We start from the raw sequence: 72,089 nt of genomic DNA on the forward strand, positions 1-72,089 counted from the left end.
CCTGTCAAAGGAGAACTCTTGAGAAGTGGTGGGGAGAGTTTCCGCAGCCTCACCAGCAGGAGCAGACATATCAGCGATAACACTGCCGTCAACTACCGCGGTATTATTTCTCACTACAACACCTTCACAACTCGCACCAATCTCTTCCTCGACATTAGGAGGGGGAGTATCAGTGCGTTCTTCCCCATCAGACATTTCCTCATCCTCGGCAAACTCTTCGTTCACCGGACACCATGAACCTCAGCCTCACCCGTCACAATGGTAGAAGACTGCTTCGGCCCAATCTTTTTCTTCTTCGACACCTGCAAACCGACACACGTTCCACAAAAAGAGTTATTTTTTTACACAATTTAATTTTCAAAAAAGGAGGGGCGCGGCCAGTATCTGCAATAACCATACCTTGGCAGTAGTGGCACTCTTCGGTGGAAGTATAGCACCAGAACCTTCCTCCTCGTCTCCTTCAACGACGTCGAGGGCATAAGGAAAGTTCATGCCTTCGAAATTTAAACGCCAGGGATAGAAATCTCCATAAAAAGCAGGAGAAGATTCACGTGGCCTGCTACTCTCAGAAGGACGCCAACCGCGCGGACCGGGAATCCAACCGTACGCCCATGGTCATGCTTGATCCTTTCACGCGCGGGAAAAAGTTTCCGCTGACTAGACCCCTCGGTGCCTGGAACATACTTCAGTTTGGCATCGCTCACCTCACTTAACAGACGAATTTCGCCCCGAGGAGCAGCGAGGTTCCGAAGGCTAACACTCCACGGTTTACGGTTCCTACTATTGACATAATCACCAAAGGAGTTGTTGAATTTTTCAGGAGTATACCATTCCCTCTCAGCGGGATTTGGAACGTAACACGTCATCATCGTCTCCCCCTTACTCCGCAGATAACATTCCCTTAGTGCACGGAGATAATTCCCCGATAATTGCGACACGGAATGACTGTGAGTATTGGTGGAAGAACCTTCACGACCAGACTTGTACAACGGCAGCATAAGACCCGCCTCGAAGGCTCCAACCGTAGTCAACAGGTGAAACTCATCAAACTGATACTTCGAGATAAGCTCGTAAGTAATATCATCCTCAGGGGCATAGAAACGAACCTCGAAGGCTTGAAGCTCATGCTTTTCCTTGAAAACTTCAAGGTCAATGTGATTGAACGTGACTTTCTTCTTGCTGACCGAAACGTTGCGTATCACCGGGGCAGCGACATCCTCTTCCGCGGGATCGGACGAACCAACAAAAGCCTCGGAAGCTCTTCTTTTCAAAGAAGGATTCTTAGACGATTCATCCCTCGGGACACCACCTTTGGAGTTCTTCCCTTTGAAAGAAAGTACTAGAGGCGGCGGCAGAGGGTGCTGCACAGGCACTACAGAACGAAGAGGAGGAACATCGAAGGCGCCACCACGAGGAGGTGTCTGCGTACACCTAGAGTCATCACGAGGACGAGAAACCGCACGATCGGCAGCATATCGAGACCCGGAAGGATTTTTCGAGGGATCCCCTTTCCTAGAAGGAGAGGCCTTCGTCCCAGAAGAAGAAACTTCAATACCACGGGGATCCATTTGAGACGATCTAGAGAGATCTCCCCCAGGCGGATATGTATCAGACTCTCTGCGCGGAGGGGATCTCGGTAGACTGGAAGCCGGAGTTTGATAAGGAAGCCGCGGACGGTCAGACATGGCTGCGAAGAGGTACAAAAAAAACAAGTTAGAAGCAACATGAGGGCATCACCAAAGATAAAAAAAAAAAAAAAAAAAAAAAAAAAAAAACAACAACAAAATTACCAGTCCATCTCAACATAACACAGAAACCCTAAAACTAGCATACATGCTTGAATCCCCTAAAACCCTAAAACCCTAAACTTAAAAGTCCAATCAATACAAGTAAAACAATGGCCTCCTTGACTTGAGACGAAGAATAGGGGCAAACTAGCATACATGCATCAAAAGATGTTCTTCATCACAAACAAGGGACGACAACAGCAGAAGTGGGAGGCTCCGATACGATCAACAACAAAAGATGTTCTTCATCACAAACAAGGGACGACAGCAGTAGAAGTGGGAGGCTCCGATACGATTAACAACAGAAAATTTACAATCAACACTACTTAAAACAACAGAAACAAAGAAAAGAAACCTTACCACCACAAACGAAATCCCGAAAGAAGACAGCAAATCAGGAACAAAGAAGAAACGAGCGTGATAAATGCTAAGACAGAGAATTTAATGGTTGAAGAACAAAGAATGAAGACTGACAGGGAGAATGAAATTAATTTTTAAGGAGAATGAAATTAATTTTTCTCCCCTCCTTAATATACTCGAAAGAAAGAGAAGTTAATGGAGGAATGGGAAACGTGCCCATTAAATGAGCAGTTAATGCACAAATAAGAAACATGCCCAAGTATCTAGGAGAAGTTATTAGGAGAGAGGAAGAATATGTAACGACTGTTTTCTTCAATGCTCCCACTAAACACTCAAGCCCGAAGAAAAGGGGCAAATTGTGTGTACATATTTCATCATCAAACACGTGTATATAGGAAGATACATGGAGAGCATGCGGACAAAGTCATCAAAACATGATGACACACACCCATAGCCAAGAATCCCATCCCGTCGACGTCGGATCCTTGCCCGAACAAATCTAAGGGCAGAAGTTAAGATGTACCGAAAACACGATGTACTGCGGAGCACCAAATAACTCCCGAAGAGTTACTTTATCTCATCCCCAAAAGAAGCTAAGATCAACGGTGGAGAGAAGGTGAACTGACATGGACGTGACAGGGGCAGAAGACACTTGTCTGACACGAGCAACGCCTCAACTACCCGCATTAAACACTCTGAGCAGTGTACGTGTCGATCAGCCCGTGGAACGAACGAGGATGACTCTGCGTGATCAAGCAATGAACGAAGACCTCCGCGTGATGGACACAAAGTACAAGAAGATAAGGTTCCAACAGTCCTCAGAAATGGGTCCCACACTCTAACCCTATAAATACCCCCTCTCCACCAAGAGTGAGGGGAGGGGAAGAATCAGGGGGAGAAAGAGAGAGAAAGATTGTGAGTGTAAGTTTGTCCTTTACAATATACAGACCTATGTAAACTCCAAAGTCACTCGACTATCTCTGTAACCATCAAGTACATAGTGAAACAACAACCCCGTGGATGTAGGCCTTAGTGCTGAACCACGTAAATCCCAGTCTTATTTATATTTCAGCACTTTATATTCGCCTAACGCTTCATGAGTTTTATTTTTATACTTTGTTTTCTTTATCTTCCCCTGCGTAAACGCCCCTCGCGATGTTATTGGATGAGGCTATGATAAACCCGAAGGTTTTGAGCCAAGGAATCAATACAATTGTATTATCAGTGTGAGTCTGTACCTAGAGTGCGAACATTGTTTGTGAACATATTGATGCCTGCGTGATTTATGTGTTAATTTTTCTTCTTCTTCTTTGGTAGCATTGAGACGACTTCCGAGTCCCACATAGAAATAGAAAAGATAACCGACATTCTGATTAGCGTCTGTTCGTATTCTCAATGAAGATTTGTTTTTAAAAATTAATTAAAAAATAAACGAAGGTTATCTTGTTTGAACTTTGAAGCACATGAAGATATAAAAATAAATATTGCCGTGGATGTTTTTACTTACATGATTACATCACATGTGCAAAAGTGTGCCATCAAAAATAATGTACAGAAAGAAAGGTCAACAACCGATGAGATGACACAGTTCAATATTTTTATTTTTGTTTATGTAAAGACACTATAAATAATCCGTGTCGTAATGGCACGGCATGATAAGGTATAATTTTGTATCAGAATAATTTTAATAATTACCGCATACTATCATAACAAGAAACCTGAGTACTGCAGGTTTGTTTTCAACGCAATCATGTATTCTCGAAAAGGAAGCAAATACGTTGTGGGTAACGGTTTTTGTAGGGATACAACTAATCATGTTTGACATGTTGATACTCTTAAAGCAAAAAAAATCACCAAGAAAATAAGTTGGGAATGAGTGAATGAGTTGAAAATAACTGAATGAGTTGAAAATGAGAAATACGGTCCTCTATTTATTCATTGTTTAATTGTAACTAGTGATACATTCAATTTTTTTGACGTTTTTCTTTTTTAATGGGTTATTATGGGTTAATCATAAAGGAGTAGCCGTTTCGTCCATGCAAACCTTACAACATGGACGGTTTTATCTTATTTATGGGCAAAAAAGGATAAATAGAGGAGAAAAGTAAGTGAATAAATTAAATTCAACCCTACTTCCGGCCATATATATATATATATATATATCTTTTTATGGTCTAATCAAAAGAAAGAGAAAGTGAAATGTGAGTTTTAACATTTCCTTTATTTTAGTACGATATTCATTTAACATTTTTTTTTTGAGCACGGGTCTTTACTAACAATGGTTATATCATAACAAAATAAGTCTTTTTAGACTTTAATTACTCGATGCATGGGATAAATTTTGACCCCAATTATGATGGAACTTTTTGTAACGTTTTCTCTTTGATTGTACTTGATCAAGATTTTTTTTTTTTTTCTCTTATTTTGGTTTGAGTTTACCTTCTTTTTTTTTTGTGCTGCAAATCTTGATTAAAATATTCATGAAATTAGAATTCGATGAAAACATAGTTATGATCTTGATTAAGAATGCTCAAATGTTCCCAGGAATAATCTGATAAAAAGATAGTCATGATATGGATGAAAATAGGGTTCATCTTTCGATTGGTTAAATGTCTCATTCAAAAATAAACTTGTTATATATGCTAGAAAATGATTTTTCTACATTATAATGTTTTTTTTTTATTTTGCAGGTTGGTGAAAATAGGGTTATTCGATTCCTCAAATTAAAATCAGGCCTATGACGTAAGAGTAAATTATCGGTGAGTTATTTTTAGGGGAAATTATAAAATGCCCATGAGGGGAAATGTAATTAAGAAAATGCCCACGTTTTTTTGAAAATTAAGAAAATGCCCATGACTTGACCTTTTCCGTCCCGTTTTTTTGAAAAAACGGCTAACGAACGTTACATGACATGTGGCACTAAGTCGGGCATGTAAAAAGACCTTCTAGCCCTGAGTCAGTTGGATCGGTCAGAGTAGAAACAGTGACTCAGTATGAACTCGACTCACGACTCGGTACCAATATAGCAACTGAAATCTATCAGTGCCCATGAGTGGACCTTTAATAAACCAATGGACGCCGACAACCCAATCTATTTCAGCTGGTTTCGATGACTGGCATCAACTATCAACTGCGACAGTAATCACTTCTCAAGCTTCTCTATAATGCAATTAGAACCACATGTCTGCAACATAAGCCACCAGAAACTGCTCATTGAAAATGAAAATTCGACTCAACCTCTATCCCTGTAAGCATATTAACAGCACAAGTACAAGATTAATTTATTATTTCCATCAACATTCACAACCATCTCCATGGCTTGATCATACGTAGTGACAAGCTCTCGACAAATCGCATTGCGGGTAATTGAGACACCACCACTTCTCTGACAGCTCAAGAAACCCATGGAACTCAGTTCATGCAAACCCCCAATGCTATTGTTTGTTGTTGTATCCATTTCTCAATCGAGAACTTCATATAAATCCACTTCCAGACCACATGGAATACCTCCAAACAGGATCTGCACTGATTTACCCAATAAGACCAATTTGTTTCTCAAAACATATTTACTTAAAAAAACCTAATTTCACAAATTACAGATCCAAACATCTAATCAAATCAATTGATAACAAAAAATCATCGATTCATTTAAAATTACAACTACCCATTTCATCAATTAGCAAAAGAAATTTGAACATGATAAAAATCCCAAATTCTTCATCTTTTTACCTTTCAATTAGGGGTTTTCTACAATGGATTTTTATGGTTTATGTGGTTCCAATTAAAACCATAGTTAAAACCGTAAAAACCCATCATAAATCTCTAATGGAAATCTTCTTCAAACCCATGACAATCACGGATCTGCTAGTGCAAACTTATTCAAAATCAAGGAAACAAACAAACAAAAAATCAACAATAACATAATTAACAGAACATTCACTAAATGATTTCATAAAATGACGATGACGATCTTAATGGTGCTGGCATGGGTAATTTTTGATGACGAAGAATAAGGACGTGAAAGATAGGGAGGGAGAGAGAGTTGAATAAGTTGAGCGGCTATTTTTAGAAGTGACGAGAACTGGGGAGAAGAAAGGGGATAAATGGGAAGGTAAGGTTCTAGAAATTGCACCCACCATTCAAGAAAATCTAACGGTCACAACTTCATCAGATACATCTTGAACCGTTCATAGGTTATGGACAGGTTTGTAATTGCACCCATCATTTTATCATCTCCTGCGATGAGAAATTGACTAAGTAAGCGAGTTTTTGCAAAAATGATGGGTCCAGACGGAATTTCTAACGGTATGGGCATTTTCTTAATTTCCAAAAAAACGTGGACATTTTCTTAATTACATTTCCCCACATGCTCATTTTCTTAATTTTCCCTATTTCTTATGAATGCTAGATAGAAAATGATTGTTCTACACTGTAACTCTAATGTATTTTTATTTACTTTTTGTAGGATCATGAAAACTATTCAATGAGTACAATGAAAATTATCTTAGTATTTTTAAAAAGAATAATTGTGTGTGAGTTTTTTCTCCTTTTTTTTTGTTAAATTTTTCTTTTTACTTTTCTATGGTTGTAAACATTTATTTTTTTAGTTTTTTAATGGTGCAATTATTTCTTTATTTGATGAGGAACTAATTAAGAGGGTTATTAATATCTCCATAATGGAAGGAGGTTACAAACACCACAGTCGCTAGATGTCTTTAGCTGGGATGAGATTGGGATAGTCGGATCATCTGTTTGTCTCTAAAAATGTTATCCGGCCGTCCAAAGATAAAATACCCATCCTGTTTTGTATTATAGATTTTGCTACAAAAATTTAGTCAAAATGTTGATAATTTCAAAACGTATGCATCTCATTTGCCCCTATGACAGGGGGTTGAAGGGCATCGATACTTAGCACTGTGAGAGAACGTCGCCAAGAAAAAAAATTAGTTTTAGTTTGAAACCCCAATTTAAGTTTAGTTCAGATTTGAATGAACACGTCTCTTGCCAATAGTTGCCAATGTTATTTCTTGAAGGTGTCGTTAGAAATGACATCTCTGGTAAGAATGAAAACCCTAATTTTGATGGTGGTTTTTAGCTTAGGGTTAAAATCGTAAAACCTTACATCTGATGTGACGTCACTCTGCAAGGAAACAGAGCGACGTGTGCTAATCTCTCCACTGGCAAATTTATTGAGCCGCTCAATATACTTACATGAAATTTATCCAGACTGGCAATGTAGCAACCATCCCAGATGTTCTGTAAATTTCGGCGCCTCGCGTATATTAACCTAATATAAGTTCTTCTGAATGGATTCTATGCTATGTTCTTCGACTGAACTCTTAATGTTGATATGGCATGACGATTTATGTTCACTCGCAGCAGAGTAGCACGAATCTCCAAATATCAAGGATAAGATCTTTGCATAAGGCAATCAATCAGAAAAGCATGTTGCTCTATGGAAATAAACTTAAAAGAGCTCCGTATCAACACATAGAATTCAATCAATCGTCCTGACTAACTTGCAAAAGTTAGGGTTTCGCGCCTCGCGCAATATATCAGACCTTGCTTGTCAAAAACAAGCCTAAACAAACTAAGCAATTAATCCGCCACGGATTGGCAGGTGCAACCTCGCCCAGAATAAGAAAAATAGGGAGCCACAACAGCAAAGAGAGGTGTGGCCATGTCTTAGGCCAGCAGGCGCCACTGGCCACGCCCCATCCTAAACCGGCCCTATTTCCCCCGACCAATCAGGTCGCTTTAAAATCCACCACACTGGAAGTGTGGGCACGCCCTAGCTTGCCGGACCCACTTCTCATTGACCAACCAGGTCACCCTAAATGCGCCACGCGCATTCTGAATGAGGTCGGCCCCATGATGCTTGTCGGCCCCACTTCTAATCGGCCAATCAGGTCGCGCTAAAGCCGCCATACTCTCACCAGAAGTGTGGTCGCGCCTTATGTTTGGCCGACCCCCTTTTGTGGCCAATCAAGTTGATCTAAACTTTCCACCGTACATTAAAGGCCAAACGCACCCTGCCGCGCCACCATGCTAAACTGACAAGCCAAACGCGCCCTAGCACAACAACATATTGGTCGGTATGCCAACATGTCATTCTTAGGCCAGCTGGCGCCACTGGCCACACCCCATCCTAAACCGGACCTATTTCCCTCAACCAATTAGGTCGCTTTAAAATCCTCCACAACGCACTGGAAGTGTGGCCACACCCTAGATTTCCGGTCCCACTTCCCATTGACCAACCAGGTCGCCCTAAATGCGCCACGCGTATTCTAAATGAGGTCGACCCAATGATGCTTGCCGGACCCACTTCTAATCGGCCAATCAGGTCTCTCTAAAGCCGCCACACTCTCACCAGAAGTTTGGTCGCGCCTTATGTTTGGCCGGCCCCCTTTTTTGGCCAATCAAGTTGCTTTAAACTTGCCACTGTACATATAAGGCAAAACGCACCCTGCCGCACTACCATGCTAAACTGACAATCCAAGCACGCCCTACCACAACAACATATTGGTCGGCATGCCAACGTGCCACTCTACCGCGGCAGCTTCGGAACATGCTACCTCGCAAACATGCCACTTCATGGCAACCTTCCATAAATAGCCACCCACGGCAATTCTTACTCATGTGGTCATTTCAACACTATGGCCTTGCCATAGTTCCTTTGGCATAACCATAACGCCATTTGCACAAAAGTAGCGTCATGCCGCAGCCGCATGCCACGTGCACTAATTAGGGTTTCGACATGCCAAATCCTAATTTGGGAAAATTGCTACCAAAGCCAAATTGGCGTGGCAACAGGGCCAATGTTGCCACGCCACATGTGGGTCCGACTCCACGACGCCAAGTTTTGGCCACGCCAAACCCTAATTTTCCTACGGCGCCAAGTTTTGGCCACGCCAAACCCTAATTCTTCCACGGTGCCAAACCCTAACTTTGGCCATGGAGCCAATTTTTGGCTTTGGCCATGCCGCAACATCACTGGCATACCACTATACCGCGGAAACTAACATGCCGATATGCCACGGCTACGCCATTGGCATGCCGGTATGCTATGGCTACGCCATTGGCATGTCGTTAGCATGTGGCTGATGTCACTTCACTATACAACAAGATGTGGCCATAATCAATGGCCATCCTTATTCATGAGATGCAATCTCAGCCATCCAAGTTCGCCACCGAACTGATGGACTTGTGGCAACTCTTAGGCGACTAGCCAAAACGATCCTAGCATCACATGCTATTTACCTGCGGCAAGCCTCTCGATTTTAACTTGCCACACGTAGCAAAGTGCTACATGTTTTCCACGAAAACACTCGAGACATCAAAATATGTCATAAACTGGGGGATGCTCATCAGGGTATTGGTCTGGCGGTTTACAGCGTGCGGCGTGCAATGCGCCCGTTACAAGAAAGTGTCATGAAGTGAGATAATTAGTGGCGGTGAAAAGTAATGGTGTAAACAATTCATTTCCTTCATCATGGAAGCGTAATGAATGGCGGTTACACGAATTCACTTCCCTCATCATGGAAGCATAACGTCTGACTGTTACATGTTACTCTTTTCTTCCACCACTCAATCGTTTCCACTTCCTACGAGACCAGGGTACGTTTCACTATGACTTGTATAAATAGGTCTCACCTATTTCCACCAAACAAAAATTTTGGTCAGGAGAACAATACAACACCCAGAATCATCTGATAGCTTTTTCATCTAGCTAGCCAGTTCTGATACAAGTCACAAAACGCCCACACTTCCAGAATCAACTATTCTGGTTTCAACACTTTCTTCGCTTCCTTCCCTAAGACCAACCTTTCTCCTTCACTTTGTGACCGAAGCAAGCCTGAAATGGCCATTTCTTGGTTTAGGCCAGGATTGTACAGATTGATCTCTCGAATCAAAAGTACTCCCGTGTAGTACATTACTTAGGGTTTAGATTCGTTTCTCACCCACACATCCAAAATTACCAAAATCAGCAGAAACGGTTTTCATCCTCAAACACCTAATAATTGTGGTGGTTGGTTCTTTTGAAATACTCATCAGAACGTATTTTTCTTTTTGTCTAATAGCATCATCAGGAGCTTTAAATAGTGTGTTCTTGGTCGTGTCAAGGATGTACTATCCTTGAATTTGATTATGGTGTTAGGGCTTCATTGAATCTTGAAGGCATAATTTATTCACCTGTTGTCGTCGCCTATTGTTTGAAAAGTGTCAAATTATTTTCTAAAAAAATCGAAAGATCCTTAAAGTCAGGGGTGCATAAATTCTTTATATGTGTTTTTCGTCCTCTGGTTTGACCTAATTTATATGTGTTTTCCGTGCTCTTGTTTGACTTAATTTTCCATCAGAGGTTTTAAAATTTGCTTGAAATTATTTTTAAGAAAGAAAAATAAATATTGTCATTTTGACCCGCTCGAGTTGACTAAAAGTAAATAAGTTCCGACTCATCTAAACTACCAATACGTGTACGTTGGAATTTATCTAAATAAAATTTATGAGATAGTCATTTTTTAAAATTATAATTATCTGTGAATATTAATCGATAAATATGAATTTTACCAAGGTTATAGACTATTTATAAATCAATTAATTTTTCCATTTTTATTTAAAGCAATCGGTTTTATAAATTTCATTAAACACCCACAAAGTGGATTAGTTGCCTTAATGGATAATGGATTGGATATAGATAACACAATATAATAACTAGTAAGCAATTACACGAGGGTACTATGTCATACCCATATATTCATTTAAAATAATTTGTTTTACAAAAGATGGGATCATATGATCTCAAATTTTTGTAGAGAAATTATTAAAGCATCGCGCGTTTGAATTCACAAGCTTTGGTATGTATTATTGTTCTTAAATTTAGTTGACCAAAACTATATCTTGAGTATAATTTGTTGAAGCTACTCCCAGATTAGGAATAAAAAATGGTAGTTCGATAACAAAATTCACCAATCAAACTTGAAGATTGAAAAATGAAGAACAACAGAGACATCTACGAGGACTTCGTCAGTTGAAAAATGGAAAGACTGACTATCATATTTACTGACATTTTCCACCATTTTATATGCTGAGACAATGTCGTATGACTTATGATGGATCTTGCAAAGTTTTTTTTTTTTTTAGTTCAAGCTAGCACTTGATAAATCTCGAATTATAATTCAAGCAATGACAGTTTTAAAGAAATTATCGCATAATAGGTTGAGAACAATTTATTGTTCAACATATTGCGTAAGAAGATCATAAGAGAAAGCAAGTTGTTTTTATGATTTGATTTTTCCAGTACACAAACTTGGAGAATATTAATAATATACTTGATAAATAAATTCCTTATTAATTAAAGTATACATATGGATTTGGCCAGCTACGGACTGGTTGGTTTTGAGATGACCCTGGACACTTTTGAATCGTCAGGTACACGACTGACGTGGTCATTTTTCGAACTGGTTGATTTTTATGAGGTTTTTGGACATTCTTTGTAACTTGAGTACATGAACCGATTTAGACAGTGCGCGAACTTATAGCTACGAAAAGTTCCTGAACTCCATGATGAAAATTTGTTCACAAGCTGTTTTGGACAGTTCACAAACTGATTTAGTCTTTGAGAATTGTGAAACTCTATGATTGCTTGATGGTTCATCCAAAATTACCCCATTTTTCTTAAGCTAACCATTTGGTACACATAATCTATATCGATAAATACGTTGGTGCATAATCTTCTTTATAATTCAAGACAAACTTCTCACATGCTTACACGATCAATCTATATTGAGAAGTTGAGCTTACTTGGTGTCAAAGTAATTCATAAACATGGAAACTAGTTCACGAACTCAGCTTTGATTTTAAGCTACCTAGCCTTGTTCATCATTATAAATAGATGATTTTATGCAAACTAGAATCTCAATTGTGGCACTTGGTGGAGGAATTGAAGACAAAAAGATTTTTTTGATTGGTTTTCGTATCTCGTAATATTTGTGCACACATCTTGATCGACTGAGATTCAACTTAGATCTAATTTATCTTTGATAAATCTGATTATATAGTTGTTTAGATCGACAACTATCATTTGGTGGTATTCTGCAATATTTGAGACTGATCGTTGTGAATTTGAATCTGATTTTTGGATTTGGATATATCTTACCCGACAAAGGAGTTTACTAGTTAAACGGAAGAGCCTTTTTCAAAACTCAACAAATCATTTCATGTAAGATTATTAGAGTAGTTACCAAACAACTTTGTTCCTTTACTAGTTGGAAGTCGATCAAAAGGAGTTGAGTGTTTAAGATTTATATTGGTAAAGCAACTCAAGATAGTGATTTATGTCTTGGGATTCACGTGTGTTTCCAGATGGTTATAGGCGCATGGATACTGAGGGAACTAAGTAACTAGGGGTAAATTACTTGGTCTCAGCTATACAAAGTTGGCTTTGTTCTTTATATAGCGGCTTAATTCTGAGAGTATTCAAAACTGGACTAGGTCTCGGGGGTTTTTCTGCAATTGTGGTTTCCTCGTTAAAAAAATCTTGTTGTCTCATTTACTTTACCTTTGCATTATAATTGTTTTATTATGATAATGTAAATAACAGTTTTATGTTAATCCCAGTCACTTGATATTGATCCTATAGTAAATCATTTTTGGACCGTAACTGTTGTTAGAGCATTTCTCGGTCGAACTTACAAGTGTTGCTATCTCAAGCTTGTTGTGTAATTTAATTGTCAAAACTATATCTTGGTTTAGTCTACAATTAATTAAGTCTCAGACTAGGATATAAACGTAGTTGAGAAACAGTGGATCACGACAGTCATCATTCCGTTGTACCGTTTGAAGGTGAAGATCAATCACAGCCTTTGGAGAACTTCATTAACAAAAGTTAAGTGAAGATTATACCACATATATCTCAATTTATATTCATTTTTTTCCGATCAAAATTAGTTGAGTGTTTTAGACCTTACATCGGTAAAGCAACTCAAGATAGTGATTTATGTCTTGGGATTCATGTGTGTTGGCCAGATGGTTATATGCGCATGGATACTGAGGGAACTAAGTAAATAGGAGTAGATTACTTGGTCTCAGCTATACTAAGTTGGCTTTGTTCTTTGTATAACAGCTTAATTCTGAGAGTATTCAAAACTGAACTAGGTCACGGGGTTTTTCTGCAATTGTGGTTTCCTCGTTAACAAAATCTTGTTGTGTCATTTACTTTACCTCTGCATTATAATTGTTTTATTATGATAATGTAAATAACACTATTACATTAATCCCAATCACTTGATATTGATCCTATAGTAAATCATTTTTGGACCGTAGCTGTTGTTAGAGCATTGCTCGGTCGAACTCACAAGTGTTGCTATCTCAAGCTTGTTGTCAAATTTAGTTGTCAAAAATATATCTTGATTTAGTCTAAAATTAATTAAGATCGGACTAGGATAGGAATGTAGTTGAGAAACAGTGGATCACGACAGTCATCATTGCGTTGTACCGTTTGAAGGCGAAGATCAATCGCAACCTTTGGATAACTTAATTAACAAAAGGTAAGTGAAGATTGGACCACCTATATCTCAAGTTATATTCATTTTTTTTATCGTTGAGATGATGTTGCATAACGAATTAGACTATTATGCATATACAAGAATTTCGAGTCAAGTTTATCTTAATAATTAATTCTCGAAATATAATGACTAGGTTTAATGAACATTTGTTCATACTTGATGAATTTCGATAAAGGAAATATATTGTTCGGAATCAAAATCATGATTCAAGTTTATCGTTTGAAAATAGCCTGGAACAGTGATATGTGTCATTCATGTTATTCGGGAATGTTTCGAATCAATATTAGAGAGAAATATAAAACTACTATAGATTTGGGTACAAAACAGTGTTAGTAGTCTTATAAACTGGGAAAATTGTTATATGTCTGAACCTGCATTACATGTACTCGTACACGTAGCGGAGTAGCTATGTATCGACTTATAGATTTGTGGTATGCATATTCTTATGTATATCATATGGAAAATCTGTTTAACTCGTGAACCGGGTCGGTATGCATACTCGTATGCAAACCATTTTGGAGCTGTGGTTACGGAACCGGGAAAACCGGTACCCAAACTAAAAAAATTTAGTGTTCCCGAACTCGGTTGTTTATCCAAACCGGTACGCAAACCGATTTTGTTCTGTGAACTCCGAAACCGGTCACAGTTTTAAGGTTTCCAAACCGTACGCAAACCTAAAAAGTTATGTTAACTCCGGAACTTAGTTTGGATAAAATTTACAAACCGGTACACATACTGTGGTTGAACCATTCACGAACAACAATGATATTTGTACCGTGTACACATACTTACAATGTCGATTATATTTTCAAGTGCGTTCAAATTATTTATACGAGATAATTAGTATGATTAATTCTCTAAAAATACTAGACTTATTTGGTCACATGTTTGTGACTCAGAGTTAATGCCTTATGTGTTCATGAAAATGAAGATTAAACTTTTAAGTTCATACCGGCTAGTTTCGTCTAACCATGTTGAACATAGTCTTTGTACACGGTTCAGTTACGGTTTCTGATAACCAAAGTATATATCTTGTTTATGATAATCAGATTCAAATATCCATCTAACGGTAGATATTGTTTGCTTGGTTCCAAATCTATCTTAGCTTAAACCTAAAGCAACATATGCTTTGAATGTCTATAAAAGGGGAACTTCAAGCAACTTGGATATTTGAATCCCGATACTACTTTTTGGCGTGTCCTAGTTTTATCTAGAGCCGTCCACTTTCTAACCCTTTTAGGGTTTAACGACTACAACGTACTCAATAGGGATTCTTGAAGCCAGTTCCAGTTATCTTTCATTGATAACTCGTGTATCCTGATCTTCGATTGTTGGTTTATCACTTGAACAAGATATATAAAAATCATCAAAGTTATATTCGTCTCAAACTTTGTTGATGCCACATGTTTTATACTTGTGAGGTGAATAATAATCTAGGATGCACTTCGGGTTGCATAAGTCCGGATTTTGAGGTTAGCTAGACTTTATCTATTGCTATTGATTTCCACAACTTTGATAAAACTATTCGATTATAAAATGAAATCATATATAGGCTTAATATGTTGGAGGCATATTTGGTTTAAAGTCTTCAATTGAGTTGAAACAACTCTTAGTTGGTGTGACGTCAGCTATGGGAATCAATTGCGCGGAGTCCTACTGGATTCAAGAGGCGTAAAGAGTGTGATTATATGTTTAATCAGTGGGATAACTTTTAGGGCTCAACTAAATTTCAATATGAAGTTAATTGGTAGTAGGCTAGTGTATATAGCTTGAAAAGCGGGGTCTAGAAAAATTAACCATTGATTGGATATAACATAATATGCGTACTTGTATGCTAACTGTTGCAAGTTATTCCAAGTCCGGGAACCATAGTATGCATACCCGTATGCGTACTGGTTTGATAGTTGAAGTATGAGAACTTTGTATGCATACACGTATGCTACCGGCTTAGCAGTTCAAGTCCGACAATTCAACTGAGTTTGGACGTGTACGACAATATGCGTACCCATTCGCATACTGGCGAATCCTAACAAAGTCTGGCTACTTAGGTATGCGTACCCATTTGCATACTTGAGTGGGTTAAGTTCTAAAATCAGGTTTGTTCATGAACAAATACATTTATATAATAATGAACGCAATCTTTTGCGAACCGTGGATATAATGTTCATGAATTGATTCGAGTGAATCAAAATCGATTTTGCTTTTATTGTGTCTTGTATACTTCTATGAAAATATAAACAACTCAACAACTCTATAACTAGTTTCATTTGAGTCATTTGAACTAGTTGTGATTAAGATGAACAAGGTTGATATGAAAATGTTCATATGGCTAACTTCGTTAATTATTGTTGAGCCAACAAGGTGTACACGTTTAGGTACGGTTACCCATGTCTAAATGAAGTCACATTTCATTTGTGTACAACAAGCTAAGTTCGATCTAACGGTTTAAAGATATTAGCTTGAATCTAATTAGGTTTTCATCAAACAGTGAATATTGAATGCTTTGTTACCAAGGTAACATTGATTGCAAACCCTGATTTGAAGACTATATAAAGGACAACTCTAGCAACTGGGAAACCTATTCCCCACACCTCATGTGTGATACTAGTTGCGACTAGAGTCGATTATCCTTTAACCTAGGTTTTTCTAAAGCCATTATAGGTTAACGACTAAAAGACTTCATAGGTATTTTGAAGCCAGACCCAACTATTTTCTCTGTAGTTGTGTGTTCTAATCCTACTTTGTTCTATCGTATTTAGTACTATTTTCTCTAAGATTTGCTCGAGATTCAATCTCCGATAGGTAAGATAAAAAATAGTCACAAGCATGTTTGTCTCATCGTTTGTGATTCCACAATATCTTGTTCCGCTTCCATACGGTTAAGATCATTGTGAGGTGATTGATATTACTAGGATGTTTTTCGGGAATATAAGTCTGGTGTATCAATTAGTTCCTGTTCACCTTGATTTATCAAAAGACGAAACAAAACTCGTAGGTATTTATTTGGAAGACAAATTTATCTATTCAATATATTTTTCTGTGTGAGACTAATTTGTTTATCAAATCTTCGACTTTGGGTCGTAGCAACTCTTAGTTGTGGGTGAGATCAGCTAAGGGAATCAAGTGCGTAGAGTCCTAATGGGATTCATAAGCGTAAGAAACGCAATTGTACCTTAATCAGTGTGAGATTGGTTAGGGCTCAACCACATTACAGACCTAAGTTAACTTGTAGTAGGATAGAGTCTGTAGCGTCTTTATACAATGTGGTGTTCAAATCTGGACCAGGTCCCGGGGTTTTTCTGCATTTACGGTTTCCTCGTTAACAAAATTGCTGGTGTATGTGTTATTTCTTTTCCGTATTATATTTTCTATATAATTGAAATATCACAAATTGTCTGTAGTTCAATCAATTAGATAATCCAACCTTTGGTTGTTGATATACATTTATTGGCACTTGAACATTGTTCTTTGGTGCCGTTCAAGTTGTTTATCATAATAATCAGGCTCGCGGATTTCTATCTGTTTGATTTGCTGATTACATTGAGAAACAGAGATATAACTCTTGGATGTATTTTTCTTGATTGAATCTGACTGTCTAGTTGATTCTCTTGGGAATATATTGGAGTTTGTCCATATAGATTTCCTAAATGAAATATTGGGTGTGGTTGTTAGACCCCCGTTTTTTCATGTGCAATCTCAAAACTTTCTTAAAATTTGACATATCTTTTGGTTGTACTCATTACGATCCCGCGATTTTCGTACTTTTGTTAATTTTATTGAAAAAAGGGGGGATAATTATTTAGTGGCTTCATATATAATACATACATATGGTTTACGGATCATTATGTAAGGGGGAAGTGAATCAATAATCTATGGGTTTTACCTATTATGCAAAAAATGTAAGTATTGATTAAGGGGGAGAAACATATCACCGTAGTATTACTTTAGAGTTGGGATACAATTAAACTTTGGAGAAGGAATAACACTATGTTTCTATATAACGATGATTGAGAATATTTGTTTTCAAGTTGTTATCGCTATGAAATCGGTTTTTCAACAACAACGATGCTGAGTTGAACACATTCAGATTCATTGCAACTTGGAGCTACGAAGAGTTCAAGGAGTTGAAAGTGCCAAAGAAATCAAGACATTGTGGATTCAAGAAGTTGACGAAGCTTTATTTTGTATCCATATTGTACTAATAGTTTTATCACTAAAATTGACAAAGGGGGGGATTGTTAGAGCATTGCTCGGTCGAACTCACAAGTGTTGCTATCTCAAGCTTGTTGTTAAATTTAGTTTCCAAAACTATATCTTGATTTGTAGTCTACAATTAGCCAAGTCTCGGACTAGGATAAAAATGTAGTTGAAAAACAGTGGATCACGACAGTCATCATTGCGATCTACCGTTTGAAGGCGAAGATCAACTGAAGCTTTTGGAGAACTTCATCAACAAAAGTTAAGTGAAGACTGAACCACATATATCTCAAGTTATATTCAATTTTCCATCATTGAAACGATGTCGCGTAACTAATTAGACTATTATGCATAAACAAGAATTTCAAGTTAAGTTTATCTTGATAATTAATTCTCGAAATATAATGACTAAGCTTAATGAAAATTTGTTCATACTTGATGAATATCGGTTAAGGACAATTTATTTTTCGGAATCAAAATAATGATTCAAGTTTTATTGTTCAAAAATAGCCTGGAACAATGATATGTGTCATTGATGTTATTCGGGAATATTTCAAATCGATTTAGAGAGAAATATAGAACTATTATAAATTCAGATACAAGACAATGTTATTAGTCTTACAAACTGGAAAAACTGTTATGTATCTGAACCCGTATCACATGTACTCGTACACGTGGCAGAGTAGCTATATATCGACTTACAAATTTGTGGTACACATATTCTTATGTACATCATATGGAAAATTTGTTTAACTCTTGAACCAGATCGATGCAAACCATATTGGAACTGTAGTTACGGAAGCGTGATTAGTTTCCAAACCGGTACGCAAACTAAAACAGTTATGTGTTCCCGAACTCGGTTGTGAACTCAAGAACTAACAACAGTCTTAAGGTTTCCAAACCGGTACGCAAACCTAATAAGTTATATTAACTCTGGAACTTGGTTTGGCTTAAAATTTTACAAACCGATACGCGTATTATGACTGAACCGATTCACGAACGACAATGTTTTTTTACCTTGTACACCTACTAACCATGTCGATTATATTTTCAAGTACGTTCGAATTATTTGTACGAGATAATTAGCATTTGATTAATTCTCTGAAAACACTAGACTTATTTGATTACGTGTTTGTGGCTCAGAGTTAATGTCTTATGTGTTCATGAAAATAAAGAGTAAGCTTTTAAGTTCAATCCGGCTAGTTTCAGCTAACCATGTTGAACATAGTCTTTGTACGCGGTTCGGTTCACCTAACCAGAGTGTATATCTTGTTTATGATAATCAGATTCAAATATTCATCTAATGGTGGATATTGTGTGCTTGGTTCCAAATATATCTTAGCTTAAACCTAAAACAACCTATGCTTTGAATGTCTATAAAAGGGGAACCTCAAGCAACTTGGATATTTGAATCCCGACACTACCTTGTGTTGTGCCCTATTTGTATCTACAGTCGTTCTCTTCCTAATCCTTTTAGGGTTTAGCGACTACAAAGTCTTCATATGGATTCGTGAAGCCATGTCCAATTATCTTTCATTGATAACTCGTGTATCCTGATGTTGCTCGATTGCTGATTTATCACTTAAACAAGATAAATAGAAATCATCAAAGTTCTCTTCGTCTCAAACTTTGTTGGTTCCACAGGTTTTATACTTGTGAGGTGAATAATAATCCAAGCTGCACTTCGGGTTGCATAAGTCCGAATTTTGAAGTGAGCTAGACTTTGTCTATTGTTATCGGTTTTCACGCCTTTGATCAAACTATTTGATTGTAAAAGGAAATCATATATATGCTTAATCTGTGGGAGGCAAATTTGGTTTAAAGTCTTCAATTGAGTTGAAGCAATTCTTAGTTGGTGTGACGTCAACTAAGGATATCAGAGTCCTGTTACGATTCAAGAGGCGTAAGGAGCGCGACTGTACCTTAATCGGTGGGATGTGTTTAGGGATCAACTACATTCCAGTCCGAAGTTAATTGGGAAAACAACTAAAGATAAGGTGCCCAAGTGACTTTTCCCCCCTTAAAAAACCGATGATCAGTCTCTCAGCCTATTTTCTTTTCTTTCCATAGTGCGAAAAAAACTCTTTCACCCGTCCTCTCGGTGGATTTGGTAGTGAATGAGTGCAAAACACACTCATTCATAACCCTTGCTCTAAGTGATGCGGAGCGGAATAACAATCTCTGAGTAGGGTCGATAAGATCTTGTAAATAGATTGAAACAATGTTAAATTCTAATATTAATTTTCCTTTTGTATCTTAAAAAACCCTCCACCCCTTAATATTGTGGCGCACAAAATTATAACGTTGTAGAACTTGCCAGTATCATATGTTCTTTTTAGTTGGAAGGTGTTAATGTTAATGCGGGTGCCTTTTACTAGTTAACATTATGACGTGATGAATAATCCTCTCACACCTCGTTTGGTTGGGAGAATTGGATTCCTAAGAATTTAATTATGGGATAATCCAATTCTAAATCCAAAAATAAGCGTTTGGTTGAGGTAATTCAATTACTTTTGTTGTTACTCTGGAATCCAATCCCACTGCACCATCAAACCAATTCAATGAAAATCTATTTTTGGAGAGAATTTGATTCCCAAAAACAAAGTTCTTATCTACATAAAGTTGATTTATATTGTTTGGTTCAAGAAATTGACCACATTACCCGTAAATTGGATTACCAAAAATTTAATTCCTTGAACTAACATGCTGATAAAGGGAAAGAAAAACTTCAAAATTCCCAATAGATGTACTCCTGTTATCTGTATGTACACAGTACAGCGGAAGGGGTAATGATCTCAAATTAGGTAGACAAGGCCATGGGATGGTTCGGTACTTTGTTTTGGAGAAAGGTCGAGCAAAAGTTGGACCATTCATCGACAACTTTTTGCGTTTTTGCATTAGAAAAAGAAATAACATGTTTTTAATCTATTATTATCATCTACTGTCACCTGTACCAAATAAGTTATGTTATCACATTCGCATGGATGATTTTTGAGATATTTTACTCTATTTGTATCCCTTATTACACTTCCAGAATCCAGAGAAGACTACATATTTTTGTCAGTTTGGTTAATTGTTAGCGGGGGAGTCGGTGTGAATGATTGTTTTTTTTACATTTATTCTACTCCCTCCGTTCTTTTTTAATAAACCAGTTTTTATACATAAAAGTTTCAAAAAAATAAGTCAGTTTCATAATTGGAAAGTCAAATGTTATTTTAATATTTTGGGCCCATTTTTATTTTAATTTCTTTTGATGACAGGTGTCATGTGGACCACTCCACTTTACTTATTTTGCTAACAAGTGTTATGGAACCATTTCACTTCACTTTTTTATTGACTAGTGTCATGAGTACCACTTTTAATAATTAGTTATCTTAATTTCTTTAAATTTCGTTAAAAACAAAACTGGCATATTACAAAAGAACGGAGGGAGTATTATATAAAGCCAACACCCCTTGGGCACTGTGTTTGAAGCTGCACATTTTAAACTTCCTATTGTGCCCCTGAATTTATCTTTTTACATCTATTCCATTATATAAAGCGAACACCCCTTGGGCACTGTAAATGAATAGTATTTGAAGCTGCACATTTCAAACTTCCTATTCTGCCCCTGATTTTATTTTCTCATCCAATCCTTATGTAAACAAATGGGGGTATAAAAGTAATTTCAATGGAATCAGATTTTCAAATTCGATTTACTACCCAAAAAAACATAATCATAACCGTCGAAAACTTGGATCTAACGAGATTACAGTGAACAAAATCATACCCGTCAAGAATCAGATGCCTAAAAAAAAAAACACAATCGAAATCAGAATTCAGAATAAAAAAGAACAATTTAGTCATTGATATTTGATATGTGACTTACAGTTATCAATCCAATCGTTGATTACATCTTACAGTTTGTTTTTCTAAAATTAACAATGAAATTGATTATGTTATTATTAATCAAAATGAAATTGAAATTGGACAATATTTGTTTCTCAAACTTCTTCTGTTGAGTTCTTCAATCAATTACAATAGAACAATTTGAGAGAACAACAACAATCATCAACTCCAACAAAGAAGACGAAGGTAACAGCGGTGGAACGAGAAGGTTAATAGAGCTTAGTCCCTAGGCTTAGGCTGACAAGTCATTTAGATGCCCAAAATACTTATTCTTTCTTCCACCTGTTCACCATGCATGTTAGGTCATAATGTGATTCTATAAGATGAGGTCTGACTTAATTAAGATACTCCCATTTTAAAGGTCATTTTGTAACCATTGATATAAGACGTGCATATGGTTTCTAAATTTGACGTGGGTACATCAATAGATTGAATCCGAGGGCTACGCCAAAGTGCATAGATTTAGTTTTACCCTATCTTATTTCCTTGAGTTCAGTGAGGGTGTTTACCAGCACGTGCGATTTGCTTGTGTTTTTTAATGTGCAGAGGATCTACACCCGATCGGTTTAAGAGTAACCTAACTCAAAATTAAAATATTTAGTATACCACTTGATGATGTTAAAATGCAAGCAAAAGTGATACGAGAAAGAAATCATTAAGCCCAAGGTGGACTAAACAACGTCTATGTCAATGTCATGATCATAGCCCACGCGAATGAAAAGCACACGCCCAATAGACAGATTCATACGTGAATGTTAATGTCAGCTCGCCCTATTATTGGATCATGATACATACATTTGTCAGTCTCATTTTATCACCATGCATTAAAAGAGGCTTCGACAAATAGAGCAGCAAGATTGTCCACTCCGTCACCGGTGAACTTTTCTCGACAAGCCATTTAGGTGATTCAACGGAACGATATGGTTGGCCAGCCAGTATGGACTTAATATCTTCGGGTGCGCTGAGCGGAATATACCGCCGTCAGTAATGGTTCCTGCCTAACCGGTAATTCAGTAACTCAAAGGATTTATTCTCAACCGTGAAATGAGGGTAATGCAACAGACCCAACTTGGCCGACAAGAAATATCTCCGAGTAAATTTACCGGTCATAAAGATAGTCCTTTTTTTTTTTTCTTTTTTTTTTTTTTTGTAACACAAGGACAATCATGTCCTAACCCGCCAAAACATTTTCGGTAAAAGTACATTTAAATTAACCCTAGCAAGATATTCCCAAAAATCTCCAATAGTCCCCACAAAATTTGACCTAAAAACCCAATAAAAAAAAAGCAAGAACAAAACAAAATATTCTCCATTGGGCAGAGAAGAGTTGAATTAGTAGAAGGGCACACAACCCCTAAAAACTCATTCGGTGCTCTCCACACGCCTATTCCTCTCTCTCTTCTCTCGCCTTAAATTTTGCCTACTTCTTCCCCCGGACACTTGCTCAAACAGCATTTGTTTACATATCCACCAATAATTGCCTACCACGCGTATCACGAACCACTGGTCCCCACATAAACCTGTTGACTTATACCACCGGAGTATCGATATTGATACACCATGAACGTAGCATAACACCTTACACCATCAAAAGAAAAATGAGCAGGTTCTCTTATAGAGAAGAAGAAGAAGAAGAAGATTAGAAAAATCAAAATCGGCTGGTAGAAAAACTTTTTTCATTTTTTTTTGCAGAAGAGATTCTTCTGTAATGGTGAAAGCTCTTTAGGGTTAGGGTTTTTGAGAGAACTGCGAAATCAAATCATCGTCTTATTCACTAGTCATCTCTCTCAATTTTTGTTTGATGTGTGTGATTTGAGAAACACACAGTTGCAGTCATGTATTCATCTTTGTCCGGTCCGTTAGCTGCTAGGTTTAGGTTTTCGACATCATCAGCTTCTTATCTATGTAGAAGTTTAGCTGGTTCATCATCTCATTCTACTATTTCTTCTTCGCCTTCTTCTCCATCATTGACTAGTTCTCGATCTTTGAGTTTTGCAACTACGTTTCGATCTTATAGATCTTCGAATCCTAGATGGAGTCACGGTTATGATTGGAGATCTCCTGTGAGTCTTAGGGCTCAAATCAGAACTGCTGCTCCTTTGCTTGAACGATTTCAAAGGAAGATGACTACTATGGGTATGGTTTCATGTGTTTCTTTTTTTAAATAATTTTCCTGCGTGGATTTGTTTACTGTTATTGAGTTATGTCTGTTCTTATTATTAATTTTACTTTTTATTAATCCGAGTTTTATAGAACTGGAGTTTTGAGGGTTTTACTGTGTTCTGGATGAAGAAATATTTTATTTTATTAGCTATACATTTGTATGATTCATTAGTTTTTAGTGATTCGTAATCGTTGGTAATTGGTCAAACTTTTGTAATTTGAATTCATCTTTCTGGGTTAATATTGTGAATATATGGGAATTGTAACTTCCCTTTAGCAATTGTATCATGTTGACTATTTCTTGTGCTCCTGGATCAGGCTATGATCTTATTGACATGTTGTCCTTTTTGTAATAGCTATTTTGATCGATGTTCAAAATTCAATTGATTCTCATTTATGGTTGAGTGCAGCTACTGAGAATGCGTTTAAGGGGCTCTTAACCAGTCTTCCAAAGCCAGGTGGTGGCGAGTTTGGGAAATATTACAGTCTCACTGCACTAAATGACCCAAGGGTTGGTAAGTACTCATCAGTTGAAAAAATGGCCATAGCCAGCTTTCCGGTTTTGTGCAGTTCATTTCTTATGCTTTGGGGAATTTAGCTGCCAATGTTTATAGCTAGTTCATAGCTATTGGTTACCAAGCAGCTATCATGGATTTTCTTTGGATACATATTTACTGTTCTCTGTACGTGCTACAGATAAGCTGCCGTATTCCATAAAGATTCTTCTCGAGTCTGCGATACGTAACTGTGACAACTTTCAAGTCACGAAAGCAGATGTCGAGAAGATTATAGATTGGGAGAACTCTTCTCCGAAGCAAGTTGAAATTCCCTTCAAACCTGCTCGTGTTCTTTTGCAGGTAAAAATACATAGCTAAAAACACCTGATTTGATATATGTTGTTTGATGTAACTGATATTAACTTTTCTCGTAACTTTTTTTGTTTTGTTTTTGTTTTTGGCAATGCAGGATTTCACTGGTGTACCAGCTGTTGTTGACCTTGCTTGCATGCGTGATGCAATGAACAGTCTAGGAAGTGACTCTAATAAGATCAACCCTTTGGTGGGTCCTTGCATTAGTTTGTTATTTATGAATACGGTATTCCAATAATGTTACTGATACTAGGATCCAGTTTTGTGCGACCTCAAATTTGCCAGAATTGTGTGATGTATTCAAAATACACCCCGTGAGTTACTATCTGAGGAATCTAGGGACTCCTGAGTAAAAACTGAGATCCGTCCTAGTGATATCCTAACTTATTTGAGCTTGTGATATCTTATCCATTTAAACAAACATCTTTTTTTGGTTAAACAAACATCTTTTTTTGGTTACATCTGAATTGCTGGTTGCAATTGGATAATCTAATCTATGCTACTGGCCCTTTCCCATCTGGTATTGGCGAAAGATTGGCATGCAGTGGTTATCTAAGGTCCTAAATACTCCCTCTAAGAGTTTGGGGATTGTGATTTTGATTTGTGACCGAGTCAAAACTTTTGTTATACTATATTATCTTTGCAGTGCACCTGATATGTGCTCGTAGACTTCTTTTTGTTGTTGTCTGTTAGTCTGAAACTTTATCCACATGCAGATCCCAGTAGATCTTGTCATTGATCACTCGGTTCAGGTCGATGTGACAAGATCAGAAAATGCCGTGGTGGATAACATGAAGATTGAATTTGAGCGCAACAAGGAGAGATTTGCTTTTCTTAAATGGGGATCTACTGCTTTCCGTAATATGCTCGTTGTTCCTCCAGGATCTGGCATTGTGCATCAGGTTAGCTTTTAACCATTGACTATTTCTTATTACAGTGGTGCACTGGTGTCTATTGGCATTGATAATATGTACACCGATCTCTCCCAATTCATGCTACACTCAGTCCTTCATATCACTTTTGTCATGTATACTTGGTTCTTTGTGTTCTTTGTGAGTTGTATTGTTTTTACTTTTTTTTTTGCATGATTCTGTAAGTGACTCAACATTATGAAATTTCAGGTGAATCTGGAATACCTTGGACGGGTTGTTTTCAACAGTGATGGCATGCTATACCCTGATAGCGTGGTGGGAACTGATTCCCACACCACTATGATTGATGGATTAGGAGTTGCTGGTTGGGGAGTTGGAGGTATTGAAGCAGAGGCAGCAATGCTTGGGCAGCCCATGAGCATGGTGTTACCTGGTGTTGTTGGGTTTAAGCTTTCCGGTAAATTGAAGAACGGCGTTACAGCTACAGACTTGGTTTTAACTGCTACACAGATGTTAAGGAAGCATGGTGTGGTTGGCAAGTTTGTTGAGTTCTATGGTAAGTTTTAACCTCCCTTTAGCGGGACGGGTTACTGCGTGACATCTTTTAGCGACTTTCATCGCCTTTTCCTTTATTTAAGGCTCCATGTTAGTATTTGAATATAGGTGATATCTAAGGCTCCATGTGAATGTTTGAATATAGGTGATGGTATGAGTGAACTGTCATTGGCTGATCGTGCCACTATTGCAAATATGTCTCCCGAGTATGGAGCAACCATGGGTTTTTTCCCAGTTGATCACGTAACCTTGCAATATCTCAAATTAACAGGAAGAAGCGACGAAACAGTAAGTGTATTTCCTTCATTATATAATAATTGGATTTCTGAACAATTTGGGAGATTAATTTTATTGTGCAACTCTCTATTGTCAAAGGTGTCTATGGTAGAAGCTTATCTGCGTGCAAACAAAATGTTCATTGATTATAATGAGGTAATTCTGTTTATCTGTAAGTTTAATAGCTCAAGCTGTTAGTATATAGTTCTGAATTCTAAAATGGAGATTCTTGGAACGTATTTGTGGATGCAGCCTCAAATAGAAAGAGCTTACTCTTCATATCTACAATTGGACCTTGACGATGTTGAGCCCTGTGTTTCAGGACCAAAGAGGTATGTTTGTGTCACTTCTTACTTTATGTCATACTAGTTCATTTTATTTGTGCTTATTGAAAATTTTGAATGATCTCCATGGCAGACCTCATGATCGTGTTCCTTTGAAGGAAATGAAGGCAGATTGGCATTCTTGTTTGGATAACAAAGTTGGATTCAAGGTGAGGTTATCACACCTTTGCAGAACAATCTTCTGTATATTTATTAATGGATCAATTCTTGGTTCTGGTTTCTACCAGATTGTTCTCCAGTTTATGCGATGTCTCTTCACCAGTGTAAACATGCAAGGGGGATATCATTAAAGATAAATGGAGAGAAAATGAAACCCAAACATAAAGCAAGCATGATGTTTATTTTCTTGTTCAACAATTGCCTTTGTTTGACTGTGTAAGGATTCTTTGACAGGGATTTGCTGTGCCAAAAGAAACTCAGGACAAAGTTGCAAAGTTTAATTTCCGTGGAGAACCTGCAGAGCTCAAACATGGTAGTGTTGTGATAGCTGCCATTACAAGTTGTACAAATACTTCTAACCCCAGCGTCATGTTAGGGGCAGCTTTGGTTGCCAAAAAGGCCTCTGAATTAGGTCTACAGGTTGGTACATATTAAATTCTGCATTCTCTTTCTATAATTGCACCAAGTTAGCTCTTGGCTAAACATTTGTTTTCAGGAACTCATGCTACATTATCTTTCCCCATTTTGTCAGGTTAAACCATGGGTCAAAACAAGTCTTGCCCCAGGTTCTGGAGTTGCTACAAAGTATCTGCTCCAGAGGTAATATTTTGTGATAAGTGAGATTTATTTATATTACCAACTTGTAGCTTGGAATATCGAGTCTCACTCAGTGAGACTTGATAAATATTCTTGTAATGTTATCAAAGCCAGTTTCCAATACGTTGACTCTGTCTCTGGTCTTCTTTTAAATAGTGGCTTGCAGATGTATTTGAACCAGCAGGGATTCCATATTGTTGGATACGGTTGCACAACTTGTATAGGGAATTCTGGGGATCTGGATGAATCAGTTGCTTCTGCAATTACAGAAAATGGTACCGCGATCTCTCGCTCTTCATTGTCTTATCACTATATTATGCAACATTAGAACTGTTCAGTATTTTGAATGCTTTTGGTTCACTCTCAAATTTAATTCTTTTTATTTTGCAGACATTGTTGCATCAGCCGTTCTCTCTGGAAACCGGAACTTTGAGGGCCGTGTGCATGCCTTGACACGAGCAAACTATCTTGCATCACCTCCTTTAGTCGTCGCATACGCCCTTGCTGGGACGGTATGTAAAGAATCCGTGTTGCAGTTCTTTCTTTTTTTGGTCAGGAAACCTATTATTAATAAATTAAGGACAGAGAATGACGCATAATAGTTGTCTAAGTAACTTAGCTCTTCCTGTTTTATATCCACTCTTTGACTTTTCTACTGGTTGTGCGCATTAGATTGATAGATCATCGGTACATGGTCCTGTCCAACCTGGACTTAAAATTCTCGATTGTAGCTTATTATGGTTGCTAGAAAAGAGTTAACAGTATGTTTTGTTTATCTGTTTTGTTTCTTCTGAAAGGGATAAAAATAGCCTCGGTTCATGTCTTCACTGTAACTTTTACACCCTGCTAGGTTTTGTCCTCACCAAATTGTTAATATTTTGCATTACCATGCATTCATATTTCAGGTTGACATTGATTTTGAGAAGGAACCAATTGGTACAGGGAAGGATGGTAAGAGCATTTACTTCAGAGATATCTGGCCAACTTCTGAGGAAATTGCTGAGGTTTGTGATGCTGTGTTGCCTGCAGTCAGCATTTGCTATTTCTTCTACTCCTGTACTTGGAGTTGTGCACAATTGATGCTGACTCTTTCATTATTTAGGTTGTTCAATCCTGTGTATTGCCTGAAATGTTTAAGAGCACTTATGAGTCTATCACTACGGGCAACCCTATGTGGAATGATCTACCAGTGCCTAAAACAAGTCTCTGCTCATGGGATCCGACCTCAACCTACATTCATGAACCCCCATACTTCAAGGGCATGACAATGGATCCACCAGGTCCTCATGGAGTAAAGGATGCTTATTGCTTGCTCAATTTCGGTGACAGTATCACTACTGATCACATATCTCCTGCTGGGAGCATCCACAAAGATAGCCCTGCAGCGAAGTATCTTGTTGAGCGAGGTGTGGAGCACAAGCACTTCAATACTTACGGAAGTCGACGTGGAAATGATGAGGTGATGGCTAGGGGAACCTTCGCTAATATTCGCATTGTCAACAAGCTCTTGAAGGGAGAAGTTGGCCCAAAGACGGTTCATATTCCAAGTGGGGAGAAACTTTATGTGTTCGATGCAGCTCAGGTGAGTGTGTTTTTGTGAACTGCATCTTTTCTTATCTTTTTTTTTTAACTTGTTACCTGTTTGAGGATGATTACCTTGAGAATTGTGTCGTCGGTGAACTATGATATTCAAGATGTCGTTTCCATTTCACGGGATTGTTGCTATTCTTCCTGATAAGTGTATAGATCAGGCTAATCTGATTGTCCTCACATGAATTCGGTATAGGAATGTGAATAAGTGCTGTCATCAGAACTGCAAAATGGAAATCTAGGACCTCCTATTTTGTCAAATCTACATGGGTCCATACTGCAGAATAGTCTCTTATGATTTCTCTAATATGGTGATACTGACATTAGGGTGTGAATATTGACTTGATCACAGCATACCAATCATCTACCTTGGTTATTAAATATTCATATTTACCATTTTTCTTTCTTCAGAGATACAAGGAAGCGGGTCAAGCTACTATTATCATTGCCGGAGCAGAGTACGGAAGTGGAAGCTCCCGAGATTGGGCTGCCAAGGGTCCAATGTTGCTGGTTAGTTATAATACATTGCTTCGCTTGACCTGCTCTTGCAAGCTGAGAATTGTAAGTTTCATGTCTCACCTGACCTGAATTTTTGTTGCTAAATCAGGGCATAAAAGCAGTAATCGCCAAGAGCTTCGAGAGGATTCATCGCAGTAATTTGGTAGGAATGGGCATTATCCCTCTCTGCTTCAAAGATGGTGAGGATGCAGACACTTTGGGCCTTACTGGTCACGAGCGTTACACTATTGATCTTCCAAGCAAAGTTAGTGAAATCAAGCCTGGTCAAGATGTTACCGTCAAAACTGACACTGGCAAGTCATTCATCTGCAAAGCCCGGTTTGACACAGAGGTACTTATGGATTTTCTCTTCCAATTCTTTAATTTCTGTCAACTCTCCACACATTTAGCTCCTTCCACGAGTTGAATTGGCATAGGCGATCTGGCCAAAAGAGTTTAGGTGTTTAGGAACACTTTTAGAAGTAGGCAAACCTATTGAAGTGCTTTTTAGGAAGCTGATTTTCTACAAATTGTTTTCTCCTTGTCCTTTTGTTTGGGAAATACATTTACTTTCATTGTAACATCACCACCACTCCACCTACAGCCTTAATTTGCCATCACTATTGGAACCATGGCATAAATGACAATTAATGACCTATGTGCTACCCTCGCCTGGAGTGGTTTTTTTCTTTTTTCTTTTTCCTGTTATGTTGTCAAACTTGGGCTTTCTGTTTTCTCTTTAAACTTCAGTTCATATTGTCAAGCTTTTAACTCTTAGCTTTTTTCTAGCAGTAGAAGCACTTTCGTAATTTTTCTGAAGTTTCGTCATGTTGATTTCCCTTCTAATAAACTTAACATTCATTTTTAAATATATGATTGCAGGTGGAGTTGGCATACTTTGATCATGGAGGCATTCTTCCATATGTTATCAGAAATCTGATTAAGCAAGAGTAGTGTGCTAAGTTCTCGAATTGTCAACATCTTTCATCTAGTGAGCTGCTCCGCCTCTCTTTACATTTGGGGAAGTACAAAAGCTAATGTCTGTTCTTTAACTCCGTGCCAACAGAAGTCATTTAGGTGACAATAAACTGCTTTTTTGATGAGTGTACATGTGATATTTCAAGATCATTTGAAGATCCAGTTTATTATATGGGATACCTGTGGGTGATAATAACCCAATGCAAATTAATGAGTTACGTTGTCCTGCACCGTAATAAGTTTCCCAATCAATAAAATCATATCTTCTTCCTTATTCTACGTCTGATTTTTTATTTCTGGAGAAACCTAAATATCCGGTTGAAATACTTCCGATATTTTTAACAATATCCGGTTATTGTGCAAATTTTTTTTTTGGATGGATGCATGTTCAGGTATTGTTCTAATGAGAGAACTTGATGTGATGTTTCTTTGTAATTTTCTAAACTAATTAACTGCCCAAAATTTTATCTCTTTGAATCGTACTTGCCAAAAGGGAATTTGATGATCAACCAGTCGTTAAATTCGAAGGGACGTATTCTTTCATTTCCACTATGAAATCATTGGACCATTAAAGATTAAGGTAGCGGAGAGTCTGAGACTGGATACCACATACTCTGTTACCTTTCTTTCCAAAAGAAAAATACTTTAATTGAGATGCAATGTTTGGCAGGAAATCTCCCATGATTCTGCGATTGCATTGCTAGTAACTTCTTTAAGCTTCCTTCGATTCAATACTGCTTGAACTGTCAGAATTACTCTTAGTTTCCACCAGGAGTGCTGAATCTTTCTTCTCAGTTCTTTCCAATGTGTGAGTCATGAAAGGGTGTCCATAAAAAGGTTGAGGAAGAGTCATGTAATTAGACGAATGAGGAAAGGATCGGTATCCATATGAGGATGGAAAGGGACAAGATTGAAATGCATTTAGGTGTGGCCAATACATCATCGGCATGAATGAGTTTGATGGGTGGCCTGGAATTATCGGAAAAGGGGATGGTGTTTGACCAGTATGGTAAGAGATGTTAGGACCAGAACCTGCAATTTGGACATTTGATATTGGTGGAGTATCTGTTTGAGTGTGAGATGGTATGCCTTGAAATGATGCCAATGCATGATTTTGAAGAGTGGTGTATCCCATAAGTCCGAATTGTGAAGGTACAGAGCTTGAAGGAACAGAGGGTATGCTCAAGGCTCTCGGCGTATTTTGAGATTTACTTGTCAAACCGGCTTGCTTCTTAGCACTTGATTTGGTTGCCTTCCCATGTAATTGTTGTGGATTTGGACTAGTCTGCTAATAAGCAATAGATTGTTAGCCAACAAGGAATAGTATAGCGACAGACTTTTCAACCAAGAGAGTGATGAGTTCTTACAGCTTCGTAGACTATTGGATACAGATGAAACAACTCCTCTCCTTCAGCATTTTCATCTTTCCTGCAATTTTGAATGTTTTACATGAGAAGGGTCATAGAAAGTAACACAGACAGAGTTCGATGTTCGGAATTTTACACGGTTCCAGCTATAAAAAATGAACTGTTTGCTTTGTCTAAGCTGAAACAAACAGTAAGTACCTATAATATTTTTGAAGCAAGTCCAAGTTACGGTACTTGGTCTCCCTTTGAACAATTTCATCTGGAAAACCAGCCATAAATAGAAGTGTAATGCCCAAAGCCTTGAAAAAGAAGCTCCCGCTACGAACATGCACCAACATTGCCATCTGACACATCAGTGGTCCAAAAGATTTCAGCTTATTTCTTCCCATACGCTGCCTGACATATCTGGAACATTCAGCCAGAGCGTTAGATTAAAGTAGGCAGTATGTTATATGGTGAATGGTAATTGACATTGTTGATAATATCAACCAATGCCAATTAAAAACCAAACCTCATTACCAATATGATGGTTTTGTTTGGCAAATAGTTTCATAAACACCAAACTTCCAATAGTTTACGTGCTCTCACAATTCCAAGCGAAACATATTAACAGGTTCATTTTATCAACTGCGGATTGAGTTGGTGAGGAAAAGCAATGGGGTAATGAAATACCAAATTTAGTGAGGGAAAAATGCATACTCGTTTTGAGGAAGATTTCTAGTCCTTCCACCATATTTGATGCACAAAAATAAGCATGATGGGCAGCTCATGTCAGACGGACGCATAGCTTTCTCCTCTTCAATTATTTGAATAGGGCATAGTGTTGCATTCTGCCGATTTGGATAGAAGACTTTCCTCCGAACTCCAGGATTTTCATATAGAACATGCTCCTAAATTGTTTCACAAAAGCAGAAACGATGAGCTATGCCAAAGTAAATATATGGAAAATGTGACAAGTTCAATACTTACCCCTGGACTTTTTGGAGACACATATGGCTCTCCCTTGTGCAGTATGCTAAAGTGACTGAAATTTAAGTCATACATATCCTCACATCCATGGCGAATACCGAGAGAAGCAAACACAATGATCTTTCGTATCGTATGGGATTGAGCATTCTTTGATGAGAGCGCCTCGGATTCTATAATTTTCTTGACTTCCTTCGGGCAAAATGGGACCTTTAGGGGTTTATTGTTTGATGACATGCTTCCAAATCCTTTATGTCCAGTCTCTTGTATGCAATTATGAATCTCTAACTGCGGTTTGCTAATTCCTTTAACAGTTTTTCTGCATTCTTTCCTCCTTTGTTTTCTGATTTCCGTTTTGTTAGTCTCATTTACTTGCACTTTCACTTCACCATGACTATCATGAGCTGTTTCCAAGAATTCTATATGTTTTCCACTCTCAGTAACACCCTCATTGAAATGGTCTTTCGATGTATCAGGAACTTGAGAGTTTTCATCATTTTCTACATCTTTATCATCAATAGCAGTTTCATCTTCGTCCTCAAAGTCATCATCATCAGTGTCATCTGTATCAACTTCACAATCCGCAACACAATCAACATCTTTAACACTCTCCAAATTAAGAAACTGGGAGTCATCCATGCTCATCCAGTTGACGACACGGTCTTGTTGATCTGACATTTCCAGAGTCATGCACTGCGCACTACCATTATTAATCTCCATAAGCATTTCGGAACATTGCGGAAAATCCACATTTGTAGCCTCACTTTTGTCTGGTTCTATCTTTTGCCTCTTTAACTCCTTCAAACTTCTGTCTGCTGCAGCATGGTCCCTATGATCCTGTCACCAGATTATTCCCTTAATCAATAACTAAATAATTAAAACAGACAAGAGCTTATAGTATCCGTAACGAAGACGAATCAGATAGATAGCAAGTAAAAGAGGAGTATTAATTGTTACTCGAAATTTTCCATACTTGTTCATTTGTTGTAGCTCTATCTTGTAATAGAGCTTCCAGTAAGGATATCCTCTCCATAAGCTCGGCATTTTTCTGACGTTCCTGCTCTAGCTGAGCAGAAACCTCAGCCAAAACATTACCACTTTCTTTTTCTGCACACTCTAATGGATCAGAAGAAAACGCTAAAGAACTACAACTTATGTTTCTAGCACATAATGTAGTACTACTGGATTGATTAACTATGTTAACATTAACGGAACAAGATTGAATCTCTACCATTTGTAGAACAATAAAAACCACTTCAAAATTAATCCAGAGATCTTGGCTACAGAGAAAAACTAAAAATGAAAACGATATTAAGAATTTAACTAGTATTGAAAATGCAGAGACCCAAGAAGTGAAAACTCATGGGTGTTTCAGTTTGTAGAAAGAAAAGAAGAAGAGCGGCGGGGACTGAGGCATGCAACACCACGTTGATCCTCTCATATGAGTCATATGGTTACCACTGATAGCTGTTGCTTGTTATGAAATCAAGTAAACAGTACTTTCTAGTAGTAGTCTAGGCCTTAATGTAATCATAAAACGTAGTAAAAAGTACTAAACTCACTTCCCAAGTTGTTAAGAACTGTGTGCACACGTGCATATTTAAATTACATACTGTAAAAGAGAGAGCAAAAAACAAGCTCACGTGGAATGGTAACTTAAATGTCTGTCTCAAGTTTAACCTTGGAATGGTAAATCATGTCAGAAGAATATAATTATAAGGCCTTAACCTTGGATTCCCATTTCTTAATTAAAAAACTATGTTAAGCCTCCATGGAAAATGTGCTGTTGATGGGAGTTTTCGCATAACTATCTTTCTTAATCAACTTTTAATATGCCAAATCATGCAACTTGGTATAAACTATAGTTTGATTTTCTTGTTGTTTGTGTTTTGTCGCAATTACAAAACCTTTCTCTGGTACTTCTCATACTCGTTACAACCTTGACATGGTATGTTATGTTGTGCACATCAGCAGAAGAACTTTGAAATATGATAATTTTAAGTAAGATTTCTACTCCACTTAAAATATGGTCCGGCGCCAGGACTTTCCTAATTGAGGCATGGGAATGCAAGTTCTTGCTCCTTAGCTTGCAAGAATAATACGTAACCGGAATGCATAGTACAATGCACAGCAGAAACCCTTTAGACACACAACTGCAACTGGTAAGATGAGGTATTGCATTTGTTTGTTTGCTGGTTTTAAATTACGAAATGATTCGCAACATTTGGTGCTTGAAATTCAACCAAAAACAGTGGGCTGGAATGCTTCCGAGATGCAATATTATGCGCAAAACCTTTTTGTTTGTATATCATTAATCTTTCCAGTTGTAAACTTTGGAAACACCTATCCATTTTTAAATGCTTTCGAATTTAATATCTAATCGAATATTAAGCAAATCAAGAACACCAGCTCAAGGTTTCAAAGTGTATATTGGGTGTTGTTTATGCAAAGAGTGTCAGATTCGTGGTCGGTGCTGGGGCTCTTTCTTGATTAGGAATTCTATTTCGTACGGTAAATTGAACCTTGAACCACCCATAGTGAAGTTGAACAAAATCCCAAAAATGTCAAGTGAAAATCAAACTAGGTTTAAAGTTATTTCGTTCAAGGAAACCATGTAAGAAAGAAAACAAAATAAAGCACCATATGCACAAGATCAATTGGTGATAAGTACAAAAAAAATATAAGGAATCTTTCTCAATAGAAATACCTTCGTACGAGCCATTAAAACATATAAATAGACATACCTTGCCAGAAATTCCAGGGCAGAAGACCAAGCTAGAAATTTCAATATGCACAAAAACTACAATTTCACAACAAAAAATTAAAATAACCCCCAGAGTAACAGAATGCTGGAATCGATCACTACCCTTCGAATTTGTATATGAAGACGTGAGGGAAATCCCGAATGAAAGACTTAAACAAAACAACAACTCAAGATGTATCAAGAACTCATCATGTTACTCCAAACTCGGTCACTTGAACCTGTAGTTCACCTTTTGCTTAGATCTTTTTTCAAACAATCAGTTCTCGATGGCAAACTTTCCATAGGCAAAACAAACAGGTATACCATCAACGATTTCAAACTAAATAAGTTTTACGGCAGGTTGTTGTGAGCCACCTCTCATCATAGCACAGAACTCCTCATAATTAATCCTCCCATCCTATACGTTATAGAGTTCAAAATTTATAAGTAAATCTTCTAGCAAGAATCTAACCAAAATGAGCTAAAATACAACAATGAAATGAAATCGAGAAAGTTCTTATACAGGGATAGAACTTACATTATCTGCATCGACTTCTGATATTATTTCCCTAATACTCTCTTCATCACCCATTCCATACTCCTTCATGGCCTTTTCCAACTCATCTCTTGTGATAAACCTGGAGCATATCACCAAGAAACATGTTTAGTTGTTCACACCATATAGTTTCTTCTTTGTGTTAGCTCCTATACGGAGCGTGTTCATGAAATCACAAAAAAATACTCCAGATACTCTTGCTTTTCTTTTTCTTTTTGACAAGCAAAATTTATTGATTGAAATAACAACACAAAGGTGAAGAGTTTTACAACAAGTTTAGACACCAAAAGGTAAGGGGTACTTTTCAAGGCTAGCTATGACACTGATTTTACTTTAAAAAGTAGACTTGATTACTATATTTCACATAGAACCCTTAACTGGAAATGCATTTTAGCTTGCAGCATATGGATCCATATCAAATGCAGTACATAAATATATGTGAAATTTGAGAAGCTATCTTAAACATGTGCAAATGCACCCATGTCAACATAATGAAAATGATATGCATTTTGTACAAAATGTTAGTTTTTCAGGTTAAAAAGAACAAACAAGAAGAAAACAAATGTGAAATATTCAATTTAAGCTCATTGCCATTTATTCCATACATCATGTATGGTGATAACGGAATAGGTTTAGCATCTTAATGCTAACTAATTCTCAACGACTAGGATTGTAAACCAAGGATGTGATGGAAGTTTACGAGAAGAAGATGACAAGCACACTTACCCACTATTATCTGCATCAAAATGCTGGAAGGCTTTGTAAAGATGGTCATCTCTTTCTATCTTGTGTCTATGCATTGTAGCAGTAATAAACTCGATATAATCAATTGTCCCATTTCCATCCACATCAGCCTAAAAGTGGTAAATTACCCATGAGTGAAGGTGAAATAAAAAAGAAGCGGGTTATTAAGGAGATTTACAGGTTATGATGTTATCGTATGACAGAGAGGGGAAAAAAATATGGGGATGCAATTCATATCTTACAGCATCCATCAGCTGCTTGACCTCAGTTTCTGTGAGCTTTGACCCAAGTCGCGCCAATCCCAACTTCAGCTCTTCGTACGTTATTGTCCCACTTTTGTCAGTGTCCATGTTCGTGAACATTGATTTGAGACCTTTAATTTCTTCTTCGGAGAGATTTTCAGCAATTACCTGAACGAGTTAGAAACCAGTCATGATATAGTAAGATACACATACAAACAATGTAAATCCAGGGCAGATATGTCTGATATCATGCATAGTAGTCAAGAAATTATATGTCACATGAAAATAGACAACCCCGAAAAAGCAGCTGTCAGTACCCTACCTTTAGTGCAAGCTGCTTGAGCTTATTCATTGCCCTAAATTGCTTCATTCTGGAAAGCACTGCGCTGTCAATTGGCTTGTCTGATGCTTCCCCACCTTCTTTGAGCCATGGATGCTCTGCATCATTTATCACCCAGGTCCACAAAATTAGAGCTCAATCAGAAACATGCGATAATGATGAAAAGCCCTAATGAGTTGATTCACTAATTTACTACCCTATTTCTAGTGTTGAAGGTCCTAGAAACAATTCAAAGTTAGATTCACATGTAGCAAACGCGAATATCTAAGACACAAAAATAGCCAAAATAATTTCAAGCCTAACAGGAAAGCACAGTTGACAATCGAATTTACGAAATTTTGGTTACATGCATAGCATAAAAAACTTGAGATACTAATCATAAGAATTACTTAAGAATTGGGTTGTTTGCTATGGTATTTTGCAAGTGGAACTCTTAAGAAAATGTGTCAATAAAAAAGATGAACATACCAAGAACCTGTGCAGAAGTAATTCGTTTTCTTGGGTCCTGAGTTAGCATCTTTTTGACAAGATCTTTGGCACTGTATGATATGCTAGGCCAGGGCGCACTTTCAAAATCAATATCTCCCTGTAGTACAGCCTCAAATATTCCCTTCTCATTCTCTGAAATTTCCCAGTCACCAAAAGATTGTGAATCTCACATAATCTATAATGCATATAACAAAACATTGAAACCAACATCACTATGTAGCAAAAAATACACTTGCAACAACTGTTGCGTTTTTTTTAGATGACTTTGCACTTACCAGCCCAAAAAGGAGGTACTCCACTGAGAAGAATATACAAGATAACTCCTGCACTCCAAACATCTATCTCTTTCCCATAGCTACGGCGTAGTACTTCAGGAGCAACGTAATACGCACTCCCTACGATATCCCGATACACTTTGCCTGTCAAAAGTTACACAACAGTCATCAATGTCAAAAACAGAATACCAAAAGACTCGAAGACCACAATACAACACCACTATTATGCCAATAGGACTTCTAACATTGTAAGTTACATTGTGTTCATACGATATATCAAATATAGAATTGAGGGAACACAATGAGACAATAGTGAGGAGAAAAGGAATCAAATAAGGACTTCAGTCAGACGAACGCGAGGAGGCCAAAGTTGACAAACACGATTTTATAAGAATTAACATCTGGAAATTCTTTAGAAAGAGTCAGCAGAAAAACAAATGAAGTTAACTTCTACTCCCTCCTCCCCCAAAAAAGTGGGTCTTTCACTTTTTCGTATTTGCCTGAAAATAGGCAAAATTAGAGAAGTGACAGACCCACTTTTTGTAGGACGGAGGTAGTAACAAATACTACTCAAATGACAAAGCCAGATTGAGATTTACATAAATTTTATACAAGTGTTGTATTTACTGGCAACTGTCCATTAGGATAATTTATATGATTTACTGTGTAATTCATTTTTAGTTTTAAGACAAGATAAATTCACCTATTAAGCCAGTAACAGTCGTTATGCTTGAAACTTTTTTGTTTTAAATCATTATTCTTGAAACACTTGTTGAAGAGAGGGACCTAATACCCAGTTTCGAACATGACATGCTTGTTTCCCATTACACAATGTGCAGACTGCAGCATAGGTAAGATTAGTGATTCCTTCCCACTGAATCAGTTCACATGGATTTTCAAACTAGAGTAGAGATCATGGTAAAATCAAAAGTAAATAGTTGTGACAAAGAAGGAAAGATTCAAAAAGAGCTCATAATATTGCTGGAACCTAGTCCCCCTTGGCCGCCTTCGACCACCTAATGACATAAATTACAGAGACGGCAGGTCGCTTAATTCAAATCACACAAGGGAAATCTATAAGTTAGCTAGGACGAATTGGTAACGTTTACAGGCATAGTGTCATCTCATCCAATAGCAGTTCATTGAGCTACCAATGTGCAAAGTGCACTCGCTAGGCAGTTTCATTAGACTGGTCTCGTCCTTTTATATCGGTTTTCAAGTTTTACTAATGGGGTTGCATATCACCACTGTACGACTTACTTGACAAAGAGAATAAAGAGATAGAGAGCATTACCTTCCTCAATGAATACCGAAAGCCCAAAGTCAGTAGCTTTTAACATGGCATTCTCATCCTTACTTGCCAGCAAGAAATTCTCAGGTTTGAGATCTCTATGCATCACACCCATGAAATGACAGATATGCACAACATTCACAATAGACCTACAGATAGTTGCAGCTGCCCTTTCTGAGTAATGACCTTTCGCAATGATTCTATCAAACAGTTCACCACCAGCACAAAGCTCCATTACCAAATGAACAGAGTATTTATCCTCATAAGCCCCTTTAAACTCAACAATATTAGGTTGTCCACTAAGATGTTGCATCAGCTGAATCTCTCTTTTAACATCATCTTTATCACTTTTACTAACAAGTTTTCTTTTGGAAATTGATTTGCAAGCGTAAGTATGACCAGTTGAATGCTCAGTACATAAATACGTAACCCCAAATTGACCTCTACCCAATTCTTTACCAAGACTATAATGGTTCTTAACATCTTCAAATGGCTTACCAAGTATAGTATCAGGCGTTTGAAGAGGCCTGTTATGATTAGAATTCAATGTAGATGGCTTTGCTGGTACTGGATTCTGTTGTCTTGGTTGCTGGGCAGGTCTGGCTTGATGAACCACATGTTCATGATTAGGTCTTTCATTCTGTCCTCCTGCAGCAATTCCAGCTCCTGGTCTGTACCCTCCTCCTCCTTTACCATCACCTGGTCCATTATACTCCTTTTTGCTGAAACAATGACCCATACTCAAAACCCAGATCACAAATTTCAGCTGCTTCTAGTTCAAAAACTCAAAGACTCTTACTAAAATTTTCCAAACCCAGATCAGAATTGGAGCTAAAACAGAGATTTAGATGATCCACAGATCAATCCGTATTTCTTCTGTTGATTGAATCTCAGTAAAGGTTTGAACAGAGAATAATTGATTGAAAAGAGAGAGAGAAAGAGAGTTAAGGTACGAACGTCTTTCTTTGGCTCTTTTTTTTTTTGCGTATTGACTTGAAGCAATTTTGGATTGAGGGATTTAACTGAAGTCAGGAAAGGTCATGCCAAAAAAAAAAATGTCAGGAAAGGTCGACGATGGGTAAAAGTGGCGACATTTACGTGTGGGTGATATAAATGACACAATCTGAACCGTTTATTTAGAGTGACTAAGCGGTAATTGATTATATGAAATTTGAGGTGGTGAGTTATGATCACCTCTTGGGATGTAAAAAACCAATCACTGATTTGACATGCTACTCCTCCATGTCAGGTTCTTTGCTTTTTCCACACTCAAAATCTGATTCAGTTCATCTGAATTTGAATCTGATTTTAAAAATGGAAAGCTTGCCTAGCCGGTCATTTGTGTTCCTAAAATATTTGATGCGTTCTAGGAGGTCCCAGATTCGGGTCCCAAATTTGAATTTGACATGGAAGTTAGAGTTAGCTTGGCCCTCTTGCGACAAAATCATCATCCCCTATCCGTTTCGGCTCCCTTGGCTCGTTCCTCATGAGACTCACTGATAGGCTAGCACGACAATCTGTTCAACTAATATAATAATATGATGTTGGAGCTCAGTTTGTTAGGTTGTCAACTAGTTTCTTATAATATTCTTAATCCAATAATATTAATATATAATTCTAAAATTATTAATTTGTGAATTTGTATATAATTTTTTTCTAAATCCAGTCAAATATGTACCTAACGAGTTGGGCGTAAATCAACGGGAATTAGTCCGATTGGCCAGGAATCGAATTCTCAAGTTATAGATTAAGAATTCGACCCCCACGCCGATTGTATCCAGAAAAAAAAAAGACAAAAGCAAGGCACAAAATGATACTTGATTCAAATAAGTCTAAACCTGATAAATGAGCCAAGTCAAATAACAAAAACAAATGAAAAAACAAATGAGCTGACACCTGACTTGGACAGAGTCAAAACTCGGAACGCGGATCGGACCTAAACAAACGAAGTGGAAGTTCTTTTTGCTTCCATTTTTTTTGTCATGACTTTCACGTGGGGTTTTGGCACTCCTTCCGTTTGATGGAAGTATCGTGGTTATATCCTCGTGTATATGTCGACGACGCTGTCGCTTACTCAACCTCTCCATTGTTTGTTTCCGTTAACAAATGTATTATGATGATGGCATCTTTTGTGAACACGATACACCTAACTCTAATCTCGACCGCATGGTTTAGCACTAGAACCAATGGGCAAAATATGTAATACCAAGGAAATACACGACGGTATTGTCTTTTATTTTCGGCTCTAGCAAAAAACACACTGGGAAAACATTTCCAGTTCTCCCTTTGCTCTGCTTCTTTAAAGTTTTATACACGAGACTTTCCAACTGTAACGTTGGATACAAGTTCGGGTAAGTGATAAAACAAGACAATGAGTTCTTTTATTCCTGGGTCCAAGTGTTGTCAGCCATGTTGGCCTCAATATAGTCGAAACAAAATAAAAATTATACCCACCATCAGTCATGTTCTTCTACTGTTGTGTTTTTCGGGGTTAGGTAGCATTGAATTAGCAACACATTAAAAACACCAGCTCATGACACCAGCGATCACACTACTAGATTATGATTGAATTATTAAGCATGATACAATATGTCATCTCAAATGGATTGAAAGTACCATTTCATTTTTATTTTATTTTGTCTGAAGCATGCATTTATTAAAGAAAATATTAAGTTACAATTTGACGGGTATGTGGTACCCACATAGTCATGGTAGATAATTTGACTAATAAAGTCAGAGATTATGTGGTCTCAAATTTTGGTAGAAAAATTCCTTAGTTGACTTCCATCTGCCGCATGATTGGCCAAGCTATCTGCTGCCTGGTTTCCTTCTCTGTAGTTGTGGTTGATTGCAGCATGCGGGATCTGTCGCATTTTATTCTTTATTTCCTCAATCATCCCTAAGATGTACCAAGGGGGGGGGGGGGGGGGGTGAATCGCAGAAGGTTCTCTGAATCTGTTTCAAATATAACTTTTGGCCATTGTCTTTCTGTTGCTGATCTTGTTGCCAAAAGAAGAGCCCATGTTTCTGCAATTAAGGCATTCGTAATTCCTAAAGGTTGAGCCAAAGCCATTATAGTTCGTGCGTCTGAGTCCCTACAAATGAAACCTGTACCTGCGAAACCCGGGCGACCCCTTGCTGCCCCATCTGTGTTAATTTTAATCCAATTCATATTCGGGGTGGACCATCCTATACCCAGATTGTCAATATCCTTTTGGTGCCTCTTGACTGGTTATATGTCGGGAAATCTCCTGGTAGCACCGGAAGTAAGGAGTTTTGTGACATAGAATATTATTCTTTATTTTTTTGAGCCCATTCTAAGATTTCTTCTGATGTTGTTTGCTTTTGGTGGTATATTAGTTCATTCCTAGCCAACCATAGAGTCCAGAATAGAAAACAGAAGGAGGATATGATAGATATTGGTGTTGAATGTTGTAGGAGTTGGGAAATGGTTGTTTGAGGTGTTAAAAAAATGTTGGGGTATAATTGAAGTTTGGTGTGGTTGTGAGCTGAGTGAGCAAGGTGTTCCATGAGGAACTCGCAATTGGGCAGTGAATTAGTAGGAGGGGCGCTGTTTCCGGATCATTGTTGCATCCGGGACAAATATCGGAATTGGTAAGATGGATGTGATGTAAGACAAAGAAGGTTGCTAGACCTTCATTGATTGCTTTCCACAAGAAAAGCTGAATTTTTGGTGGACATGGTAAAGTCCACAGGAATTTGGTAGGTGGGAGGGGGTTTTGAGTAGGTTGATCATGGGTTAAACATTTGTATCCAGATGAAGTAGTGTATTTTCCATATTTTGAATGTGGCCAGATAATTTTGTCTTCTGGGCTATCTTGAGGAAGGTGGATGTTTATGATTTTTTGGGTTATAAGATTGGGTAGAGTGTTTAATTTTCCTGATTCCAATTATGAGAAATTAGATCAATGATATCAGCTACCTTGCGGATAGGATAACATTTTGTTGAGTTTGGGTTTGGGGAGTTTGGGATCCAGTTGGCTTCTACTGGTATTGATAATCCATTTCCAATATGATGAAAAATCAGTTGTTGCATGGTAGGAACGATTGCCGCCAGTTGTCTCCATTGTGCACTGGAGGAAGATGGTATGGTATCAATGCCTTGTAGAATTGGTTGGTGATTATGGTATTTTTCATTAAAAAGACTTCCACAGATGGAATTAGGTTGCTCATGCAGGCTCCAAATTCGTTTCATTAGAAGAGCCGTGTTATGATCACTGCTTTTTCTTATGCCTAGCCCGCCTTCGGATACTGGATTTGTCACTTTATCCCAACCAATAGGGTGAAGCTTTCAAACTGACGAATCATGTCCCCAGAAGAAATTCATGGTGATACGATCTATTTGTTTGTGAACATTGGTGGGTAGGTATTGGGTTTGCATAATGTGGTTTGAAGTGGGGGTTAGGGAAATTTTAATGAGCATTCTTCTTCCTTCCTGTGTTAGACATTTTGTCATCCAACCTTTTGCTTTTCTTGCTAGTCTTTGAAGGAGGGGTGTGAATGTGCGATTAGATGCTCTTCCTTGCTTGAATTGAACTCCTAGGTATAAATAGGGGGATTTGATGTGGGCGGCATATTTAAGAATTGTTTTAGACTGCTCACCTTGCTTGGATCTAATCTCGGATGGTGGATAATTGCAGATTTGGAGTTATTAATTACTTGGCCAGCCGACGTATCATATGAATCAAGTAGATTCTTGAGTTGAAGGTTACTCTGATCGGAGGCTTTGTATGTTATTAAAAGGTCATCATCATACATTAAATGAATAATGGGTGGTGCTTTTTTGGATATGTTGAGTCCTCGAACTATCTTTTGGTTTTGAAGATTTCCTAGATTTGTGGATAGGATTTCTGCACATACTATGAAAATATAGGATGAAAGCGGGTCTCTTTGTCTGATACCTCTTGTTGGGTCGATATATCCATGAGTGTACCATTTATGTTGATCGAATATGTAACAATTGTGACACATAACATAAGATAATCTATGAAGGTCGAAGGAAATCCTAATTTGGTAAATGCAGTTTTGATGAACCCCCAATCTAAATTGTCATAGGATTTCTGTATATCCAGTTTCATAGCTATTTTTGGATCCTTGGTGAGGCTTGAGGTTCTGATATGGTGGAATAGTTCTCCAGCAATCGCAATATTATCATGGATTGATCTTTGTGATACAAAGGCACTTTGATAAGGGATTATTAAGAAGGGGAGTAGTGGTCTGATTCGGTTAACTAGTATCTTTGCTATGATTTTATAAGTGACGTTACATAACCCAATGGGTCTGAATTGTGATGGTTTTGATGGGTGATCCACTTTAGGTATTAGTGTTATGTTTGTGTGATTCATGAGAGGATGCATATTAAGATTATTGAAAAAACTTTGATAGCTATCAATTGGGAGTGAGTTGTTTCCCAGAAAACTTTGAAGAACTTACTTGTGTAACCATCTGGACCAGGAGCACTCTCAGAACTTATGGAGAAAAGGGTTTGTTTGATTTCCGCCGAAGTTACTTCCTTGATGAGTATCTCTGACTGTCGGCGAGTTAATCTTGAGTTAATATTTGTAAAGAGATCTTCATCGATGATTGCAGGTGGGGTCGTGTATTGTTGAGTGTAATGATCAAGAATTAGTTGAACTACGTCCTCCTTCTTGTTAACCCAATTGTTTTGTGTATCTTGGAGTTGTTGTATATTGTTACAGGCCCTATGAATGGTTGCTTTAGTATTTAAAAAAGTTGTGTTCAGATCACCCGATTGTAACCACTGAATTCGGGATCTTTGCTGCCAGTATGTCGCATGACATTGTAGCAGCTCTGCATGATCGATTCTTAGTTGTTTTTCCCGAGTCAACCAGAATTCCAGATCTCTTCCAGATTGGGTAGCACACTGATGTTGAGCAAGTTTTATCTTGGCTGTCGATTTCTTGATAATAGTTGGCAGGTGACCAAATGTTTCCTTGTTCCATTCCAGAAGAGTTTGACCGGTTGTTATGAGTTTTAATTGAAGGTCAAGGGTAGGCTCCATATCTTGCTGCTGTACCCAAGGTGATTCAACCACTTCCCTGAGTTGCGGATGAGAGAGCGATATGTGTTCAAATTTGTAATTTTTTGTTCCTTGCCAATCTATTGCTTTCTTTTGTAGAAGTATTGGGGCGTGATCAGATGCTATTCTCGTAAGATGTGTAACTGCTGCATGTGGGTTCGCAGTACGCCAATGTTGGGTTGCCATTGCCCTGTCTAATCTTTCTAGAATGTTATCTTGCCCCATTTGGTTATTTGTCCAAGTGTACGGGTCGCCTCGAAATATCAAATCTATAAATCCCATCTGGTCCATCATTGTGAGGAGAGGTTGAGATTGAGCATAAGTTACTTTCCTTCCTCCTTTTTTCTCTGATTGATCCAAGACGTCATTGAAGTCTCCTAGTAAAAGCCAAGGTATAGACGGATTGGTGTAGCTGAAGATTGTTGGGAAGTCTTGCCATAGGATTTTCCTTATATCCGGATGCGGTGGGCCATAAATGCATGTGCAGAACCAAGGTTGTTCAGGGTGTGGTGGAGTAACCATTGTATGTATGTAATTTTGTGAATAAAGTAATATTTGGATGTTGAGGTTATCGTTCCACATTAGACAAAGACCACCTCGCCTTCCAATTTTTGGGACGAAGAAGTAATTATGGAACTGAAGGGATTGTGCTAGGCTCACCATATAATGATCGTAAACTAAGGTTTCAGATAAAAACAAAATGCTGGGTTTATGAAGGGATATCAGCCCTCTTAAATGTTGAATAGGCGATGGATGGTTTATACCTTGACAATTCCAAGCTAGAATAGTCATTGTTGCTTCTCAAAAAAGAATAGATTCTACAGGGTGAGAAATGAGTGCAAGAATATTTTAGAAGAGGCACATGTAGGTAGCTTCAAAGAAAGCAAAACTAGTCGACTACCAGCACTTATGAGAAAACCGAAAAATATAACTAGAAGGTGTGCTTTATATCACAACACTTACAATAAATATCTTTTGAAGTAAGGTGCAGTTTACAATTATAACCTAGAATGTGTGCTCTTTAAGACAGCACTTGCAAAATTGAAGAACAACTATAACTTAAAAGGCGTGCTTTATAATACAACACTTACAAGGAAGATTACAAGATACAAAAAGGTTGAGTAAAACTAACAGACTGGAGAAGGGATATAAAAAGTAGTTTATATAGACTTACCCGGGGTCTTGGACGGATCAGAGGATCTTAGGGTTGGGAACTGAGGATGAAATCTTCATTTGGACACACATATTTTGCAGATAAACAACTTAAACCAAGCAAATGTTTATAAGAAGTTCTCACTTTTAAGTCTAAGCTATAACTAGAAGACAGACCACATAAAACATAAATAAAATTTATGATTCAAACCATAAGAAGAGACGAAGGGAGATAACAAAAGGGAGAAAAGGGAGCAGAAGCTCAAAATGCATGGATGTTTTCTTCAACAAGGATGCTTTCTTCAACAAGTTTTTCTTTTGTTGCTTTCTTCAGAAGCTCAAAATGCATGGATGCTTTCTTCAACAAGGATGTTTTTTTGGAAATTTTCTTATTCATTCTGGACACTCTTTTGGGAAAGCTGTTCAGATTGCAAGGTTGCTTTCTTCAACAAGTTTTTATTTTGTTGCAAAATGCATTTTTTTTAAGCACGGTGTGTTGATCTTTGGAATAAAATCACTGTATTCTTTTTTTTTTTGATCGGTAAGAAATTTGAGACTGGCGAGTTTCGAACTCAGGTCACTAGTATCATCACCTAGTGACTTTACCATTGTACTACAGTGACACCGGCAATAAAATTACTGTATTGTCAAAAAAAAAGTACACTAGGTTTACATTGTTTTTTAATCTCTTATGGCCGAGTCTTTATACTGGTATTTAGGATCTCAAAGTTTAAAGTTAATATTATACATTTCATATTAAATAATTAAAGGGTTATTTAATGGATGGTACATGACAAAATGATTAATTCCGGATTTTGATACTTTTTTTTTCTTTTTCTTTCTTAAGTGAAAATTCATTCAAAAGAACTAAGAAGAGACCGAAATCTCTATTACATCCGAAGTAGAGTTATCTGATCTCCGGGTAGCCGATCTTAAGATATTAGATTTATCTACCAGAAGTTTTCCATGACTACAAGAAGGAGGAATGGCATACCAACCACAATCAGTTACAAAAATTAAGTCTTTTTGGCCAGATTGCCTGCCACTGCATTTCCCAGTCTAAGAACAAAAGAAAAGCCTAAGAAACTTCATCTAAATGGATACATTAAACCAATCTATATTCGTTGTTTGATTCTTTAGATAGTTGATTAAATTAAGGTTCGCAGTTTCCCTCACTGCTAAAGTATGTTAGCCTTTTTCTCTCTGCCTATGAAACTGCTTGTATAAGTCCTAGAGCTTCTACCTCTTGTGGATTGGAGTTGTGCATTGGTCCTGCTCTTCCTCCATCGAAAGTAACTGCATCATTTCTCAAAATAACAGCATAACTTGCATTAGTGTTTTTTGATATCAAGATGCATCCATATTTATCTTCCTGTTATTTTTATCTGGCGGGGACCGGGAGTTTTCTTTTCTTTCTTCCTGCTTTTTTTCATTATATCTTTCTTCTTATCTTTTCTAGTCCAAAGGCTATATGTCTCTGAATTTCCTTTCCTAAACTTTGGGTGGTATGTGTAATTCCTTGAAGAGATTTGTCGTATCTTGCTTTCCATATAACTCACATTTTTGTACCTATAAGTTCTAGAGATATAACTGAGTTTGGGTTCTGAAACCAGTGTTTGCATATGTCCACTATTTTTGTACCAATATCAAAATTACAAAGCACATGGTTTGGGCCTAATTCCCAGATTTTCTTAGCAAAACTATAATGTACAAAAAGATGCTCCAAAGTTTCCTCTTGTTCATTACAGTGGGTACAAGTGGGGTTAATGTCCTTAATTATTCCTTTGAGTTTGGTGTTGTTAGTGGATAGTGCATTATGAAGACATTTCCATAAGAAAAGTTTTATTCTAAGAGAGACATCAAGGTTCCAAATGGACTTTCAGAAAGCATCTTCTATGCCTAGCTTTGAGGTATTAATATTATGTTCAGTGAGCTTATTATACATGGGTTTTACTGTGAAAGTTTCAGATTTGGTTGGTTTCCATCTTAGTCTATCCTGTTTAAGGTTGTGGTTTTTATCTAGAAAAAGATGTATTTTACAGATTTTATTAGCAATTGCATTTGGGAAGCTAGCATGAATCAGTGGTATATTCCTTTATTAGTGGATGTGTTTATCAGGTCTGCTACACAAGAGATATTTCAGTTAGTACTAGATTTGTATCTCATTAAACTTTCAATTAATCCTATTATCTAGTTATCCTCCCAGATATTTATGTTAAGGCCATCTCCTACCTCTCAAATACTATTCCACATTACCAAATTCATGCCCGTACAAATGCATATCCAGGTCCAAGAACATCTAAAAAAGCGGGGGTATAACAACCACACCCAATAATTCATTTGACAATATGTATGGACTAAACTCCAATATAATTCCGAGATCACCAACCTAAAAGTAAGACTCAATCGAGAAATATATCAAAGAGTTTTATCTCTATTTCTCAACACAATCATCAAATCGAACAAATACAAATCCGTGAGCCTGATTGATATGAGAAATAACTTGGACGGTACCAAAGACCAATGCCCAAGTGTCAATCAAGTTCTACCCAACAATCAAGGTCGGATTTATCAACTGATTGAACTACACACAACCTGTGATATTTCAATTATATAAACATTTATAATGCGGAAAAGAAATAACACAGACACCATAAAATTTGTTAACGAGGAAACCGCAAATGCAGAAAAACCACGGGACCTAGTCCATATTTGAACGGACACTAGCCTACTACAAGTTAACTTCGGACTGGAATGTAGTTGAGCCATAACCAAGTCTCACACCGATTAGGGCACACTCGCGTTCCTTACGCCTCTAGAACCACGCCGGATTCTTCGCACTTGATGCCCTTAGCTGGTCTCAACCAAAACTAAAAGTTGCTACAACCCAAAGACGGAGACTTATAAATAAATCTGTCTCCCACAGATATGCTTATTCTTTATTCTGTTTTTGCTCCGTCTTTTGATACAAAGATCAAGGTGAACAGGAACCAACTAATAATCTGGTCTTATACTCCCGAAGATCAACCTAGAAATATCATTCACCTCACAATAACCTAACTGATTAACAGAAGAAGTTATTGCGGAATCACAAGAGTCTGAGACGAAGAACTGTTGTGATTAATTTTTATATCTTACCTATCGGAGATAAATCTCGAGTAAATCTTAGAGAAGATAAAACTCAATACGATAGAACAAGTAAGATCAAGATACACAACTACAGATAAAATAGTTGGATTTGGCTTCACGAATCTCAAATGAAGTCTTCAAGTCGTTAACCTAAATGGTTTTGGAAAAACCTAGGTTAAAGGAGAATCGACTCTAGTTTGCAACTATGACACAGGAAAGTGTCGGGGTTAGGTTTTCCCGTTGCTAGAGTTCTCCCTTATATAGCCTTTCAAATCAGGGTTACTTACAATCAAAGCTAAGATAGCTTAGTATATTTCATTCGTGCAACACCATTAGATGAACTTCTGATTTAAGATTCAAGCTAAGTCTGCTTAGAAATTAAGCAATCAATATCCATCATTGATGGTCTTAGCTTGTTATACACAGATGAAATATACTTATATTTATATATGGGTAATCGTACCTAAACGTGTATATTGGGTTGGCTCAATAACAGTTAACTGAAGTTAGCCATATGAACACTTTTGTCTTAACCATATTCATCTAACACTTTTAGATAAAATATGATGATCAATCAATCATGAAAGATAATAAAATGAATCTAATTGTGCTTCAATTAGAGTTGTTCATTTGTTCACTATCTCATAGTAGAAGTATATATGAACAAATTGAAACAAAATCGGATTGATTCATAATTGTACAAAGTACTTGTACAAGAATCAATTCATGAACATTAATCCATGGTTTGCAAAGTTAGTTTGCATTCCTTAAATCATAAATGTTTCAGTTCATGAGCATGAGAATCATACATGACCGATTTTAGAACTTAACCATTGTGTTCGCAAACTAGGTATGTAAACAACAGCTCCGGACCTTGGCCTAGTCAAGCCGTTCGCAAGCCCGGTTCGCAAACAACAGTTCCGGACCCAACTCAGGTAATCCCGTTCGCATACTAGGCACGCAAAAAACAGTTCCGGACCTTCTCAGGTAAATCCGTTCCTATACTAGGTACGCAAACAAGAGTTCCGGACATGAATTATCACAATACAGTTCGCATACTAGGTATGCATACCGTGTAGTATCCAGACATAGGTAATTGTTCTAAACTCTCACTTTTATCATTGAAACATCCTTGGAAGACGACAATGGTAATCTCACACATACCAATTAGCTTCAAGTAATTTTCAAGTGATCGAATGAACAATACGAAACTTCCCAAGTTAACATCAAATGACTGTCTCACGCAAATCATATAAGATGTTCAAGGTAATTTTCATATGATCATCTTTTGACTTAGTATTTAGTTTCCAACAAATAAATTTTTTCCAACTAAACTCGTCAAGAATATGATGAACATAGCCAAAGCAAAAATCTTCCAACACATAATTAGAGAAATAGATAAGCGAGATAAACTCCGCTCGAAATATCAAATGTGTATAATATAAAAGTATATATAGCTACACGACTTCACTAGAAAATATAATAAAATAGACTTCTGAGTGATAGATAAGTTTTAATGTCCACATACCTTTTGTTGATGAAGTTCCTCTAAGTTCCTTAGTATCTTCGTCTTCAATTGGTGAACGTCGTGAATTCTAAAGATCAACTATACATTTTATCCTAATCCGAGACATAGCTATAAGTAGACTAGAAATCAAGTATATAGTTTTGATCAACTAAACTTGACAAACAAGCTTGAGATAGAAACGCTTGCGAGTTCGACCGAGCAGTGCTCTAACAACATCCATCTGGGGTTTTTATTCTAAGGGGGATTTATTTCTAAAGTATCTAGGTTTTAGGGTTTGGGCCCAAAGAGAGTTTGGTTATGTTGTTAGTCTCCAAGATACTTTGGCTATTAAGTCTAAGTTGAATTTATGAGCATCTCTGAATCCTAATCCTCCCTTGCTCATACGTTTACACATACTTGTCAAAGCTTTGGGGTAATAGCCATTTGTATTAAGCTCAATGCCCCGCCAAAAGTCTCTTTGGATTACATTTATCTTGTTTGTGATTTTCTTAGGTAAGATGAAACAACCCATCTGATATGAATCCATACTAGTTAGGACTGACTTATTAAGCACCATTTTACTTGTTTGGGGTAGGACTTTACCACCGTTGAGATTTGTGTTCCATCTTCTCAATTATAAACTCAAAAGTTTTAATTTTTGATCTGTCTATAAAGAGAGGAGTTCCTAGATATGAATCTTAAGATTAATATGTTTTATTTTTAGAAGTTTTGACATCATTCTTTGGTGTTTGGGGTGGGCTTTCTTACTGAAAAGACTCATGATTCGTCAAAGTTGATCATTTGGTCAGAGGCTTGGCTGAATAAGTTAATGATTTGCAATAGATTTTTGCATTCCACTAGGCCAGCTTTGATAAATAAATGACAGTCATCAACAAAAAGAAGATGACAGATGGGGGAGTTTTTTTGGAGTTATTTTAACTCCATGAAGTAGTTTCTTTTCTTCCCAAGCCAGGATGAGTCTAGAAAAACTTTCATAAAAATTATGAAGAGATATGGAGATAGAGGATCTTCTTGACGAATACCTCTAGTAGGTTTAAAGAACTCTCCTGATGAACCATTTAGAAGGACAACTATGGAGGAAGTAGAAATACACTTCTATACTAGCATACAAACTTTGTTGTCGAAGCCAAATATTTTCAGGGTTTTGTGAAGGAAATCTCAGTTGACTCTGTCGAAGGCTTTAGAAATATCTATTTTGTCTCCTAATTATCTTTTTCTTAAAACAGTGGATAATTTCATGTGCCACTATAACATTGTCGGATATTTGCTTGAAAGAGAGGAAGGCGGATTGGAATGGGGATATGATTTTGTTCAGTAATATATTCATTCTTGTTTGATAGTATTCTAGTGATAAGCTTATAGATATTGTTGCAAAGTCCTACTGGTCTGAATTTGCCTGGATCTTTGGGATGCTAAACTATAGGGATTAAGAAAAGGTGGGTTTTATTCAAGTCAGGGTTCATCTTCCTTGTTTCAGAGAACTCTTGAATTGTAAGAATAACTTGTGTTCCTACTGTATCCCATTTAGTTAGAAAAAATCTTACTGGGAATCCATCTGGCCCGAGAGACTTATTTGGTTTCATATTTTTTAGAACTAGAATACTTCTTCCTTAGATGGAATAGCAGTAACGGATATGTTCTCTGTCTCAGACATACATGAAGGGATATTTTGTAAAACGTTTTCATGCAAGGAATGGTCAACCGCTTCTTTGATGAAAATAGTTTTAAAATAATAAATAAGTATTATTCTTATTTCCTGTTTATTCTGAGTGACTATATTCTTGCTATTAAGTAAACATTCTGTATTATTCCACTTTCTCCTTCTTAAAGTAACGGTATGGAAGTAATTTGTATTTTATTCTCTTAGATTTATAATATTATCTCTTGATTACTGCTTAGTTATTTCTTCTTAATCTATCATAAATATGTTCTAGTTGCGTTAATTTCAGTGAGATTATGGCTTTCATATACCCATTATTTCCCCCTGAGTTCTTAAATCTCTCTATTTCTTTAATGAGTTTGCTTATTTTCCTACTTGGTTGTCCAAAAAAAATTTTTTCCAGTCTAGAAGGTTTATGCCTAATGTTTTTAGGTTTGAGACTAAAGTTTTAGAGGTATCGTCTCCTTTCAAGCCTTTCCAGGACTTCTGAATCACTTGAATACGAGTGGCATCTTTTAGCCAAGTGTCGTTAAATTTGAAAATTCATTGTTTCCTTTGATAGGATAAGTCTATGGATAATAAGACATGGCAGTGATCAGATCTTATTGCACTGAGATGAGTTAAGGATGCATTAGGGAATTGTAGATTCCATTCAGCATTTAGCACCGCTCTATCTAACCTTTCTTGAATGTTTTTCGATCCTTTCCTATTATTATTCCATGTGAAATCACAACCTATATGTCCCAGATCATAAAGGCAAGCTCGTTCCAAGATATAAAAAATAGTATCTTCTATCAGATTTTTCAAAAGGTAGCCCCCTTTTGTTTTTCAGTTTGATCGAAAATCATATTCAAATCCCCTATGACAACCCATGACATTTCTCTAGTATTTACTTGTGTACTAATATCCTCAAGAAAGTCCCAAGCAATGTTTCTGGTAGCAGGGTAAAGGCTCCCATAAAAACATATTAAGATCCATTTTTTCGAATCAAAGTTTGTTTTCAGAATAATGTTGATCATATTCAGATTTCATTAAACTACGTCAAAAAATAAACCATCTATCCAAGATATTACTAGACCTCCAGCTTTTCCTATTGAATCTATTATATAATATTTTGGATAATAAGAAAGCAGAGAATTCAATAGTGCTCTCTGGGAATCGGTTTCAGACAAAAAAAAGAATTCTGGTTTTTCCTGTTGTATTAAGAAATTGAGAAATTTTTTGATGGGGGGAAAATTTGGATGAGGCCATGAGGGACAAATGGTAAGATGCCATTTGTCTTTCCAAAATGTTGCTTTTCACAAATAAATATTTTGATTTTTCCCCTCCAAATTTACCATTTTTTAGTCAAACTGAATCTTATTAGTTATCCAAAATGGTGGTTGGAGGGGGTATACCTGATGCATGTCGTAAGTGCAACAAATTATTCGATAACTTTCCCACTAATTAACTAGTAATATAGCGGTAGTAAGGATCGTTCCCACAGAAAGCTGTGTAATTGATATGTTATTTGATCAACAAAATTGTAATAAAAGAATAACACAAAAAGGGGGATTGTTTGATTAAAGTAAAATAAAAAGAATAACAAAGAAAAGAAAGATGATTAAGGAATCATTCGCCGTCACCGAAAAGAAACTTAATAAAAGTACTTGTTTATTTCTTGTAGAATTTCCTTTGTCACCAACCGTAGAATAACGATAAGCTCTGCTATTCCCGGAATTCCTGTTGTCACTGGATACAGAAGCGCTCGACTACCAGATTCTATCCAACCAACCCACCAAGAAGTAGCGCACGCAATATGTAAATTAGTCGGATGCTTTATGTTTTGTGAATTAGGTTGATCCTACCATCAGACTCATAAGCTCGGTCTGCTTACTGGTGTCATCTCTATACACAATTGCTTAACAGAATCCCTCTGTCAGCTTTTGCGATGTACTACTTGTGTATGGAATTGAGTGACTATTACACGTATCACCAATCTCAATACTAGTACAAGAATTATTACTAGGTTAATTCAAATGGCCAATTGAATAACCCAATAATAATCTTAGACGATAAAAATAACAGAGACAATCGACGAAAAAATTAAACTGAAAATAAACTTGTGAAAAGAATTAAAGTTTTATATCCTTAATCAGTAAAAGTTTAGCTACACATGAATTTAATAAAACCCATAGAAAATATGTAAAATAATAAGAAGAAATAGTTTCGTTTCCCTTTTAGGCGTAAACCCTAAGATGCGGAATAAAACCTTCTCCCTTCTATTCTCTGTATTTTTCTCCGTGAAAAGTTAATTTTTCATCTCGGCTGGGCTGCTTTATACATGCAACAGTTACCCGTGTTCGATCCACAAAAGTCGCAGCTGATAAACATTGAAAGTCGGTTGAGAAGGTTTCCGTGTGGGAGAAATTAAGTGATGATGATCCGTGTGACAGGAAGCATTCTAATATACCACTCCCGACTTTCGATTGGCTATGGACATTAGGGGACCCCATGTGATGCGTTGCGTCTTCTTGAGAGCCGATGGTACACCTTGTTTTAGTGATCCATGTTGCAGCATACTCTTATTTGCGAAATCTTCTCTGTATCTATCCTCAACTAGTCTTTCAACAGCAACCAAACTCCATCACCGCCTCCTGACTTCTCTCAAACTCGGTCCCATATCCAAGTTCTTTCCTTATCAAACTCGAGTTCCCTCTTTATCTTAACTCCCGTAAATAACTCGGTTGGTTTCTCGGCCAAATCCCCCAAACGAGACAGTCTCTTTTCTTCTCAGCGCTGCACGGACTCTCCTTCTTCACTTCGGTTCCGTGTCCCTGCTATCACTGATGACCACATACTCGAGCTCCATCTTTTATCGCCACTGCCGATCGATGGCAGTAAACTCATTGTCCATGTATCTCTGTCGAGAACATCCAACGTCCACAACATCAAATCCTACAGACTCAAGCCACCCACTCGAGCTCGGTACCTCTTCTTAATCACCGAGAATCAATGGCAACAACAACTAGCTTCATTCTCTCTGTAGACTCCTTAACTTCGTCTCGAGCTTCAACTGCAGTCACCAATCACCATCATAACCCCATCATCTCTGATAACAGCTCCCTGAACTTGCTCGAGCCTTCTTATCTTTACTGCCAACAGCTTCATCAATCGAACACAGCAGCAGCATCGTTCAAAGGCTAGCACCGAGTTGTTAACCTTCATTTCAAGCACGACTCATCTCTTCTAACACCATTTACAATCTACTGGTCCTTCTAGAGGTCGAAATAATCTTAAATCAAACCCATGATCATCAAGACATCATCGTCTGAATTAAAACAGAAGATGATCGGTTCCCCGATCAAAGTATCTGGCGCCTTTATCAGTATTCAAAATGCGGCTGCCCCCTAACAGAATGGACACCCCTTAGTAATACAGTGGGTTCCCTTAGCGATAGTGTCTGCTCCCTAGTAGTTCCAGCATCCTCCTTTAGTACTTCCCATTTAACTGTCAGTTTTGGAGAACCGACAACTCGACTTCTCGTTTCACCCATAACTTCTTCATACGAACTCATAATGACTCCGTTCTTTCGTCGTTGTATTCATCTTCTCGTTGTCTACAAAATGATAACTAGAAATCCTCAATTTGGACGAGTTCCACTGGGTCTTTGGCCCTTCTTCACTTGTGACTTCAGTTTTGTAGCTATTTCCACTTCTTTTGGATGATTCATCTAATAAAACACAAATAAAAGAAAACAAGCGTAATATACAATAATTTGCAAGAAGATCAACAATTACTAGCATGGAATTCACACCAAATATATGTAAAATACGCACTTATCAATACCAAACGTGTATGCTAGTTCAACTGTTAAATAGATAGTCGGAGAGGGAGGCAGAGCTTGTGGTAGCCTCAAATTAAAGTTCAATGTCAACGTAAATGATGCCTTAAAATTAAAAAGAGCAAGATTTTTTTTTCTTTGTAAGCTCAGTTGGGTTAACTCTACAATCTGAATTTCAGTACAAGTAATGATTTTATTTGGGTGATGGATTTGTCACCAAAGCCAATCGATATAACAATACATATTTGGTTATATACCAATTTAAGTGCATGCACTAGGGTCATACCATAAAAATCTATATATTTCCTTTGTCTCACAATCAAAAGTTGGATCTCTATAGACAAAATTGGAATTTAGGACGGTTATCATTTTGAAGATTCAGTTTAATTAGGAAAGGGTAAATTTGGTGCGGAAATGCTTTTCTCTGCCCCATACAACGCCCTGGTCTGCGCCCAAGATGAGGTGGAATGTTTAGCTGTCCTAAGTGACAAAAAAGACTATGCCACGTCACGTCTCTTTCTTAGTTTTTACTATTTTTTCTTGAAAAAACAGTTCTCTCAGCCATCTTCGTCTTCATCTTTTACATAAACTCAGTTTTCGAATATATGTATTTGAACTTATTACCAAACCATTAATTATCCCGTAGTTTCCGTGAGGAGTTCTCAAACCCACCTTCAATCTCTACTGTTTTTTTTCTTCTTTCTGTTCTCTCAGATTCCAAATGTTTTCTCTTTTACTCGTCTTCTCTAATTAACTATCCTATTCAGCCTCTTGATGACATCAAATTAGCAACTGAGGTCACTTAATCAAGAGCGTGAAAGTTAGTGGAATGTTTACTTGTGAGGGTAAGCTTACTAAGAAAACAATTTACTCATCATCAATGTCTTCACTAATTCATTTAGGCCGCATCTCTTGAAAAGGGCATATATGGAAGATAATAAATTAGATGCTCCTGGATTTTCTTCAATCAATTCATGCATGGAAGAATAATTAAACACCAAAAAAGTCCATATGTGATAAACTTAAGACCCATGAAATGTAAATCATATGATAAATCTTAAAAAACACAGAACGAGCATTAGCAAAATCAAGAAAAACAAAGAACAATTTACAATTATGAGTTTTGGGTCTTAAATTTCAATTAGGATTAGGTACTATGATAAATAACTTTACAATGTTGGCTAAGAAGAAGTTAGAAAATTCTAAAATTCCAAAATATATGAGAAATAGATGATCTTCATGAAGAATCTGTTTCACCAAGAGAAAAGAAGGGAAAATAATGGAAAGAGGACAATAGAATTCTCTTCTTTTCGGTCGTCACAAAAGAAAACAAAAAATACAGAAGAGAGAGAAAGTTAACCACGTGATTTACGACAACTCAGCTTGCCACGTCAGTTTGGGCGCAGACTAGGGCGTTGAATGGGGTGCCGCGGAGCAAAGCCGAATTTGGTGGAAAAAAAATCAAAATAGTTACAGTATTTGTGAATAACGGTTTTTAGGAAAGACAAGTGGCATCTTACCATTTGTCCCTCATGGCCTCATCGAAATTTGTCCCCCCATCAAAAAAATTCTCTAAAAAATTTAGATGATTTTGTGTAAAAGGGTTTTTACAATCTTGTACATTCCGGGCCAAAATTTTCATATTATTAATTGACTTATATGATAAAGCACTCTAAAGAGAATGATAAGCTTATGCAAATTAAGGATACGTCAGAGTAATGTTCCTATATAACTCTAATTCCCAGAAACAAAAAAATAAAAAAGGAAAAGGAAGAGAACAATCTGAGAAGTATGGCACCGCCATCTACCACTTTCAAATTCATTAAATACATACAACTATGAAAATAATTGAAATTACTTATTGACAACTTACCTAGTTCACCATCATATTCAAGGCAAATGCGTCAGCAAATAGTTGAATTATCTTCGATATCCTCTTCCTTATTAACATGTTCACCATCATATTTATATATCTTCTTTATTAACTCATCAAGTCTTTTTGGGTATGATTGACATGTGTCGGTTCAAGATGTATCCTCTGGAATATGACTAACATTTCGAAAAAAAAGAAAAGAAAAGCTTTTGGTTGTAGCATCCACGAGGGATTAACCATTGGTGACAAAATATATGATTTTTGTTGCTTTGGCCCCAATGAAACAAATTTGTGGATCTGCAAATAAAAAAACTTACAAGGTGAAGACCTTATCCTTATAGTCTTTTATAATTTCCAAAACCCGTGAGGTTAGGTTATTGAGAATAAGGGTGTAAAAGAAGAGCTTGGACTTTATTTATTATATTTGCTTCTGTTGTTTGTTAAAATTTTCAAGTTATGTTAACAAATAGATGATTATACCTTTTACTTTTGATAACAAAGATAAAAAGAAAATATATTCTTTAACTTTTTTTTATTACATTTATTGTCTTAATTTTTTTTCCAAGCTATCTAAACTACATATTAATTGATAGTTGATTTTGTGGGTTTGTTTTTGTTTGTCTATTTGTTAAAAGAGACACTGAACTTTTGTTTATTACATTTACTTCTTTTTTTCCCGTTAGTGTGCAAGATCATTCTTCTTGCATTTGATAGATACTTGATATTATTTTATTTCTTTGGATGACAATGATATAAAAGAAACTAACTACTTATTTTGGATTTTTTTTTGCCTTTGTTTTACATTTCATTTTTGTTAAAAGAGAAACCTAAACTTTATTTACTACATTTACGAGTGCATCTATGTGCACCCCCACTTAACTAGGGGTGCACATTCCTCCCTGTATTATTGGTTATACCTTAACTATGGTTTATTATCTTCTTTATAGATATTTAGTCTAAATATTGGCTCCCAACTTCTCTCATCTCTCTACCTGCATCTTAAATTTTGCGCATAAGATAAACTAACTAAAATTGGTCTTGCATCCGACATAGTCTTCTTCTTAAACCAACTGAATTGTATCATTCATTTATTCCCTTGATTACCGCAGATAAGAGATTAATTGATCACATCTGTCGATTTACTGAAATCTTATCACTTAAATGCATAAGCACACTTGGAGTTTCTGATCATTTCCATCAGTAGATCATGCTAAGCAAACAGATGTCATTTACATTTTCATCTTTGGATGTTTTTTCTTTAGAAAGAAAAAAAGAAAGTCCAACATCAAACATAAGAAAAGAGAGAGGATGTGGTTAATTTTGAGAAGTCATCTTTCATTGATGATGATTGGTTATTTTATTTTATTTTTCTCTTGATCATTAAACCATGGTCAGTCATGGCTTTGCATTCTCTCTAAGGTACATTTAGTATCACAGTTTTCATTTTCAATCTTCACACTTTGTTTCTTCTCAAATTTGAGTGATAATCAGTTACAACTCGATGAAACATAGATTTTCGACTGGTGATAAACCGGATGAAAAATGGACAAATGAATACCAGAGATACTATGTTACAATTTCTCAAAATGATTTCTCCAAACTGCGGTTTGGAAATAATACCATCATCTCCTCTTTTGTTTTTCTATTTTAGTGGAGTTTTTACCGGAAAAGAATTAAAAAGGAGAGAGAAAGCATGATTTCAGGACCTATTTCTTGGTTTTCTATTTCTATGTTTAACTATTTAAAAATGTAAATAAACCTATTAACGAGAGTCACAACATATCCAACACGCTTCAAAATAATAAATAAAAAAACAAACATATCCAATGACGAAGGGAGGAACGTGCATCCCTGGTTAAGCAGGAGTGCACGTAGATGCACTCCTACTTTTTTTTTTTTTTTGATAGGCAGGCCCCTAACAAAGGCTAGCTAGGGCTGCAATTAACAAGTCTAGGAGTAGTAATCCCCATTACATCTTTTTGAAAAACATGAATTAAAAAACTAGGTAAAGTTCCTATCCAAATGCCTTCGTTCTCTTTAGAAGTTACATCTTTAGCAAGTCTATCAACAACATTATTAACTTCTCTGTATCTCTGACTGAATCTTAGACGATTGAAACATCCCTTGAGAGAGATGATTTCATTGATGAGTCTCTTAGTGTTCCACTGCGGCTGGGAAGTCTCTCTGCAGAGTTGAACTGCATATTCTGAATCGCTTTCCACCTCTAAATCAGTGATGCCCAGCTCCATAGCCAGGCGCAGGCCATTTCTAATGGCCCAAACTTCTGCAACATTATTTGTGTTCTTGAAAATATGTTTACTATAACAAGCAACAAAATCTCCTCCTTCACTCCTAATGATGCCTCCAATACCTGCAAAACCATCACCATTAGCGGAACCATCAGTGTTTAGTTTGTAAACATTTGCACTAGGGACTTCCCAAGCAATATGGATCTCCTGCTTATTGGTTTGCTGCTCAACTCTCTTATTAGCATGTTGATATTCCTTAGCTTTTTGCAGAGCTTTGGCAAGAACAAGAAGGGCATGAAATTTAGCATATTCAAATAAAGACTTGTTCATGTGAATCCAAATACTCCAAAGGACAAAATGACAAACATCTATCCACTTAATACCTCCTATTTTAGCATCAATAGAACAAAGTTTCCTGATAAAAGTAGGAGAGAGCGGCTCAATGTCAAAATGCAAACTGAATCTGTCCTTGAGATTTCTCCAAATTGGCCAAATACATTGACATCCAAAAAATAAATGGACACATGTTTCAATATCCCTATTGCACAGCTTACAACCTGGATGGTTACCAACTCCTATACGGTAAAGAGATTCATTCACCTTAAGTTTGTTATGGCATAATTGCCAAAGGAAGAATTTGTATTTAAAAGGGCAATGCAATGCCCAAATGAATCTCCAATCCTTATTAAGAGTTTGAGATGCAGAGTTACTTACCTGAAGATGCCTGTATACATCTTTTATAGTAACCTCCCCAGTGCCACTTCCTGACCAAACAAGACTATCCTGATTTTCGTCAACAACACATAAAGGAATAACCCTAATTAGATCAACTACATTACCCGAGATTCTGCAAGCAAGTTTTCCAGTATCCCAATCTAGTCTTTCAGAATCCATGTATTCACTAACAGATTCTCTAGGAAGCCTATTTTCATCTATTTGAGATATCGAAGCGATAGATCTATTAGATATCCATGGATCCCTCCAGAAATCCACAGTAGAACCATCTCCAATACTCCATTGCACACTTTTCTTAATGGCATTCCTACCTTTGACTATACTCCTCCAGCAAAGAGAAGAGGATGATTTAGCATCAACATCCCAGAAGTTCTGGTTTTTGAAATACTTAGCCTCTAACAGTTTAGTCATGGTGCAATCACGATTATAATGCACTTTCCAAGCCATTCTGGCAAGAAAAGCTAAGTTGCTTAGCTCCAGGTCTTTAATACCTATTCGTCCTAGGTCTTTAGAATTGCAAACAGTTGACCACTTGACATTATGCATACGTCTTTTATCTTTATCACCTCCCCATAGAAGATTTCTTCTATATTTATCTATTTTACCAATCAGACCTTTAGGAAGTTTAACCATAGACATGACATGACAAGTCACTGGGTCAATTGCAGAGGTAATCTTAGTGAACCTACCAGCAAGACTAAGATTTCTAGATTTCCAACCTTGCATCCTATTTCCAACTTTTTCAACAATCTCACTAAAAGTTTTCTCACTTATTCTACCCCATTGCAAGGGAATACCAAGGTACTTACCAGGATTAGTGGAAACTTGCACTCTAAGAGCATTGGCCATGCCTCTAGTAAAGCTTCTTCCCAAGTTGGAGGAAGTAAGTAAGGTAGACTTACTATCATTAATACGCTGTCCAGTCCAGTCGCAAAACTTGTCTAACAACACTCTGAGATTTACAGCATTTTTGTAAGAATCCTTCAAAAAAATGATACTGTCGTTAGCAAACAAAGAATGGGTGATTTGGGGAGCACCCCTCGCAGCATTAAAACCAGATAGAGTTTTAGCATTTATGCCTTTATTCAAAAACCTAGTCAAAGTTTCAAGACATAAGATAAAAAGATAAGGGGACAGAGGGTCCCCTTGCCTCAAACCATTAGTAGGAGAAAAACTAGAGCTTGGAGAACCATTAATAAGAACTTGAAAAGACACAGAAGTAACACATTTCATAATCCACTCAATGAATTGATGGTTAAAACCTGTGAAATGCAAGATTTTATGAATAAATTCCCAACTTATCCTATCATAGGCTTTATCAAAGTCAAGCTTTAGGGCCATCCATCCTTTAGCTCCCTTTTTAGACTTGAAAGAATGGATAATTTCATTACAAATAACAGCAGAGTCAAACAAGGATCTACCTGGGATAAAAGCATGCTGATTCTGCGAGACAATTTTTCCAAGGATGAGTCTTAATCTATTCGTGATAATTTTAGTAATAATCTTCATGCTAAAATTACACAAACTAATAGGCCTATACTCTTTAATAGAGGTAGGATTACTCACCTTGGGAATCAGAGCAATATAGGTTTTGTTCAGTCTAGCATCTAACTCGCCATTCTGAAAGAAATTTTTAACAAGAGCAATGACACTAGAGCCTACATGTTTCCAGTACTTTGTATAGAAAATACCTTGGAGACCGTCAGGCCCGGGGGATTTAAGAGGCCCTAATTGTTTCATAGCAATCTTAATCTCCTTATCAGTCACCTCGCTAGTAAGGAAATCGTTCTCATCATAAGTAATCATATTCGGAAAAAGAGATCTTAGTTCACTATCACACATAAAAGGATTAGTAGAAGTAAACAGACTATTAAAATGATTGATTATGACTGATTCAATATCATTAGCATCATTAACCCACTCACCATTATCATTTTTAAGCATAACGATAGAATTTCTTTTTCTCCTAACAAGGGTGGAGGTATGAAAAAATCTAGTATTCAAATCACCTTCTTTAAGCCAAGAAATTCTAGATTTTTGTCTCCAAAAGGTCTCTTCAAGTTTCAGAAGTTTGAGATAATCAATAAGACAGTCATTCATTTTAACTCTGGCACAGTCAGAAGGCCAAGAATCAAACTCATTCTGGGCCTTTCTAAGCTTCTCCTGGGAATCAACTATTTGGGTTTGAATATCACCAAAAACATTTTTATTCCACTTTTTAGATTCCACCTGTATCTTAGTAATATTGTTAAAAAAGTTATTACTGACATTACCACCAGTATTAGTACTCCAGTTCTTTTCAACAACATCACTATACCTAGGATCCTCTGCCCACATGGCCTCGAACCTAAAAGGTCTAGGTTTAAACCTAGTTTTAGGATCTAAATCAATGATAATAGCTCTCTGATCTGAATTAAAATAAGAGAGATGAGTTACCTGAACCTTGCTGAATCTGTTGATCCATCTTGAGTTGGCTACAAATCTATCCAGTCTTTCCTTAATATCAGCAGCTCCGACACGCTTGTTATTCCAAGTAAATTTAGGACCACTGAAACCTAAATCAATAAGACCACAATTATCCATAACATCTCTTAGCTCAGTAAGTTGGCTAGTAGAAGGACTTCTTGCACCTCTCTTCTCCTGAGTGCCACCAATAGTATTAAGATCACCCATTACCATCCACTCAGAGTTAGGAATGTCAGACACAGCTTGAAGTTCACTCCACACCCTCTTTCTGTTAGCCTTGTTGGTACTTCCATAAATGGTGGATAGAATCCACGGACTTTGAAGCTTAGCCGTAACCACAGCATGAACATCCCACCTCGACTCCTTAGTAGTCTGAATATCTACCTCATCCGGATTCCACATCAAGCACATTCCCCCAGAGAATCCTTCAGGATCAACCAAAACAGACTCAAACGGACCCAATTGTCTGACAATGCGTACCGCATGGGAGGAAAGCACTCTGGTTTTGTGTAAAGCCACAATGGTTGGCTTATGTCTCTTAATCAATTTCTTCATCACACTTATGAAAGAGGGTCTGGCAGCACCCCTACAGTTCCACACTAAGATCTCATCGATAAATTATTAAAACATTTGGGTATCGAAACAGACCGAGAAGGACCTCTAGGAACTTGCATTTCCATTCTCCTTGCTACTGCTGCTTTGTTCAACTCCAATAATGGATTGAACCTGGTCTTGAACTGTCTTTGGTAGATGCACTCCTACATTTACTCATGTTTGTGTGCAAGATTAATTTTCAAGCTTTGTTAACTGAAACTTATTTTTTTTTTCATTCTTTGATGGTAAAGATACAAAAAACTAGTTGCTTCACTTTAAAGATAGAAACCAAAATTTTCTTCATAACATTTTTTTTTCTTTTTCTTCTGGAAGATCAATTTTCAAGCTTTGTTAATTGGATATTTGTACTCATTCAGAACACCCAAAAAAAGGCCACCAAATATGCTACAATTGACACCTTCCCCAAATAATTATTATGGAACTCTTGAAGCAGAGATCAGAGGAGAGTACACCTTGACTGAGTCTCAGAACACCCAAAAAGGCCAAATAAATATGCTACAAACTGCCTGTAGATGGGGAAAAACGATTTGCTGGTTTTTACGGAATTGAGGAGACGTCCGTGTGGAGACTCCTTGAACCGAGCGAAATGTTGAACCTCATACAGATGCACTGCAAGAAGGGAAAGCTTTAAGTTCGAGAGATCAATTTGTAGGACTCCGGCCTAAACCAAGAACAATGGCCGTTCCAGAGTCAATTCGGTCACAATAGAGGATGGGTTGATCTGTAGGAGGGAAGCTGAGAAATGTGCGGGATCAATGGTGATATGATATTGTAGGTATGTTGTGAATTCAGCGTAGAAAAGTTCTGAATGATTGAATTTTGCTCAATTGAGAGTGATTGCTCAGACGATGAGTTCGTGTAGACGAAAGATTGTCTGTATGAACTTGTCGAGAAATTATTGTCCTTTTCAATCCTGATTCATAGGTCTTTTATATTGCTAAATTGAAAACACCATGATCCCATGAAGTGTGACAGTTGCTGGAATCAGAGAGTGGGGAAGTGGGAAATCATGTCAAAACCAGTTGCTCATCGTGCGGAGACTTGGTTATTTTCCACCCACTACTTTGCTGACTCTTCCAACTGATTGCACGACTTGCTCACATTCTCGTCGTGTGTTTAGACACACGTGTCGTAGACCGCCAGACCAAAACCCTATTTAATATCCCCCATGTGACACAATTGATGTCTCGTGATTGTGGAGTCAGTTGCTGACTTTATGGGACGATGAGTCCTTGTATTGCTGAGTTGAACATAATTTGCAAATGTTCTGAGACTCATGGATCGAACATGCCTGCTGAGGCAAAAATTTCATTGTCAAATAAATATTGATAACTTGAGCAAACCGTGTTGCTGAATTGTTGAATATTGATAATATTCTTTAATCTGAGCAAATATTGCTAGTTCGAGCAAATAATATTGCCGGTTTGAGCAAATATTGCTAGTCTGAGAAAATATTGCTCGTTTGATGAATCGTTGGTAGCATGACAAAATAAAATAACAATCTAAGATACTGACTGCTGGGCCGAGTATAATAAATAAAAGTGTTAATCACGGGATCAACATAAAATTATCAGTATTTGAATCTGTTCAGAATTATGTTTTGCAGAACTCTGGATTCAAAACCCTAATTTTAATGAATTGATGATTTATTGAAAATCAACCGCAGAGCGAAGCAGGGACCGGCTACATGGGATGATGAGTCTACCATGCAACACCCAGATGCTTGAATGAGCAAAATTCCCAAAGTCTCTTGAAGACCAGTTGGTGAAAGAATGATTAAATGCTGGTTTAATCATTTATTAAAATGATGCTCGTGTGAGCGACAGGTAGTAAAACCTAGCCACGAAAAGATCAGGAACCGACCATGAGGTCATGAGACCGGCCCTTGGTGATCGTGGGACCAATTGATGGTCATTTGAGCAAACCCTCAATTGTTTGAAAAGAGTTTGGCAATTGAGCAGATTAGGTCAAAATAACTAAAACATGTGGGACCGACTACTTGCAAGCCTTAGGGCCACCCTTGGTCGGTCAAGGGGATGTTCCTGTGTCACCATGGTGTTCGTGTCTTAATCCTGAGAGTTTTGATAGTTTCCGATGCGCATTTGAGCAACATTTTGAGAAAATATGAAGAATCCAGGGTTTTGCTGAAACTAGGAAAAATTCATGAGATGATGAAAAATAGTTAATAAAACAGGGGATTGCAAAGTGTGGGACCGGCCAGCTAGCAAGCTCGATCCCACAACACTTTTCCCAATTTTATATAATTTTCTGTATTTTTTCTCTGATTTGAGAGAAATTCTATAAAAACTGAAGAATTTCATGAAATTAAGGAATTTCCATGAGATTAGGAAAATAAAATAATAATAAAATAGGGAATGATGGAGTGTGGGACCGGCAATGGCCAGGGCATGACCATCCTGCCAACGGGCACGGTCCCAGGGCACTCTTCCCAATTTTATGTAATTTTCATGATTTTAGGGAAATATCATAAAATCAAGAGTTTTGTTGAAACCAAGGTATTTTGTTGAAATCAGAGAGTTTTCATGGAATGAGGAAAACAAAACAAATAATAATAATAAAATAACGGGCGTGTGGGACCGGCTAGGGCATGATCGGCCGGCTAGGGCCCGGTGTTACGGTTTCCCTAATTTTGTAATAATTTTCATGGGTTTAGGGAAAAATCATGAAATCAGGGAGTTTTCATGGAATGAGAGAAATAATAAAATAATAAGGAACCATGAGGTGTGGGACCAGCCACGGCTAGGGAATGGCCGGCCGGCTAGTGGGCTTGGTCCCGTGACACCTCTTCCTAATTTTATTATTTCCTTGGCGTGCGGAAACATCATGAGACTGGGAGTTTCCTTGAAACGAAAGAGATTTGCTCAAATGAGAGAATTTTCATGAGATCAGGGAAAAATAATAAAATACGATAATATATAAAATTGGGCGTGGGACTGGTCACGGCGTGACTGGCCGGCTGGTGAGCCCAGTCCCCTGGCGCCTTTGCTAATATTTTATTATCATTATTTTTCTTCCTATGTTGCATAGGTTCATCGTTCCTTCGTGTTCCAAAATGCTCGTTTGTGCATTAAGATGTTGGTCTATGCATTATTGCTAAGTACACTTGCACCATTTTAGTCAGGGCTTATTCGATGCTCAGATGCCCGTACGTTGAATATTTATTACTAACCCATGGAATTCTGCTGGGAAGAACCATAAATTGAAGTAACGGAATATTCAAAGAATCGTAGAATATAGCTGCATATTCAGTTTCGATCAGAGATAATTAATTGATGGCTCTATACTAGCAAGCATGCTGTCTAGGAGCATTAATTATCTGAGAGTTGAGCAATATGAACTTGCTGGAGTGTCATACTTCTCCTATATAGTCAGGGAAAACCTGGTTGCATCCTGAAGATGTTGTTGCTCTATACTAGCAGGCATGCTGTCTAGGAGCCGTCCAATCTTTCGATTCTATACAGAAATAATTACTGAAATTGCTCAGTAATCATGAGATGTGCCGTGGCCTCAGCTGGGAGACTACACATCTACATATACTCTGAGAGACAGCCTTCTCAGTCAAAGATTCAGGGCATGAGCTTTCACGCTTTAATGAGAGACACGAGTCTCAATACTCGTCCGACTGCCGGATCAGGAGCATATATAATTAGGATTTTACGATTTTACCCTTTTCGAAAATCCACCATCTACACTGCCATTGAATTAAGAGCAAATTATTTAAAAAAATCAGACATCAAGGCCAAGAATTTTTCTTTCAAATTCATGGAAATCGGGTCATTAGTGTTGGTGGCAGGTATTCTTGTATATTTATTCATGTTTTAGCTTTACATAACTTAAATTGCAGGACAGAATGGAAATCCGAAGAAGCCATCCTTCTTCTTTAGCTTTTTGACACCATTACTCCATTCTTGGAAGAAACCACTCCGTCTTTCACTTTGCGTTTACGAACTTTTATTCTTTTGCGAAGACCTTTTCGGTAAATTTATTATTGTCGGAGTGGAACTGGCAGGTCAGCAACAGTCCCACGATGGTGACAACCAATGTGGGGTTCCTTGCACAGTAGTTGGCTGCCTTGTGAGATTCTGCAACTCCAACAGAAAGCTTGTTTTTAAGAGTCTTCAAAAACTTATCTTTCAAAACATCACATGGATCAGCCTCTTTCCTCTTATCAAAACAAATTCTCAAGTACTTAATCTTTGCAACCTCCATCATATGTTGCTCCATTTCCAGTTAAGAAAACAAAATGAGTTATTCATGGTTTGTTAACCGATATATTTTTTTTATTGGCCTGACAAAGATATAGAAACAGTTAATCACTTAACCTTGGACTCTTTTTTTTGTCTTTGTTTATTTATTTATTTTTGTCAAAAGAGAAACCAGAAATATGGTTGTTACATATACTTTTGTTTGTGTGCAAGATTAATCGTGAAATTTTGGTATCTGGTACTTAATTCTTTTTTTTTTCTTTTGATGACAAAGATATTAGAAAAAACACAACCTACTGAAATTTGTCTTTATTTTACTTATTTTTCTTGTTTTGTAAAAAGAATAATGACATTCTTTTGGAACTATGATTTTGGGCATGCCAAAATCTTTCAAGGCATATTCAATAAAGACAAAAAGGGGTGTGAAATAGCAAAATCAGATATCCCCTTAACCCAATTTTTTTAAATGGCAAATCTACCCTTTACGTATTAGTGTTAGTAATCTGGATTAGTGATTAAATATTTTGATTAGTGATTAAGATATTTTCAGAATTATAAAGGTTGTTTAGATGAAAAAATTTGTGGGAAAAAAATTCAAAGTTTTGGTTAAGAAGGAGAGAAAGAGAAGGAGAAAGTGAGAAAATTTTATTCTTGATTCAATGGAGGATGAGGAGGGTCATAATTCATATAAAAAACCTAGGAAAATACATATCAACTACAACAATGATTCCCAAATGGCTGATTTCTTAGATTATGAGAATGATTTTACGCAAACTCAAACTCAAGCTCAAACTCAAACACAAACTCAAGATGATGATTTTTATGAGCCAAATCCAGATGATGAGCACATATATGAGGAACCCAATGCTTCTAATACACGGGTACACTTCTATCTTATGCTCAATCTCACTTCTATAGCTACAAATTATCAAAAGTTTGGATTTTTGCTTCATGGTTCGGCGAACCAAGTTTAGGTTCGGCTGACATCTATGAGCCGAATCAACCAAATGATGAACGGTTCGGCTCACTGAATCTGTTTACAGCATGCGCCGAACCTATAATTTTCAATTCTCACCCTTTGTTACACACTAGTTCGGCTTATATGAAAGTTTCATAGTAAGCCGAACAACATCCTGCATAGCCCGGAATAAGAAAATTAGTGGTTCGGCTTATACTGATAATAGCGTATAAGCCGAAACCTCTAAATGTTTAAGGTTCGGCACATAATTTCATTATCGTATGATCCGAACATAAATTTGTCAATTTTTGGGTTAAAATATTGAGTGTGGTTTGGCGCATATTTAGAATATCGTATAAGCCGAAACCTGTAAATGTTCATGATTCGGCACATAATATGATTGTCGAATGAGCCGAACCTTGGTATTATAATTCTTTTCTAGTATTTAACCTTGTGATATTCTTTGTAGATCGTGGTTGGACCCATGGAAAATCAACCTGATCCAGTAGACATGATTCACGAGGATACCAAAGATCACTTCCAAAATGATTTGGCATGTAAGAACTTTTTGAGCACCTTAATGTTGTCGGAATATTCCAAAGTTTTTCTTACAAATTATTTGTTTTGGAATGAACGTAGACATGGAAAACTAAACCCGAAGTTCTTGATTGGCTTGAGGAACATGCGATGAAGGTAAATTGTGTACTGGTTAAAGGAAAACAAAGCCGATGTGATCGGTTTGAAATGATTTGTGAGCATAGTGGAACCGACGCTAGCAAGGTTAAAAAGGGTACCGTATATGTTTGTAAGACCGGGAGAAAGAATAGGACGAATACGAAGAAAAGAAATTGTCCTTTCAAGATCGTTTTCAACCTCAATAATAAGACCATGAAGAAAGAAGATCAATATTGGATAATGAATAAAGATATGGATTGTCGTCATAACCACCCACGTCCCAAAGACCTTCATGGACATGCGAAAGTAGCGCGACTCAAACCCGACGAGATGCTAGAAGTGGATAAAATGACACGAGCACGTTTGCCACCTTCTATGATTCTTAGCAAATTTAAGGCGGACAACAAGAATAACAAGTCGACTATGCAAACTATCTACAATGCAAGACAAAAGATTAGAAGACTCAATTTGCAAGGTAGGATGGTGATGCAACAAGTAATGTGGTTAGGGGTGAAGAATAACTACGCTTGCCAAAAGAAGTTGGATGACTTCGGTCAAGTCACACACCTTTTCCTTGCCCACCCGGAATGCGCCCAATTGGCTCTATGCTTCCCACAAGTTATTATATTGGATTGCACGTACAAGACTAATAAATATGAGATGCCATTGATGAACATTGTGTGGCATACTTCGACAAAGGCACCGTTCACCGTGGCTTTTTGTTTCATGAAAAACGAGAAGAAAGAGAGTTATGTTTGGGGGTTAGAACAATTGAAGTTAATCTTCCGGGAGGGTGCTCTTCCTAAAGTGTTCGTTTCCGATCAAGATTCATCGTTGATGTATGCTATTAAGAAGGTATTTCCGGATGCATTCAATTTTCTTTGTACGTTTCACATATGGTGCAATGTGAGGAAAAAATGCTAACCGATAATTCAACCACTTAAGTTGAAAGAATTAGAGAATATTTCTAAGCTACCTTTGGAGACACGAGTAAAGAAAAAGAAGGAATTCTTGAAAGCATATGAATATAATGAGATGTTGTGGGCTTCTTTCCAAGGCGAATGGGAATCTTTGATATGGTCAATCACCGAGGATTCTATGAAGAAAATTTTAAAATGCTTATTAAGCATTGGAAGACCGCCTACTCCGATGTCATTACTTACTTGGTCAAAGATGTGTTGGAACCTAATAAAGAAAGGTTCGTGAGTTGTTTCACAAATCGGCAC

At 37.2% G+C, this 72,089-nt stretch overlaps 3 protein-coding genes and 1 long non-coding RNA gene across 4 annotated transcripts; 1 reads left to right on the plus strand and 3 right to left on the minus strand.

Moving 5' to 3' along the window:
- Positions 1–5,354: 5,354 nt before the first annotated feature.
- Positions 5,355–6,218, minus strand: LOC113318928. The gene is made up of 2 exons (XR_003344965.1): positions 5,877–6,218; positions 5,355–5,667 (listed from the first exon to the last, which is right to left on the minus strand). It is a non-coding gene; the product is annotated as an uncharacterized LOC113318928 (long non-coding RNA).
- Positions 6,219–23,199: 16,981 nt separating this feature from the next.
- Positions 23,200–30,979, plus strand: LOC113318393 (aconitate hydratase, cytoplasmic-like). The gene is made up of 19 exons (XM_026566548.1): positions 23,200–23,935; positions 24,373–24,477; positions 24,659–24,819; positions 24,929–25,021; positions 25,548–25,733; positions 25,953–26,259; positions 26,404–26,546; positions 26,634–26,690; positions 26,787–26,866; positions 26,952–27,027; positions 27,272–27,457; positions 27,570–27,637; positions 27,791–27,909; positions 28,025–28,146; positions 28,540–28,638; positions 28,737–29,216; positions 29,636–29,734; positions 29,832–30,074; positions 30,605–30,979. Exons 1-19 carry the CDS (start codon positions 23,635–23,637, stop codon positions 30,674–30,676), a joined length of 2,997 nt encoding a protein of 998 aa, XP_026422333.1. The 5' UTR covers positions 23,200–23,634; the 3' UTR covers positions 30,677–30,979.
- Positions 30,980–31,412: 433 nt separating this feature from the next.
- Positions 31,413–34,267, minus strand: LOC113315653. The gene is made up of 6 exons (XM_026563915.1): positions 34,007–34,267; positions 33,037–33,870; positions 32,767–32,957; positions 32,266–32,472; positions 32,068–32,128; positions 31,413–31,985 (listed from the first exon to the last, which is right to left on the minus strand). The coding sequence occupies exons 1-6, from the start codon at positions 34,265–34,267 to the stop codon at positions 31,413–31,415; spliced, it is 2,127 nt and encodes a 708-aa protein (XP_026419700.1).
- Positions 34,268–35,652: 1,385 nt separating this feature from the next.
- Positions 35,653–40,690, minus strand: LOC113317606 (calcium-dependent protein kinase 2-like). The gene is made up of 8 exons (XM_026565763.1): positions 39,717–40,690; positions 38,423–38,566; positions 38,127–38,279; positions 37,641–37,756; positions 37,319–37,486; positions 37,059–37,186; positions 36,315–36,414; positions 35,653–36,194 (listed from the first exon to the last, which is right to left on the minus strand). Exons 1-8 carry the CDS (start codon positions 40,450–40,452, stop codon positions 36,117–36,119), a joined length of 1,623 nt encoding a protein of 540 aa, XP_026421548.1. The 5' UTR covers positions 40,453–40,690; the 3' UTR covers positions 35,653–36,116.
- Positions 40,691–72,089: the final 31,399 nt, after the last annotated feature.

Source organism: Papaver somniferum, chromosome 10 (assembly GCF_003573695.1).
Source record: "Papaver somniferum cultivar HN1 chromosome 10, ASM357369v1, whole genome shotgun sequence".
NCBI lineage: Eukaryota > Viridiplantae > Streptophyta > Magnoliopsida > Ranunculales > Papaveraceae > Papaver > Papaver somniferum.

What these genes read in the sequence shown, in the direction of transcription:
- LOC113318393 (XM_026566548.1), top strand. Translation starts at nt 23,635, where the DNA reads ATGTATTCATCTTTGTCCGGTCCGTTAGCTGCTAGGTTTAGGTTTTCG. An exon ending in CAAGTTTGTTGAGTTCTATG is followed by an intron (nt 26,260 to 26,403) that starts GTAAGTTTTAAC and finishes GTTTGAATATAG; the next exon opens with GTGATGGTATGAGTGAACTG. An exon ending in TGTGTTTCAGGACCAAAGAG is followed by an intron (nt 26,867 to 26,951) that starts GTATGTTTGTGT and finishes TCTCCATGGCAG; the next exon opens with ACCTCATGATCGTGTTCCTT.
- LOC113315653 (XM_026563915.1), bottom strand. Translation starts at nt 34,267, where the DNA reads ATGGTAGAGATTCAATCTTGTTCCGTTAATGTTAACATAGTTAATCAA. An exon ending in TGTCTCCAAAAAGTCCAGGG is followed by an intron (nt 32,958 to 33,036) that starts GTAAGTATTGAA and finishes GAAACAATTTAG; the next exon opens with GAGCATGTTCTATATGAAAA. An exon ending in AGAAATCTTCCTCAAAACGA is followed by an intron (nt 32,473 to 32,766) that starts GTATGCATTTTT and finishes TGAATGTTCCAG; the next exon opens with ATATGTCAGGCAGCGTATGG.
- LOC113317606 (XM_026565763.1), bottom strand. Translation starts at nt 40,452, where the DNA reads ATGGGTCATTGTTTCAGCAAAAAGGAGTATAATGGACCAGGTGATGGT. An exon ending in TTCGGTATTCATTGAGGAAG is followed by an intron (nt 38,567 to 39,716) that starts GTAATGCTCTCT and finishes AACTTTTGACAG; the next exon opens with GCAAAGTGTATCGGGATATC. An exon ending in TACTTCTGCACAGGTTCTTG is followed by an intron (nt 37,757 to 38,126) that starts GTATGTTCATCT and finishes TAAATGATGCAG; the next exon opens with AGCATCCATGGCTCAAAGAA.